Consider the following 57,981-nt stretch of genomic DNA (forward strand, 5'->3'; position numbering starts at 1 on the left):
ATGTAACTCCTTAATATTTAGGAAACAATGCAAAATAATATTCATTTGCTTAATAATTAAATAAACCAATATTATTTTGCAATTGGTTTGTTTCCTTTGCAAAAAGAGAAAACTCATGTAACCAGGAAGAAAGGAACCGCGCGCAGCTGAAGAGGTGGACCCAGGAACGTTTGAAATGGGCGGAGCCTTCTTTCCAGGAGGCCAATGGGAACGGAGATACAGGGAAGAGGCATGGCCTTTCCCGCCCAAGGCTTTTACTTGAATGAAGAGTGGGCAGGGCTTCGGCCTGCTTTTGCGAGCAGTAGGGAAGAGACTCCTTTCCACGCATGCGCGGAATTGATTCTATGGAGGCTTACTGCAGCCTGGGTTTCTCTCTATGGAATAAGTTACTTTCTTTCCTATCTATTTTTTAAAATGGCATAAAATAAATAAATAATATACAGCAGGTGCGTGTCAGAAGAAATGGCTACGCGTGTCAGTACTGACACGCGTAGCCATTTCTTCTGACACGCACCTGCTGACACGCACCACGCGTGTCATAGGTTGGCCATCATGGATCTAGGACCTTAAGATCGTCTGGGGAGGCCCTGCTCTCGGTCCCACCTTCGTCACACGTGCATCTGGTGGGGACGAGAAACAGGGCCTTCTCAGCAATGGCCCCTCAGTTAGGGAACACCCTCCCTAGGGATATCAGATCAGCCCCCTCCTTTTTAACATTTCAAAAAAAAAGTCAAGACGTCTTTTTGAGCAAGCGTTTGCAAATGCAGAGTAACTGACATAGGAATATGGAACAACTAGACGACTGAACCAGGCAATGTTTTTAACAAGGAGACACTAATGACATGCTTTTATTGATATTGTTATGGTTTTTATTATATGTTAATGTTTTTAATTGTATTTATGGTATTGTGAGCATTGAATTTTGCCCTGTAAACCGCCTTGAGTCACCTGTGGGCTAAGAAATATTTGTATTTGTATTATTTACAAATACAGTAATAAATAAAATAAAATAAGTTCTTGTGGAAATATAAGCTATTCCAGATATCTTGAACTTGGGTTGGACAGGGCTTTATAAGTAAGTAGCATATATACCTGGCGTTGTTTAGGTGTTGTTAGGACTGCTACTTGTCTACTTTCTCCCTTCTTCAGTTCTGAGAGAACCTCTTTCAAAATGTTTCAATGGCAACACTGGACAAGCTGTTTCCTTCCTCCCTTTCCCTCATACACATGCCACTCCCCCCCCCCCCCCAGCAACTTAGGAGTGTGCCACTTCCCCTACAACAGCCAATAAAATGACCTCACAGAAGGCCACTTCACCTAGCAATAGTCTGTGGTATACAAAGATGGACAGATAGACAGACATACTTTTGTGTATTTATACAGAGATGGACAGATAGACAGACATACTTTTGTGTATGTGTATGTGTGTGTGTGTGTGTGTATATATATATAAATTATACACACACACACACACACACACATATCGCCCCCCTTGTGGCACAGAGGGTTAAAGCACTGAGCTGCTGAACTTGCTGACCGAAAGGTTGAAGGTTCGAATCCAGGGAGTGGGGTGAGCTCCCACTGTTAGGCCCAGCTTCTGTCAACCTAGCAGTTCAAAAACATGCAAAATGTGAGTAGATCAATAGGTACTGCTTCTGCAGGAAGGTAACCGCACTCCATGCAATCATGCCAGCCACATGACCTTGGAGGCATCTATGGACAATGCCGGCTCTTGGGCTTAGAAATGGAGATGAGCATTCCACCGAACATCCACCAGAAGTTTTCTTTTAATTTTTTTTTTAAAATTAACTCTCCAAGATGTGCTGAACCTCCTAAGTGCTTATGCGGATATATGAATGTGCACACAAGCAGATTGTTTGCCATTATCTCTCCCCACCCTCCTACTGCATTTACTTCTTGAACTGTGCTTCCCTTTGGGGTCACTTGCCTGCCATGCTGGTGCCCACTGTGTGAATTCAAGCTCTCTTTAATTTCATAAAAATGAGAACAAAGGAATGCTTGCAAACAGTTCTCATGCGGATAGCTTTCCAATTGTGCTTCTATTAAGCCGCCTGTGTGTCCATGGCTCAGCTGCTTTGGGATTTTAAAATGTGCACATACACTAGAGTAGTCCACACCAATGGATAGCAATGAGATCACTTTTTTTTAACCACAGGGATATACAGTCAGGTGAATATGCACACTTTCAGTCGAAATTGTATTTTAAAAACACCTTTTAAACACATTTTCCAGTCATTAATGTGACTGAGTGCACATTTTCGGCAATCCATCCCCCTTTATTCTGGTTTCTTCTGCATTTCAGGGTCTGTGTAGAAGGTTCCCAAAATGCAAAAGTTGCATGTTAGGGGTTTTTTCTCCCTCTTACTATCTTCTTTTCTGTAGCATTACAATTACAAGTGTGGATAAAGCACTTTATTCTCAAGGAATTTGCTCCAGAATGTGTGCATTTGAAAACGTGCACATAATTTTATAAAACACATTAAAAGAATACATACAGAGGAACACACTAGCTAGAAATACATATGGATGAACACACTGGGCAATAATGAATGCGTAATCGCTGCAGTTACATGGCTCCATCGACAGGGCTGTGTTTCCTTGTTTCTCAAGAAGCAGCTGACTGACATTCTCATACCTTGTGAGCAATCTCCATTGCAACAGGCAGAAGTGGTGTCCCTGACACAATCTCCCTCACCCACGAGAAATTACTCATGCAAGAGGCTTCCCACGTCAGTCAAGCCACTTCTACACTACCCTATACTTCAGGATCTGATCCCAGATTGTGTTGTTGAAGGCTTCCATGGCTGGAATCACTGGGTTGCTGTGAGTTTTGCAGGCTGTATGACCATGTTCCAGAAGCATTCTCTCCTGACGTTTCACCCACATCTATGGCAGGTATCCTCAGAGCTTGTGAGGTCTGTTGGAAACTAGGCAAGTGAGGCCTCAGTGTTTTTTAGTTTGTGTTGCACATTGTCTAAAAAGAACTAGATCTCCCATCAATTCAAGCCACTCTTTGAACACAAACTCTCCTTCCTAAAGTTGTGAAATCAGCTTCCAAGGCAAAAAGGGCAAGACTGTTTGTTATTTTCTTTGATTGCTGTGCGTTGCCTAAAAAGACTGCAAATCCCATACTTTCCCCTGAAGTTTGCCCAGTACCATTTGTGGTATTTTGCGTTTTGCTCAATCATGTCCGTCATTAACGAAGCGATTCAGAAATTTCAGAAATTTCGGAAAGTTCTGAATATTTTTTTTAAAAAAATTCAGAATTCAATTCCAAATTGAACCACCAGCGCCCCCTATATCCAAAATGAGTTTTGAACCATTTTTTGGGGATCAACCAAGCCTAGTATGTACCCTCTCAAATAGGGAACATGTAGAGATCCGTTCCAAATGTTAAGTTGCATATCCATAACTCCCCAGCAGGATTCCAGGAATCCTTTTTTTTTTAAAAAAAGCAAATGAGAAAGATTAAAAAATGCATTATGGTCAACAAATGAAATTAACCGAATTTTAGAGGGACATTAAACCATCCTTATAATCTATTGACTGGTGTAGCTGTTCTAATTAAATCCTTAAGATGGCAGCACTAAAAATGTCTAATTTGGAGTCCACTTACTTTGCTACAGAAGATATCACATATACAAGTCATGAAATTAGAATATGCTTGCAGAGACACCTTTTCTCATAAGAGATTCTTTCATTCACACCTCTCCACAACAATGTGGAGTGAAATGAGTGAAGGTCAGTAATGAATATTGCAGATTTTTCTCTCCTCTCAGGAAATTCAAATTAATACATGAAAAAGAAATGCAATGCAAAATTCATATAGACTTGTGGCTATCTATTCCAATCCCCCGCCATACAGATGTGCTACCTAAAACACTCTGGAGAGATGTTGAAAGACCTCCAAAGACAGAAACACCCATTACCTTCTGAAACAGTCTGTTCCATTGTCCAACAGCTCTTGAGCAAAGAAATTACATAGAATGAAGTCATCTCCTCCACAAGAAATTAGAGATCAAAATGTCGCTTTGAAAACTCAATAACTCATGGGAGCAAATGCATTGTGTTTCTGTCATATGGGTTTGCCAGGTAAAATGAGAAACAGGGGTCCTGTCTCTTTAATGGTTGGAAAGAAGGTGCTTGTCAGAGTGACCACTTTGGCAATAATAAAACAAAGCACAAAAGATGACATGGTTTTGTATAACATTTGCATTATCTATGTATCTATCGCAAAGTATGTACCCTGTTTATTCAAATCTAATACTAACCTTTTTTGGCTAGAAGGTAATTTAGAGTACACATTAGGTAAAGGTAAAGGTAGTCCCCTGACATTAAGTCCAGTCATGTCTGACTCTGGGGTGTGGTGCTCATCTCCATTTCTAAGCCGAAGAGCCAGCGTTGTCCATAGACACCTCCAAGGTCATGTGGCCGGCATGACTGCATGGAGCGCCGTTACCTTCCCGCCGGAGCGGTACCTATTGATCTACTCACATTTGCATGTTTTCGAAGTGCTAGGTTGGCAGAAGCTAGGGCTGACAGCAGAAGCTCACGCCGCTCCCCGAAATCGAACCTGCAACCTTTCGATCAACAAGCTCAGCAGCTCAGTGCTTTAACCCACTGCGCCACCGGGGGCTCCAGAGTACACATTAGATTCGCGTAATATGGTTATCTTAGTGCTTAGTAGGGTTGTAAGTGGAATCATTTTCCTTAGTTTTATCCATTCTATCGTTACTTTCGGAAAAATGTGATGGGAAGGCTCCTCCCGGTACGAAAATCAGCTCAACACAAAAACAAGTGGGAGCTGAGCCTGGCTCCTTGCCTGCTAAGAAACAGGTAAGAAGCCTCCTTAAATATATACCTGGCTTATGTAATGCATTACTGTTTTCATGTTGATGTTTTATTTTATGTATTATGTATTTTATGTATGGAATCTTTGTGTGCTATTTTAAAAAACGGCCCCAAGTCCCTATGGGAAATGGTGGCAGGGTTTAAATACATAAATTATACATAAATTGTCGTTGTTGTTGTTGTTGTTGTTGTTATTATTATTATTATTATTATTATTATTATTATTATTGTGCATGCCTGCCTGCAGCTGAGCTCCTCTTCTCTAGAGTATAACAGTTTAAATTCCTAAAATGATGGGAAGGGGAGTCTAGGAAGCCCCTTCCCCCATAATAGGCCGATTGTAAACGGATCTTTCAGCACCCCAGAGTGAAAACAGATATCTGCCCTCCCGATTTCAGAGGGCTCCTAAAAATGGATCAGGGCCCCCAGTGAAAGTCAGGACATGAAACGGGTTAAGGCTTAGCCTGAATGCACAACCCTCGTGCTTAGTCAAAGCAAAAGAGGAAGGTACTTCAGGAAAACATGGAATTCCTATTTGAGGAACGACACCTCTAATTTAACCGCCATGGCTGTATGCTTTGTAATGCTAAGATTTGTAGTTTAGTGAGGCATCAGCATTCTTTGGCAGCACCTATGATTTCAAACTGCATTGAGCCAAGGGCAGTTGAAGTGGAGTCATTCTATAGCACAGATACACCCAAGTTGACCTTTCCATTGCTGAAAGCTTTGATGCTCTAACATTTTGGTTTTTAAAGAAGGAACTCTAGGTAGGCAGCCACTGTAATGCACATCTTTTTTTGGCCACATCACAAAGAGCGCACTTTTTCCTGCTGCACATTACATTTGCCAGCAAATACTTTATTTTGGTTTCAGGGTTTTGAAAAATGAGTGCACATTAGATCTGATGGCGCATTAGACTCAAGTAAATATGGGTATGTACATATGCTTGTGCCACAAAGTCTCCTACATTGCTTGATCAATCTGGACTAGATTGGCACACATCCCCTTCATTATCCATCCTAAAAGAATTGAAGACGTTGAACTACAAAACTGGCACCTTCTGGTCTGGAAGCACCTGTTGCCCAAAAATACACTGTTTGCAACACATACATGTGATTTATTGGTGTGAATTGGGGTGAACGTGTACCAAATTGCTTGGGAATGTTTTGATAAGCAATAAATGCATAAATGATACAGAGAGGGTGCATCCAGACAGCCCCTTTAATGCGGGAGTTACCTCAATAAAAAGGGGGCTGTCCAGATGATGTCCTGGACAAACCTGAATTAATTCGCCCCAAACCAGGAAAACCCTGGTATAAAACGTGTTACTGGGTTTGTTCTGCACCTTCTAGGAAGGCATGGGATAAACCACTACTTCTGGTGTTTGGACTGCAGACAACCACGAGAACACTAACCCCCTCCCCAAAAGCCCCCCAAAGCACTATAAAAAAACAAAAGAACTTACCTGGCCTTCATTAGAAGATTGCTGGAGCTCTCTGGGAGTGTAGAAATGACACTCCAGGAGAAAGAGCAGGGGAGGAGGAGAAAAATCGCTCCTGGTGTGTCATTTCTACGCACCAGGAGAGCTCTGGCAGCCCTCTAATGGAGGACGGATAAGTTCTTTTGTTTTTTACAGTGCTTTTTGAGGCTTTTGGGGAGGGGGTTAGAGTGTCCAGGTGTTGTCATGGAAAGTTCCAGGAGGACATTTGGACACCCACTGGCTTTCTGGGGTATGTGTGGATGAGCCCCTGGGAACATTCACATTTTTAAAATGCGAATGTCCCTGGGAGAAATGCCTGTCTGGAAGCGCCTGAGTTTTATCTCAGGGGGAAAAAAAGGTCTGACCTAGGGCCCGTCCAGGCAGTACCTTCAGTGCGGTATCTACCACAATAAAGGAGGGGCTGTCCAGACAACATTCTGGACAGTCCCAAATTAATTCGCTACAAACCAGGAAAACCCTGGTTTGTAGTGTATTAATTAGATAGTGGGTTTATTTCACGCCTTCTTGGAAGGCGTGGCATAAACCCACTATTTCCAGTTCTGGACTGCAGAATATTGCAGTCCAGAGAGTATTCCCGCTAAATAAGCCCGGTAAACTGTGGGAATAATAAAAACTTACCAGGCCTCCATTACAAGCTTTGGCAGGAAAGCGGGAGAGGGGGAGGAGGGAGGGAAATGCCCCCCTTCTCCTGGCGCGTCATTTCTATATGCCGGAAGAGCCGGCCGAGGCTAGTAATGGAGGCCGGGTAAGTTTTTTATTATTTTTCTAAAGGGTCTGGGGGATTTGTGGGAGGGGGGTAGGGCTTCCAGACATTCTCTCAAGCTAGTCCCGGAAGAACGTCTGGACACCCACCCCACAAAGTGCAGAAAGTGCATTTTAAAATGTACATTTTTTTAAACACGCATTCTCCTGGGATAGAGGCCTGTCTGGATCTGGCCTTAGTTATCAGGTGTTTAATAATTACATTTCAATTGATTTACAGGTAAAGAAAATGTGGAAATGCTGTGGTGTCTTCAAGCTACTAAGAGATACAAAAGATGGTAGCAAAGAATGAGTGTACTTTATGTTTAGGAAAAGCATGCATTTTGGATTTCTTTGTTCATCAGAGAAAATGGGAACCTAATGGTTGCTATGAGTCACTTCTGCATCCCTATCACAGGGCGAAGGCTTCAACAGAGACAGTGAGTTTGGATTGAGCCATGTTTTACGAAGAAAAAGGAAATGGGGAAATTTTTTGTTGAGACTGCATGCTACAAAGCTCTGTTTGCTATTCAAGCAGTAAAGAGCTTCAAATTAAAAACAAGTCTTGGCCAATCCAGAGACCTCACATTACAACATCAGTAGTGACCCAGTATGCTTCTTTTCTGTGCTTCAGGAGGGTGCCAAGACACCAGTCATGATAACTCACCAGGGGTGCAACAACACTATAGAATTAATGCAGTTTGATATCACTTTAACTGCCATGTATGAATGTTATGGGATCATGGAATTTGTCCACGCTTTGACAGAGGTTAAAGACCTTGAAAAACTACAACTCCCATGATTCTAAAGCTTTAAGCTATGACAATCAGATTGGTGTCAAATGGCATTTATTTATTTACAATATTTATATTCTGCCCTTCTCACCCTGCAGGGGACTCTGGGCGGATCACAATGCACATATACATGACAAACATTCAATGCCATAGACACACAACATACATAGACAGATACACAGAGGCTATGTAACTTTCCAGCTTCACGAGGGTATGCTTGAATTCTGGCCATTGGGAGAGCTGTCACTTCACTATCCACTTGTAACACCAATGGAGTACTTCCTTATTTTTGCATGCTGGAGATTTTTATGGCATTGTAAATTAGCCTCCCCACACAAGCGGTACCTAAATTTCCTACTTGACAGATGCAACTATCTTTCGGGCTGCAAAGTCGACAGCAAGCTAGACAAATAGTTGGAAGCTTACTCTGACAGGGCTGTCTTCAAACTCATGACCTTCCGGTCAGTGGTGATTTTAATGCAGCTGGCTCCTAACCAGCTGTGCCACAACCTGATCTACAGATGCACACTTTGAAGAAACTCTTCCAGGAAATCTCTGCATACTACCCTTTCTTATCCCTCCTAGATACCCACTTTTCAGAATCGTAATGATTTATGATGGTATAAGTTTAATTCTTTCCAACACTGACTGATCCTGTTTGGATCCTGACATCCTGCTCACTGGTCTCTTTGATGGTGACACCACAGTTGCCAGATCCCATGGCCTAGATTCTCTTTTCCAATCCTCAAGGAAGGGAGAAGAAACTCAAGAGTGAGCGCACTCTCTCAAAAAATGTGTCTCGTCCATGCCTCTTCTGTGCAAATGTGGATGATACTTAACAGGTTAATATTTCAATGTCATCACAAAGTCCTATCTCCTGTGACATCAAAAGGCATCATCTTTAGATCTCGGACCTTGGCAATGAAATCCCTGGACATGGAATAATCCTAATCTGGAAAGCCTCAGCTGCCCCTACTCCCCAACTATGCAACTCTCTCTTTCCCCAATTTTACAGGCCCTGAAAATATTTTAATTTGCACACAGAATTATTCAGTTTTTTTTTTAAAAAAAAGACTGATTTATTTCCTGTTGTAGATTGGCCACCAGAGACTTTGATTTAACGGATTATGGTTTAATTGATGGTTGAGAGAGGATTAAGAGCTTTCCTGGGGCACAAAATTATGGACTCTCAAGTCTGGGAAATTCAAGTCTGGGAAATGATGGCTCTCCCTGTGAGAAAACCAGCTTGGAAAGTGCAGGGCCTCAAGGGAATTCAGGGGAGTCAGAAGTAGCAGCAGCAGAAAAGAACTGAGTGAAGAGTTGAGTGATAAGGAGGGTTCCCATGGGAACCCACCTGTAGCTATGGAGATCAACAAAGGTCTTCATTTACAAATCAGAACTGAAAATAGATTGGCTCTTTCAGAGAGATTACGTGGGAAAGTTGTGAAGGAAATTCATGGGAAACTGATTATTTCTATTAAACAAGAAGTTGTTTACCTTAAGGTCAGTTCAGGCAATACTGCGTTAGAGTGAGAAACTAAGCCTGAGTTCTCTTGTTCCTGGTTCAAGTCAAGCTTTGATTTTGGATTTTATATATATCTTGGAATTTTTCTATGTTCCTATTCGTGTATTCCTGTTCAAGTTTTACTAGTTATGGTTCTTGATTGTGGACTTACGCTGTATCGGTGATATCTGGCTGTTCCTGGATTTTGTCACCTCTAGGACTTTATGAGAAATTTGGATTATTGTTTGGTTATTATTTGTTGCTAAACCTTTTTGGATTATATATCTTCATTTTTATTGCTGATTTTTGTATACACACACACACACATACACTAGCTGTCCCCTGCCACGCGTTGCTGTGGCCCACTCTGTTGATTTGGAAAATAAAGTAATGAGAAAGTATTAGTTTCTAATATATGTAATTTCTTTATCCTTGTGGGTAAACAGTATTTCTTGCTGTTTCTTTGTCAGTGTTGATGTGGAGAGTGTCTGGTTTGCCCACCCTGGAACATGCAACATATCATTGTCCTTCTTTAAGGGTCACTTTCCAATCTATGATACTATATCTCTGTGTGTGTGAATCATATCTATCTATCTATCTATCTATCTATCTATCTATCTATCTATCTATCTAATCTATGGCTGGATGGCTCTTTGTCAGGAGTGCTTTGATTACATTTTCTTGTCCTGGTGAAGGGAGTTGGACTCGATGGCCTTAAATATTTTCTGTTGGTCAAGGGGGTTCTGTGTGGGAAGTTTTCCCCAATTCTGTCGTTCGTGGGGTTCAGAATGCTCTTTGATTGAAGGTAAACAGTGAATCCCAGTAACTACAACTCCCAAATGTCTATTTCCTCCAAACTCCATCTGTGTTCATATTTGGGCATATTGAGTGTTTGTGCCAAGTTTGGTCCAGATCCATCATTGTTGGAGTCCACAGTGCTCACTGGATGTAGGCGAACTACAACTCCCAAACTCAAGGTCAATGCCCACCAAACACTTCCAATATTTTCTGTTGGTCATGGGAGTTCTGTGTGCCAAGTTTGGTTCAATTCCATCGTTGATGGAGTTCAGAATGCTCTTTGATTGTAGGTGAACTATAAATCCCAGCAACTACAACTCCCAAAAGACAAAATCATAATTTTTTGAGTGATGGTCACTCCTTGTGTTGTGAGACGTTTTGGTCATAGGTGTTTCCAGGCCTGGAGTGCAACCTATCCCACTGATTTGTTATGCCGTTTGTTGGATTTAGACCCTTTACACACAGTTGTATAAAATTCACATTGAACTTGATTAGATAATCCATTTCAAAGCAGATATTGGGGATTATCTGCCTTGATATTCTTGATTATATCACTGTGTGGAAGCACCCTTAGACTGATTTTTAAGCAATATTTTAATGAAACAGTTTGTAGCGACTCCCATTTAACATAGTGCGTAGTTAAACTGAGCCTTGCGAAAGCATCGAATTTAGGCTCTCACAATGGGGCTTTGCTGAAGGAGAGAAGACCAACCAGTTCCTCCTTCAGACTTGTGCTCCAAGACAGAAGACAACAGGAAATAGTCTGGCCTCACATTCCTTGCTACCGCTGCTGAGAAGTAGCAGGTTAAAAACAACCACAGACAGAACCATTGCCTAATTCTTTCTTCCCAAAATGTAAGAACAGACTTGCCACCTATTTCCTAATGCACCAGAGGGTCTTGCAGCACCATTTCATTTAATTGAAAAGAAAAACCCTTTGCAGAAGATAATCAGGAAAATGGAATTATATGCAAACATACAAGCAAAACCCAAATAGTCCTCAAAGCTATGCATCAACCTTAAAGCAAAGGAAAATGGCCCAGTATCCCTGAAAGCACCCTTTGCTACACGATCCCCACCGAAATGGAGCTGTGCAACAGATGCTATACACAGTAGTGGAGGACTTGCCACCCCTTCACATGGGGCATTTTTGCCCAATTTTGCAGCTTTTCTTTTGCGGCAAAAGACGGGGCCTGCCATGCGCCATCACACAAGGTATGGCAGGCTCAGACCACTTTCCTCCCAAAGTCAGGGGGAAGTGCCAAAAGGCTTCCTCTATGACTACAGGGGGATGGGGGGGGGGGGGGCGTGAATTTTGGGTAATTCCAATGGATTATATGAGTCCTCCTGTTGAGATAGGGCAGCCTATAAATAACATTATTATTATTATTATTATTATTATTAGAGCCGCAGGGGCTCAATGGGTTAAACCCTTGTGCTGGCTAAACTGCTGACCTGAAGGTTGCCGGTTCAAATCTGCGACACAGGGTGAGCTACCATATGTCAGCTCCAGCTTCCCATGTGGGAACATGAGTGAAGCCACCCACAGGATGGTAACACAACCAGGCGTTCCCTGGGCAACGTCTCTGCAGTCAATTCTCTCACACCAGAAGCGACTTGCAGTTTCTCAAGTCACATATGACACAATAAAATTATTATTATTATTATTATTATTATTAGATATACAACAAGATTAGTACACAGCAAACAAGATCGTATTCGATCACACGTCAGACACTTGCCAAGTGTCTAGGTCTGTGTGATGTATCGGCGAATAATGCATTCAGATCCCAGTAGGGTGGCCTTTTGCAGCTGACAGATGGTAATTTTGTCAGTGCCGATTGTTTTTAAGTGCAGGCAAGGTCTTTAGGCACTGCACCCAGCATGCCGATCACCACTGGGACCACCTTGACTGGCTTGTGCCAGAGTTGTTGTTGTTGTTGTTATCATTATTATTTGAAACACAACAAGATGAGGGTGCAGCAAACAAGATCACTATGCTGGTTGTTGAATTGGATCACACATTGGGCACTTGCCAAGTGTCTAGGACTGTGTGATGTATTGGTGAACAATGCATGTAGATCCGAGTAGGATGACAGATGGTAATTTTGTCAGTGCCAATTGTTTTTAAGTGCAGGCCAAGGTCTTTAGGCACTGCACCCAGTGTGCTAATCACCCCTGAGATCACCTTGACTGGCTTGTGCCAGAGTTGTTGTTATCATTATTATTTGAAACACAACAAGATTAGTATACAGCAAACAAGATCACTATGCTGGTTGTTGTATTGGATCACACGTTGGACACTTCCCAAATGTCTATGACTATGTGATGTATTGGTGAATAATGCGTGCAGATCCCAGTAGGGTGGTCTTTTGCAGCTGACAGATGGTAATTTTGTATTATGATTATGATTATGATGATGATTATTATTGGGCTGTATGGGCATGTTCCAGTGGACTTACTCTGCATGCAGAAGGCCCAAGGTCCAATTCCTGTGATCTTCAGTTATAAGAAAAATCAAGTATTAGTGACCCTTAAGAACGTCTACCAGTCTGAGTTGACAATGCAATGGCAGAAGGACAAAAAGCTTAACCACATATAATAGAATTTACATATCTGCCCTCCTAGCAATGACAAGACCTTTTAAAGAACTGTGCCCTAAAGAACCAGAACATCTTCAATGTAAGTTGTTGTGTTGGGCCCAGACATAATTATGCATTCAGAGAGTTAGCTATGTTTGCCTGCTGTAGTATAAAAAGGAATTCATCCAGTAGCACCTGTGAGACTAAAATGGGAGGAAGCAAATTTCTAGCAGAATCTTTTGAAACACAATTCTGCTTAGTCCATGGAGGGTCTGTTTCATGCCTCTGATAAAGTAGATTCAATTTCATCAGAGGCATGGAATGAAGCTTCAGCCGACTGGCATCTGTACAACTGGGAAGGAGACAGAAATGTGAAAAAGGAATGCAAAACGTGCTGGAGTGCTGATAAATATCCCTACAACAATTGACCTGTTTCCCACTTTGTCCTTTTAATGATGATGAGCAGCCATATATGGATACTTACCATCACTCCACTATTTCCATTCTTTTTTACCCTTCAGGTCTGTTCCATATATGGCTAATGAGGAAGGAAACATGTATTGTCGAAGGCTTTCATGGTCAGAATCACTGGGTTGTTATAAGTTTTTCAGGCTATATGGCCATGTTCCAGAAGCATTCTCTCCTGATGTTTCGCCTGCATCTGTGGCAGGCATCCTCAGAGGTTGTGAGGTCTGTTGGAAACTAGGAAAATTGGGTTTATATATCTGTGGAATGTCCAGGGTGGGAGAAAGGCTACACAGAGAAACTACTGAAATCCACAAGCACGTGGACAATTTCAACAGAAAGGAAGAAACCATGAAAATGAAAAAAAAACCAAACCTGGCTACCAGTATTAAAAACTCCAAAATTATAACAGTAAATAAGGAGCAACACTCAAACACAGGGGAACTCCAGACAAGAAACAATCAGGGACAGCTAATCATCTCAACAAAGGATTCCCCCAGGCAGTAACAAATCATACCTAAAAACTGTCAGGCCATCAAATGCTAATTAAGGTGGCCAATGGAAACATTCACACCTAGCTCCAACAGACAAGAGTTCTTTCTCCCACCCTGGACCATCCACAGATTTATAAACCCCAGTTTCCTAGTTTCCAACAGACACAACCTCTGAGGATGCCTGCCATAGATGCAGGCGAAACATCAGGAGAGAATGCTTCTAGAACATGGCCATATAGCTCGAAAAACCCACAACAACCCGGGAAGGAAATAACGAGAAAAGCTTATGCTAGGAATTTCCTTTTTTCTGCTGAGTCTCAAAGGTTCTGCACGATTCCTTTATGTCTGTTTGTAATCATTCTTGAACACACTTGATTTTAATGCTATATGGCTAAGTGTGATTGACTGTAGATCCAACTTACTGGTTCTTGGACAAAAATGGATACAGGAACCAAATCCTTTATTGAAAATTATGCTTTTTGACTTAATTTAAAGACTGGATCTCAGTTTCATAGATTCATAAAGTTGGAAGAGACCTTATGGTCCATCCAGTCCAACCCTGTGCCAAGAAGCAGGAAAATTACATTCAAAGCACCCCCGACAGATGGCCATCCAGCCTCTGTTTAAAAGCCTCCAAAGAAGGAGCGTTCACTACACTCCAGGGCAGACAGTTCCACTGCTGAACAGCTCTCACACTTAGGACATTCGTTCTCATGTTCAGGTGGAATCTCCTTTCCTGTTGTTTGAAGCCATTGTTCCATATCCTAGTCTTCAAGGCAACAGGAAACAAGCTTGCTCCTACTTCCTATGACTTCCCATCACATATTTATAAATGGTCCTCATCATGTTTCCTCTCAGCCTTCTCTTCTGGAGGCTAAACATGCCCAGCTCTTTTAGCTGCTCCTCATAGAGGTTGTTCTCCAGACCCTTGATCATTTTAGTTGCCCTCCTCTTGGCACATTCCAACTTGTCAACATCTCCCTTCAATTGTGATGCCCAGAACTGGACATAGTGTGATTCCAGGTGTGGTCTGACCAATGCAGAATAGAGGAGTAGCATGACTTCCCTGGATCTAGACACTGTACTCCTATTTATGCAGGCCAAAATCCCATTGGCTGTTTTTGCCACTGCATGACATTGTCGGCTTGTGTTTAACTTGTCCATGAGGACTCAAAAATATTTTTTCACACGTACTACTGTTGAGCCATGCATCCCTCATTCTCTATCTTTGCATTTCATGTTTTCTGCCTAAGTGGAGTATCTTCATTTGTCCCTGCTGAACTTCATTTTGTTAGTTTTGGCTCATCTCTGTGATTTGTTAAGATTGTTTTGAATTCTGTTCCTGTCTTCTGGGGTATTCACTATCCCTCCCAATTTGGTGTCATCTGCAAACTTGATGATCATGCCCTCTAACCCCGTTCAACATATTAGGACCCCTTCCACACTGCAGCTATATCCCAGGATCTGTTATCAGATTATCTGCTTATTCCAGATTATCTGGCAATGGAGATTCATATAATCCAGTTCAAAGTAGTTAATTTGAGATGAGAACCTGGGATATAGTGCAGTGTAGATCCAGCCTTGGTCATCAATCAACACCTAAACATCTTTGAAAATACATGCTTGGAGAAGGAGAGATTCTAGTGTGTTGCAACCAATCATTTGGTTTTACTCACACTGCAATGCATACAATGATGAATGCCATATTGTGTTGCAACCAATGGTGTAGTTTTACTCACACTGCAATATCTTCAATGATTAAAATTACAAACCTAAATCAAAGCAGAATGCCTATTTGGAGGAAGTTGCATAGACTAAAAAGATAAAAGTTCACAGTTAAAGGCCTAATTTAGAAAGACCACTTTTGAGCTCAAGCGGAGATAGAGTAGAAATCCTGTATTCTCAAGTGTCTGAAGCACAAAAGAGGAGTAGAAAGGGTGGGAGGCTATTTGTACATGGTTCTAGGATTCTTCATGTCACTGTAAACATCCAGTCTGTGCGCTTGAAGTTCCTGTGAGGTAAGAAAGAAGCAGAGAGTGAAGATGTACTATATATACTTGATTATAAGCAGACTCTAATCTAAGCCGAGGTACCTAATTTTACACCCAAAAACTGAGAAAACGTATTGACTTGAGTATAAACCCAGGGTGGGAAATGCAAAAGCTACTGGTAAATTTCAAAATAAAAATAGATACCAATAAAATTACATTAACTGAGGCATCAGAAGGTTAAATGTTCTTGAATATTTACATAAAACTGTAATTTAAGATAAGACTGTCCAACTCTGATGAAACCATTATTCTAACCTTCTTCAATGCAAATATGCTTATGTATCCTTCCAATAATAATAAAGAGAGTAAAATAATACATGTAGTAGTAGTAATAATAATAATAATAAATAGAGTAAAATAATAAATGCAATAAAAATAAAAATAATAGAGTAAAATAATGTAAATGGTAATAATTATAATAGAGTAAAATAATACATGTAATAAAATAATAGATTAAAATAATGTAAATGTAATAATGATAATGATAATAATAATAATAATAGAGTAAAATAATAAATAACCTTGACTTAAGTATAAGCTGAGGAGAGCTCTTTCAGCCTAACAAAGGGACTGAAAAACTAGGCTTATACTCGAGTACATACAGTATTTGTATTGTGGTTTATGGTAAGCCCTGGAATATCATACATTTTTTTCTTAAAAACCCTTCAACAGGGCTCAAATACAGTACTTTAGTCTACAAGTGATGGGGATATATTGGAAAAAATAGATATTTATTTATGCATATATTGTATGTACTTTACCAGCACTGAAATGTAAGAAAAATCAGGTTCTCTCTGTATAAGAAAGCCAGCAGGACAGAGAAGGAATGTTAAATGGGGGAGGAGAAGGGGGGCATGTTATCTATACAGAGACTGGTACAATATTGCGTCTAACTTCTAAGTAAGGAGCCTATCCCCCTCCCTCCTGACAGGTCAAAGTAGACCCCTTGATTGATGAATGTAAGCTGTAAGCTGTATGCTGCTCTTTAGAAAGAAATACAGAGACATGCCTTTCACATGTTGGAATATAGAATTTGATATTTCTATGCTTAAAGTGATGCAGTGATGATGTTTCATATGTAGAAGCATGTTTCTTTGTTTGCCTGCATTTGTAGAGGTATAAAAGACACAGTCAACGCCTTTATCGGGCACTCTGGTTGCTTTTGGACACAGCTCCACTCCAGGGTCCTAGCTGGAAATAAAGCCGTACTTTTCTTTCTCCAGAATGGATCTCTCTTGATATTATCTCTCCTATCATGCTGCTACACAAGCAAGGCATGGCAGCAACTTCCCAGGCCAGGGACTTATTGGGCCCTGGCATAATGTCATCATCCTGGTGCCCTCCACTCACTGCTTCCACCAGAGTATTCATAAAGCATGGCTGTTGGTTGCTGCTACCAGACGCACACTTTGCCACCACCTCTCCACAAATATGCTAATTTTCTAGAGGTGCCTTTTATGAGACCCAAGTTAGTGCTCGGTTATATTCTGAGATGGTGGCTGTCATAGTTGGTTCCCCAAGATGCTACACCTGTTGTCAAAGCTAGTATTGCATTTGGAGGAATATAACAAGGACCAGGGGTCACATCTTTGACATACTCACCTCATAGTGGGACTCATGTTGAGACGTCTTTGTGTCTGCAAAGCAGAAAGAGAAGGGAGAGGTTGTTGTGTGAACAAGATGTGGCCTGTTTCCTACCACACTGTGAGAAAATCACCGAAATATGAGCAGAGGACAGGACAACATGTGTATAGATAGTCCTCAATTTGCAAACTTCCAATTTACATAGGAATCCTAGTTAAGAACAGAGATATAACAACAGGAACTGGGAGAAATCCTATATCTTATGGCCTGATCTCTAGACTTATTCATAATATAATTCTTGACCCGGTTCCATCTTTCTTCAACTTCTTGCATTCTGTTTTCATTACTTTTTGATTCATCTGATTTTACATCCATTTTTTCTAATTCCATTTGGTCCACCATATACTGACACTATTTATTTACTGTCCATTTTGACATGTCTTTCCATCTCAATACTATCACCGCTTGTGTGCACTCAATTATTGCTTCCTTTATTTCCCTGTAATTTCCCATTTCCCCCTCTTTGTACTAAGACCACCATTTCTTTTGTTAAAACCCAATCAGTTCCTAATATTTTGTATAGTCTGTCAGAAGTATTGTACCTGTTCGCATTCCCATATCATGTGCATAAACCACCCTTTCTGATAGCATCTATGCTAGCACTGCCTGCTGGATTTATAGTTTGATGGGAGGCTTAGATAAGATGACTAGAGGAGCAGCTCCACATTTTTGGTCCCACAGATGATTTGGACATTAGCTTCCAGAAGTATGGCTCTGGATCCAAGAACACTGCTCTTGTTACATCCAGAATAGATTACTGCAACACACTCTATGTGGGGTTTCCTTTGAAGACTGCTCAGAAGCTTCAGTTAGTCCAACGGATGGCAGCCAAGCTGTGTATTGGAGTGGGGTACAGGGAGCATACAACTCCCCTGTTACGCCAGCTCCACTGGCTGTCTGTCTGCTACTGAGCACAATTCAAGGTGCTGGCTTTAGCCTATAAAGCCCTAGACTGGTCCGGCCCAGTTTACCTGTCCGAATGTATCTCTCTCTATGAACCACCAAGGACATTAAGATCATCCAGGGAGGCCCTGCTCTCGGCCTCACCTTCTTCTCAGGCTTGAATGGTGGGAGCAAGAGACAGGGCCTTCTCCATAGTGGCCCCTTGTAATGAATCCCTTACCTTAGCTAGCTGGCAAAAGCCTAAGGAAGTGGGCCTGGCGAAGCCACGGCATCCATTTTGGAAAAGGGAGATAGGGAGAAGCCATCTTAGGTTAGGTTTGCCTTAAGGCAAGTCTAGGAGGGAAAATCAGAAGGCTAGAATTGGACAGAGAGAAGGGGCGAAGCCTAAGTGTTCTAAAGGGAAAAAAGTGTATTTTAAATTGAAGTAATTTCTGAAGTAATTTTCTGTGTTGAAACTTTTAAGACTTGTAACCCAGAAGATTTTAAGATCTTTTCTCTCACGCAACCATAAGCTTTTAATGCTAGTATTTTACTGAAACCATTAAGCATTTGTACTTGAATTATTCCAGCCTGTTCAATAAGGGTTCTTGTTATTTTTGTCAACTTATACCAGTCTCAGTGTGAATACCTTTGTGGTCAAAGTGTTATTAAAGACAGCTTCCCAATAGCTTCTAAGAAAACTATAGTGACACAGTGTGGGTCACAAAACCATCTCTCAACATTAACCCAGCCTGATTGTTTATTATTAATATGGTGGCAGCGGAAATCTTTTGAAGAATCAGTTTAAGTCTCTCATTTCCAGTGGTTCCCAGTTCCTAACATTTAAATAGACAGATGGTTCAGCAACCATACTCCCTCTATATTTTGGTGAGCTAGTCTGTGGTGGTGTTGCGTTATACCCCTCGACTGTGGAACGCCCTCCCCAATGAAATCAGATCTGGCCCTTCCCTCCTGGCCTTTTGTAAAAAACTGAAAACTTGTCTGTAGGATCAAGCATTTGAATAGTCGATGTAGCAACTAGAAAGATATTGTTTTTAAGTGACTGGCAATGGACTGACTTGGACCTTGGTTCTGAAATAGTGGATTGTTTCTAAACTGAAGGTTCTGAATTGTTTAATTGCTGTTTTAGTACTTCATCACATTAGAGAATGAATCCACTTTAAATCTGCTTTCTGCCTCCTGCAGAATTCTGGGGTTTATAGTTTAGTGAGTCTATTAAAGGCTCCTCCCTAAACTACAAACCCCAGAATTGTGCAGGAGGAAGCAATCAGATTTAAAGTGGATTCATTCTCTAGTGTGATGAGGTCCTTAGTCATAATATTTTAATTTCATATTTTTTGGGATTTAATGGTTGCCTGTTGTAAGCCACCCTGAGTCCCCCTCCAGGGGTGAGAAGGACAGGGTATAAATGCTCCAAATAAATAATAAATAAATAAGTTGCAGTCCCAAACATTTGGAGGATCATAAGTTGGAAACCACTAGACTAGAGCTCTCTTGTAGAGCCCTCGCAGTATCTCACCAAACTGCAAACTCCACAATTGCATAAGATGGACCCACGGCAATTGCATTGATAAAATATGCGGGATACACCCACACAGAGACCAGATATACAAGGCAGACCAAAAAAAGAACTGTCCTCACCAAGGCTGGATGACTGACGTTGGTAGATGCAGCTGGACACATAGTATACAGCCAAAGCAATGAGGAAAGTCAGGAGCAAATCTCCCAGAACTACGCCAGCGATGGCACCTGGGCTGAGATGGTAGCAGTCGCCACAGTCTGAAAAGAAATAAACAGATATAGGAGAAGCCTCCTTGGCCCTATTGTTAAGAGGAATGAAGTAGACTGAGAGACTGGGGCATTACCAAACATTGCAAAATAAATAGTTACAATTGTCCTCCTTGGGCTGGGGAGAAGTGCTTGTGGGAGTTTGGGTCTCACATAAGGGTGGCAGCTACACTGTAGAATTAATGCAGTTTGACATCACTTTATTGAAAGGAAGCAAGTGTGATATTGTTAGCAGTCTAGATAGGAGACAAGAGGGCTGTTCTGTCTGAAAATGGGACATCATATGGCTGTGGAACTCCCTCCATAGGGATATTTAGATCGACCCCCTCCCTCCTGACCTTCTGAAAAAAAAAAGTAAAAAAACTGGATCTTTGAACAAGCCTTTGGAAATGCAGTGCAATAGACAAACACAAAATTATGTAAATTTGACACATGGAATGGCTTAGATAATGTTACTGGAAAGTGAGATTAACAGGAATCATAGATAGAATCATAGAATCATAGAGTTGGAAAATTTATTTATTTATTTATTTGGGGTTCTTTTACCCCGCCCTTCTCACCCCGAAGGGGACCCATGGCGGCTTACACAGTAAAGGCACGATTAGATGCCTGCATCACAACAATCATCACAAATTACAATAAATTCACAATTACCAACAGTTCATGCATTATTCAAATAAAAATATTTGAGTCCAGGATCACTCCCAAGCTGCGAACCTGCGACTTCAGGGGGAGTGTAACCCCATCCAGTGCAGGCTGTAACCCTATGCCCTGTTCGGCCTTACGACTGACCAGTAGGACCTCTGTCTTGTCTGGATTCAATTTTAATTTGTTAGCTCTCATCCAGTCCGACACAGCAGCTAGACACCGGTTCAAGGTCTGGACAGCCTCCATGGTGACAGGTGAGAAGGAGTGACAGATCTGGACATCATCTGCATAGAGATAACATCGCAGTCCGAAACTCCGAATGATCTCCCCCAACGGCTTCATGTAGATGTTAAACAACATTGGGGACAGAATTGATCCCTGAGGGACTCCACATGACAATGGCTGTGGGGCCGAACAGGTGTCACCCAGTAACAACTTCTGGGACCGTCCCTCAAGAAAGGACTGGAGCCACTGCAAAGCAGTACCCCCAAGTCCCATATCTGTGAGGCGTCCCAGAAGGATACCGTGATCGACGGTATCGAAGGCCGCTGAGAGGTCCAGCAGAACTAACAGGGACACACTCCCCCTGTCTAGCTCCCTGCGAAGATCATCTACCAAGGCGACCAAGGCTGTTTCCGTTCCATGTCCCAGTCTAAAGCCAGACTGCGCCGGATCAAGATAATCAGTGTCTACCGGAAATCCGTGGAGTTGCGCTGCCACCACACATTCCATGACTTTGCCGAAATAGGGGAGATTGGAAACTGGCCGATAGTTGTCTAATTGAGTGGGGTCCAGTGATGGTTTTTTCAACAGCGGTTTGATAATAGCTTGTTTTAAGCTCGCTGGAATCTTGCCCTCCTGTAAGGAGGCATTAACCACCACCTTCACCCACTCTGCCAAACCCCCTCTGGCTTCTTTTATCAGCCAGGATGGGCAGGGGTCTAAGATGCATGTGGTGGGTCGCACCTCTCCAAGGATCCTGTCCACATCCTCAAGCTGAACCAATTGAAAAGAATCCAATAAAACCTGACAAGCAGATGCTCTCGTTACATTCTCAGAGACTGCAGGTAAAGTGGTGTCGAAATCCGACCGGATCCGCCCAATTTTATCTGCGAAGAATCGAGCAAACGCTTCACAGCGAGCTCCAGAGCTGTCAGGGATCTCGCTTTTCGGCGGATTTAACAGACCCCTGACAACTCGGAAGAGCTCAGCTGGACGATTCTTCGCAGATGCAATATTGGCGGCAAAAGATGTTTTTTGTGCTGCCTCTATTGCCACACCGTAGGACCTTAAAAAGGCATTCAGGTGTGTTTGGGCTGATTTAGTCAGATTCTTTCGCCACACGCGCTCTAGCCACCTCTTCTTTTGCTTCATTGCCGCCAGCTCCTCAGTAAACCAAGAGGCTGGATTAGCTCGGTTACTCGAGAGGGGGCGTTCCGGAGCGATTGTGTCGATTGCCCTAGTCATCTCGGTGTTCCAGTGAGAGACCAAGGCATCGACAGAGTCGCCAGCCAGGGAGGTGGGAAATTCCCCAAGAGCCGTCAGGAAACCATTTGGATCCATGAGTCTCCTGGGGCGGACCATTCTAATGGGTCCACCACCCCTGCGGAGGTTAGAAGGTACAGTCAGTCTAAACCTAATCAGGTAGTGATCGGTCCATGACAATGGAGCGATGGTCAGCTCCTCCGCCCTGACACTGTCACCCCATCCCTGAGAAAAGACCAAATCCAATGTGTGTCCGGCAGTATGGGTGGGACCAGATACTAGTTGGGACAGGCCCATGGTTGTCATGGCGGCCATAAAGTCCTGAACTGCACCTGAAGGAGTGGTCTCGGCATGGATATTGAAATCCCCCAGGACTAAAAGCCGTTGGGAGCTCAACGCCATGTCCGAGACCACTCCTGCTAGCTCAGGTAGGGAGACTGTCATGCAGCGGGGTGGTTGGTACACTAACAGAATCCCTATCCTGTCCCGGTCACCTAACCTAAAGCCGGCACACTCAAATGACGATGATTGTGGGATGGGGCACCTGATCAGGGGAATGCAAACCTTATAGACCACTGCCCCTCCTCCTCCCCGCCCTCTGGGTCTTGGCTGGTGCTGGACAGAGTATCCTGGCAGACATAGTTGGGAGAGGTTCACCCCTCCCCCCTCGTCCAACCAGGTCTCTGTTATACATGCCAGGTCGGCTTGTTCCTCCTGAATTAGATCTCGAATAATGGAGGTTTTTCCATTTACCGACCTGGCATTGAACAGCACCACCCTTAACCCAGAGGGACCACCATCCTGGCATCTCAGCTGTATCTTGTCAGGAGGGTTTTTTGGAGTTGCCAATATATTCCTATTGTTTTCAGGCCGAATCGTTTGTAGAGTTGTATTATAGGTAATCTTTGGGATTGCCAATGTTCTATTGTACTTTTTCGGCCGGATTTGTTTTTGTCTTGAATCCTTAAAATGTTTTGAGTTTGCCAGATTATTGTTAGAAATTTTGGGTCGGATTGAGTGATTTGTTCTCCCTTTCCCGTATCTCCCTCTACCTGTCACCACCTCAATAGCAGCCCCTCCACCCGCAGAGCCACCTACCCCGGGGAGAATTCCTCCAAACTCCTCATTTGCAGTATCAGGTGTTGATGCATAATAACAGACATTGTTGTAATTGTATAAAGACCTCATGGGCCATCCAGTCCAACCCCCTGCCAAGAAGCAGGAAAACTGCATTCAAAGCACTCCCGACAGATGGCCATCCAGCCTCTGTTTAAAAGCTTCCAAAAAAGGAGCCTTCACCACACTCCGGTGCAGAGAGTTCCACTGCTGAACAGCTCTCACAGTCAGGAAGTTCTTCCTAATGTTCAGAAGGAATCTCCTTTCTTGTAGTTTGAAGCCATTGTTCCATTGCGTCCTAGTCTCCAGGGCAGCAGAAAACAAGTTTGCTCCCTCCTTCCTATGATTTCCTCTCACGTATTTATACATGGCTATCATGCCTCCTCTCAGCCTTCTCTTCTTCAGGCTAAATATGCCCAGCTCCTTAAGCCGCGTCTCATAGGGCTTGTTCTCCAGTCATTGTTTATTATATGTTTTTAATGGTTTTTGTATTGTAGTGATTTTATATTGATTTTATAATGCTGTTTTAAATGTTTTAATTGTATATTGTGGATTTTTATGGCATCAAATTGCTGCCAATTTGTAAGTCGTCTTGAGTCGCCTTCGGGCTTGATAAAAGCGGGATAGAAATATCGTAAATAAATAATAAAATAAATAAATAAACGAGTGATTTTTTTTTAAAAACCTCACTGTTGTGACTGAAAGTAGAAACCAGAGAGTTTCATGAGTTCTTGCTTAAAGAAGCCATTTGGAGGAGGAACAAGCAAGGAATTGAAACTTCACATTGCATCTGCTCAGTTTTAAATATAGGAGCAACAGCTGCATAGGCTAAACAAACATTTAATCATTCCATATTCCTTTAGAATTGATCTGAAAGTAGATATGGGTTTACTAGTAGCTTTCTGAGCAATGAATGGTAGATTAGCAAATTTCTCTCTAAATCAGTTAAGCCTTCCAAACTGTAGCAAGCTTCTGCTCCTTCTCCTGGTCTTCTAACTGAGGGCTCATCCAGACAGGCCCAAAATGCTGGACTTGTCTCAATTTTACCAAAGGCATCCAAATGATGCCTCTGATAAAAACAAATGGTTTTGGTATAAACCATAGTTACCTTGGGTTGTTGTAGGTTTTTTTGGGCTATATGGCCATTTTCTAAAGGCATTCTCTCCTGAAGTTTCGCCTGCATCTATGGCAAGCATCCTCAAAGGTAGCGAGGTCTGTTAGAACTAGGAAAAAGGGTTTATGTATCTGTGGAATGACCAGGGTGGGACAAAGGACTCTTGTCTGTTGGAGCTAGGTGTGAATGTTTCAACTGATCACCTTGATTAGCATTTGATTGCCTGGCAGTGCCTGGAGCAATCTTTTGTTGAGAGGTGATTAGATGTCCTTGTTTGTTTCCTCTCTGTTGTTGTGCTGTTCTCATTTTAGAGTTTTTTTAATACTGGTAGCCAAATTTTGTTCATTTTCATGGTTTCCTCCTTTTTGTTGAAATTGTCCACCTGCTTGTGGATTTCAGTGGCTTCTCTCTGTAGTCTGACATGGTGGTTGTTGGAGTGGTCCAGCATTTCTGTGTTCTCAAATAATATGCTGTGTCCAGGTTGGTTCATCAGGTGCTCTGCTATGGCTGACTTCTCTGGTTGAAGTAGTCTGCAGTGCCTTTCATGTTCCTTGATTTGTGTCTGGGCATTGCTGCGTTTGGTGGTCCCTATGTAGACTTGTCCACAGCTGCATGGTATACGGTAGACTCCTGCAGAGGTGAGAGGATCCCTCTTGTCCTTTGCTGAACGTAGCATTTGTTGGATTTTCTTGGTGGGTCTGTAGATAGTTTGTATGTTGTGTTTTCTCATCAGCTTCCCTATGCACTCAGTGGTTCCCTTGATGTATGAAGTTTGGAATGTGCTCTTGCTTTCCCTCTGGATGGGTCTTTGTCTTGACTCTCGTGGCTTGTTCTCGGTCTTGCAGCTCTTCAGATGTAGAGACATTGCATCTTCCTTTCCCATCTGGTACCTGGAGATCCCAAACCCAGGCCCTAATGTCTGGCGGTTCTGCCACCTTGACATCTTCAAATAGAGGATGGGGTATGCATATTTTGATAAAATGCATACATAAAAATAAATTAATAAATATGATTTACATTAAAAACACAATTTTAAAACACAGCACTAAATAAAATCCAAGCCCCAACTGGGGAGAATTCCCATTCTTCAGTAGACAATTATCAAAAGCCTCCTTGAACAAAGATAATAATAATAATAATAATAATAATAATAATAATAGGGTGAGAGAAACTCACATAGTTTCTCTTTGAAGGACATGGCAAAATCTGGCAGCATCCCCAAGAAATCTACAAAGCAATTCATCAAACTTCAAAAGCCCTCAGTCTACTCCTGGCATGATTTCCAAAGTTAATAGTATAAAATATTGCAAATGTCACTGCAAGTACACTCTTACCTCTCTGTTGGGCAGCTCCTACAAGAAAAAGAAATGAGAGTTAGTCCATTATGTTGAAGCATGTAAAAAATTAGTTAATGTGTGTGTGCCAACTGTAAAATAAGATGCATGAAGTTGATTGGTTGGACCATGCCTGGGGAGATGGCTGAGCCTGGGACTTTTGGATACTGTTACATTTTTCAGGCTGCTCAGAGAGAAGAGAGAAGCAGAGAGAGACAGAGTTTGGAATGTGCTCTTGCTTCATGGGCTGCTGGAGGGAGAGTCTCCACATGGACAAAGAAAGACAATTTTAAAAGAGTTTTAAGAAAGTTCCATCTTGTCTCCTGCATATGTCATCAGCTGGGGACCCCTCCCCTTAGCACCAACTGCCGCTCTGGGCCAGAGAGAAGAGAGGGGGAGCCAGGGGACAGGTCCACCTTGTCTCCTGTGCTATGCTAATAATATAATATAATAATATAATATAATATATTGTATATACATATAATATTTATAATGTTATAATGTAATGCGATATAATACTAATAATAATAATATGATATTATAATTATATATTTATATTGCATGTAATATTACTTATAATATTATAATAATATAATGGTATAGTACAATATAGTAATATTAAATATTGATATTGTACTATGCTACCAATATAATATATTGTATGTATATATACCTTGTAAGCTGCTCTGAGTCCCCTTCAGGGGGAGAAGGGAGGCATATAAATGTCGTAAATAAATAAATGAATAAATTTTAAATATCTCTAAAAGGACACAATGTAAGTTAATGCCACTGATCACATGATTGTAAATATGTTGTTCTGAACTACAAAGAGTAAACTAGTTGTTCTTTACCGTTCATCTATGTGGCATATTTTCTTTCTCTGGCAAGGTAGTGTGTGGGCTGATCAAAGGTGAACTGCACATGGTTTTTATTACGTCTCACATTATTGAACTAGCACATTTCAAATTGCTCATGCCCACAATTAATTTCCACCTAAACCTAGAGACCAGGGCCTGGATCTGTGCTTGACTCTGAAAACATACTATGAGACCTTGAGGAAGGCACAGAGGAAAGAAATGGCAAAACCTCTCTGAAGAATTCTTGCCAAGAATGAGTTGCCATAAATCAAAAATGACATGAAAGCAAACAAAAATGATAGAATCATAGAATCATAGAGATGGAAGAGAACTCGTGGGCCATCCAGTCTAACCCCTTGCCAAGGAGCAGGAAAATCACATTCAAAGCACCCCTGACAGATGGCCATCCATCCTCCGTTTAAAAGCCTCCAAAAAAGGGAGCCTCCACCACAGTCTGGGGCAGAGAGTTTCACTGCTAACTCTCACACTGAGGAAGTTCTTCCTAATGTTCAGGTGGAATCTCCTTTCCTGTAGTTTGAAGACATTGTTCTGCGTCCTAGTCTCCAGGGCAGCAGAAAACAAGTCTGCTCCTTCCTTCTTATGACTTCCCCTCACATATTTATACATGGCCCAGATCATGTCTCCTCTAAGCCTTCTTTTCTGCAGGCTAAACATGCCCAGCTCTTTAAGCCACTCCTCACAGGGCTTGTTCTCCAGACCCTTGATCAGACCCTCCTCTGGACACATTCCTGCTTGTCAACATCTCCCTTAAATTGTGGTGCCCAGAATTGGACACAGTACTCTAGGTGTGGTCTGATCAAGGCAGAACAGAAAGGTAGCACAATTTATTCGGTTCTAGACACTAGACTCTTATTTATGCAGGCCAAAATCCCATTGGCCATTTTGGCTGCCACATGACATTGTTGGCTCATGGTTAACTTGTTGTCCACGAGGATTCCAAACTCTTTTTCACACATACTGCTGTCAAGCCAGGTGCCCCTGTTCTGTATCTTTGCATTTGAAGACCCAAGCAAAATACCAGCCAACCTTCACCACTGCCATCAGTAACAGCAATATTATTTTCAAGTGTGGTACTTGGCAAAAATTGAAACACATGCTCCTAAAAATTCCAACCCTTCCCTGTCTTCTTCTCTTTCTGTTTCTCCTTCTCATAGAATCATAGAGTTGGAAGAGACCTTTTGGGTCATCCAGTCCAACCCCCTGCCAAGAAGCAGGAAAATTGTGTTCAAAGCACCCCCAACAGATGGCCATCCAGCCTCTGTTTAAAAGCCTCCATAGAAGGAGCCTTCATCACACTTTGGGATAGAGCAGTGGTTCTCAACCTTCCTATTGCCACGACCCCTTAATAGAGTTCCTCATGTTGTGGTGACACCCAACCATAAAATCATTTTCATTGCTACTTCATAACTACAATTTTGCTACTGATATCAATTGTAATGTAAATATCTGATGTATTTTCATTTACTGGACCAAATTTGGCACAAATACTCAATACACCCAAGTTTGAATACTGGTTTTGTCATTTGGGAGTTGTAGTTGCTGGGATTTATAGTTCACCTACAATCAAAGAGCATTCTGAACCCCACCAGTGATGGAATTGAACCAAACTTGGCATACAGAACTCCCATGACCAGCAGAAAATGCTGGAGGGTTTGGTGGGCATTGACCTTGAGTTTGGGAGTTGTGGTTCACCTCCATCCAGATAGCACTGTGGACTCAAACAATGATGGATCTGGACCAAACTTGGCACAGATACTTAGTATGCCCAAATGTGGACACTGGTGGAGTTTGGGGAAGATAAACATTGACATTTGTGAGTTGTAGTTACTGGGATGTAGAGTTCACCTACAATCGAAGAGCATTCTGAACCCCACCAATGACAGAATTGGGCTGAACTTCCCATACAGAAACCCCATGACCAACAGAAAATACTGTGTTTTCTGATGGTCTTTGGCGACCCCTCTGACACCCCCTCGCGACCCCTCCAGGGGTCCCGACCCCCAGGTTGAGAAACACTGGGATAGAGTGTTCTACTGCTGAACAGCTCTCACAGTTAGGAAGTTCTTCCTAATGATCATGTGGAATCTCCTTTCCTGTAGTTTGAAGCCATTGCTCCATGTCCTAGTCTCCAGGGCAGCAGAAAACAAGTTTGCTCCCTCCTCCCTATGACTTCTCCTCCTCCTTTTCCTCCTTCTCCTCCTCCTCCTCCTCCTCCTTTTGATTACTTAGAGTCCTTCAGCCAACATGATCACTGATTATTCTGGCTGAGGCATTTTCTGAGTATAATCCTAAAAATATTTCGAAGCTGTGCCTTTGCTTTCCTATTGTGTCATACCTTTATTAACCGATGGTATTGTTGGAACCAGGATTTTAGGGTTGTGGTGGAGAAGCAGGGGGTTCTGATAGCAGCCTGGGGGGGGGGGGGGAATTTAGACTGCAAAAATAGCAAGAAGGATATGGGTCAAAAAGCACTCCCTTGAAGCATGAATGTTTTGATCAAAGCGAACACACAGATTCACATAGCACTCCACCAAAGAAGCTTTCATGCAAGAGATATTTTTTTCTAAAGGAGATATGATCAGAGGTCTCCAGTGGCACCTTTTGTTTTTGGCCATAAATAATGTGTCACTTTTATGTGACAAGTCTCCAAGAAGAGATAGAATTCCCCAAGCTCAGCCTGAGCGCGTGACAAATAGTATCATTATCTAAGGCTGCATATCACTTTGTTTATCAGCTGCTGGAGACAAAACTCGGGGGATAACTGTTGCTATCATATTTCCATCATTACTGTAATCACTGGACAAACAGTGTTGCATAATGTTAAACTGGGACCCAAATATCTGCATTCTCATTTCTACAGAGCCATGCAACTTATGGGTGACCTTGGACCAGTCGCTATCTGTCCGCTTCTACCACACTGCATAGGGTTTGGTTTTTTGGGAAAGGATATAGGATGAAAGGAGAGCCCTGAATGCAGTTTTGATACCATTTAATGGGTTGAAAAGGATTGGGGATCCTGCAAGAACTGGATTATATCTGATCTTGGAAGCTAGCATACTCAAGCCTGGTTAGTACAGGCAGTGCCCAAGTTACAAATATCTGACTTACATATGATTTCCAGTTAAGAACAGGGGTGAGTCAACAGAAAATGAGAGAAATCTACCCCTCGGAAGGGAAATTTACTCCTGAAAGAGTTATCATGGGGAAAGCTTGTCTCCACTGAAGCTTCCTCACCAATATGAAGTATTAAAAAACTCTAAATCACAGCAGTAAATAAAGAACAACACTCAAAAATAGCGGAACTCAAGACAAGAAACATCAGGGACAGCTAATCACTCCTCGACAAAGGATTCCCCCAGGCAGTAAGAAGCCACACTTTGAAACTACTAGGCCATTAAATGCTTATCAAGGTGGCCAGTTGAAACATTCACACATACCTCCAACAGACAAGAGTTTTTTCTCCCACCTTGGACATTCCATAGATAAATAAATCCCATTTTCCTAGTTTCCAACAGACCTCACAACCTCTGAGGATGCTTGCCATGGATGCAGGCGAAACGTCAGAAGGGAATGCTTCGGGAACATGGCCATACAACCCAAAAAACTTACAACAACCCAGGGATTCTGGCCATGAAAGCCTTTGGCAATACTTTCTCACCAATCCTTGTGTCCACGAAAAGTCTTTTTTTTTCTTCCAAAATCCAATTATCACAGCTACAGAAAGTGAGGTGAAATCTTTTGAATAGAGGCACAGACAGCCAAAGAAACACTACATGCTATCCAAAGGTTGGATAATACGCGGATTGAAGACAATTGGATATATTTCTGCCAACGATGAACAAGTTTTCTGAAGCTGTCACGTCAGAAGTCAACATTCTGTTTCCACAATCCATTGTGCACAGATCTTCCGATAGCCAAGGAAAGCAATAATGTGACCCACACATTCTTGTGAAATGTCGATTATGCTTGAAATTTCTCTCTGAGTGATACGACGATCGTCTTGAATCCATCTGTCAACCTTTTGCTTGTGAAACTTGGTGGTTGCTGTCACAGGACATCCAACTCTTTGTTTGTCATGCAAGTCAGATGTTCCCACATTAACATCTTTAAACGTATTCGCCCATCAGTGACCTTTGGGCTGACACCTTCTGCTATCAGGAATTCAATGACTGCACGTTGCTTAAGTCGCATTGACCGACCATCTGCGCAAGGTTCCATACTTCATACTTTAACAACACAACCGTTCAGTGCTAAAGCTTCCCGCCAAAATGGAACAGTAGAGGAGAGTCTACTGAACAAGACAGTACCTGCCGCATACCAGTATTGCCATCTGTTGAGGCGTTACGAAGGTGGAGGCATTCTTTCAACCCTTGTATCCACATGTCTAAATATATCTGGAGTTGCACTTAAAACTGGACCTGTTCTGACTTACATACAAATTCAACTTAAGAAGAAACTTCAGAACCGATCCTGTTTGTAACTTGGGGATTGCCTGTACCTGAAAGGGAGAGACTATAGGCAGCTGATTCTCAGTTTTTCTAATATGGAAAACCAGTAAATCTATTTTCATAAATATGTCTGGGACCAGTATAATATTCCATAGCCTGGAAAGCTTCCATTTCAAAGTAATTTCTTCCAAAAGTTTTAGGAAGATAATAATAATAATAATAATAATAATAATAATAATATTTCTCCGTACATTAAGTCTAGTCGTGTCTGACTCTGGGAGTGGTGCTCATCTCCATTTCTAAGATGAAGAGCCGGCATTGTCTGTAGACACCTCCAAGGTCACGTGACTGGCATGACTGCATGGAGCACTATTACTATTGATCTACTCACATTTGTGAGTTTTCAAACTGCTAGGTTGGCATAAGCTGGGGCTAACAGTGGGATCTCCCCCTGCTCCCAAAAGTCAAACCGCTAACTTGTCGGTCAGTAAGTTCAGCAGCTCAACGGTTTAATCCACTGCGCCACTGGAGGCTCCAATAATAATAATACTTTATTTATATCCTGCCACCATCTCCCAGAAGAGACTGTTATGATTTATTGCCATTGTTTTTGCAGTGTTAAAAGTAAATCTCATGCAATTACTCTTTGCTTTACATTACTTTCTTGTGCCTTTTTTTTTTGCAGGGATGGATTAGTGGAGAATCTTACAATTGGTAAATGGACCATCAAAATGCCAATCAAAATATTGAATAATATTGTTTAAAAATAGCTTGGAAAAGTAACTAAAACAAATGTATGTATCACAGCAAACCCCCATCAAATTATCCCCATCAGTTATATTACATTTGTTTTTAATTAACTCACAACATCATCAATAAAAAAACATTGTTTGCAATGCTTTACTTTTGAACACTGCCCTCAGCATACCAAATAGGTATGTGGAAGCTAATTTCAGTTTTGTTGCGTTTCTCTGAATTCGGCCACCATTCTAATCTTGTCCTTTCTTCTATTGGGTTATCTGGCTTCTTTTCTTTTTGCCAGCAAGATTGTGAGGGTCCATCCAGACAGTACCTTTATCCCATGAAGTTCCATAGCAAACAGGAGGGTGACCAGACGCCATTCCTTGTAAATGCAAAAGCAATCACTAAAAAGTACGAGTGTTGAATGAAAAGTAATGCCTCCACCTTTGTAACTCCTCAACAGATGGCAGTACTGGTATGCGGCAGGTACTGGCTTGTTCAGTAGACCCTCCTCTACATCTCCATTTTGGTGGGAAGCCTCAGCATTGAACTGCTGTGTTGTTAAGGTGCGAAGTATAGAACCCTGTGCAGACGGTCGGTCGATGCGACTTAAGCAACATGCAGTCATTGAATTCCTGACAGCAGAAGGTGTCACCCCAAAGGAGATTCATCAGAGAATGCAAGCTGTTTATGGCGATTATGTTGATGTGAGTACTGTGTGTCATTGGGCGAGTAAGTTTAAAGATGTTGAGGTGGGAGCATCTGACTTGCGTGACAAACAAAGAGTTGGATGTTCTGTGACAGCAACCACCGAGTTCCACAAGCAAAAGTTTTACAGATTGATTCAGGACGATCATCGTATCACTCAGAGAGAAATTTCAAGCGACAAGAAAGTGTGGGTCACATTATTGCTTTGCTTGGCTATTGGAAGATCTGTGCACGATGGGTACCCAGGATGAGAGAACTGTGAGACGCTGGTTGCGAAAACAGAGTGTCAACTTTTTCTGTGACGACTTCAGAAAACTTGTTCATCCTTCGCAGAAATGTATCCAGTTGTCTGGTGATTAATGTGGAAAAGTGAATAATGGTAGTTAAAGGGCACATTCTAAGGATTATTTCTGCGTTTGATTTATTAAAATATTCCCATCCAAACCCAAGTAACGAAGGTGGAGGCATTACTTTTCATTCAACCCTTGTAAAAAAAAAACATATATACAAGATTTCCAGATGCAGGAATATCGTGATTTTGAGCTGAATATACGGATCTTCACATGTCTGGATGTCCCTGCAATTGGAAATCACTGGATTTTTGCATCTTAAGATTTTTTTAATGAAAAAAAAAACGCAGAAATTTCCGGTGGAAGTCCCATGGCAGCCATCTTGGGAGCCTCTAAATCTTGCAACAAAGTATCAAGTCTGGACAACGGAAGCAGAAATCCCAGGACCAACGAGTCTGTATGTGGACTTCTTCTGAAGTCTCGGGATTTTTTGCCCCTAGGTTTGGTCAGTCAATGCCTAGCAGGGCTTATATGATGATGGTAACGATTATGATGTTCCAGTTTTTCCACGGGACAGAAATTGCTAACAATTTAGTAAGCAACATAATGAAAAATATTGCCAAAACTTAATATTGAAATAGGATCAAAATAATTCAATTAAAATTCACTAATAATAATAATAATAATAATAATAAGAAGAAACCTCCATGGGGACTCAAGGTGGCTAATAATCCACATTAGACAAGTTTTAAAAATGCAAAATAAAAATTTAAAAACAATTAAATAGTAACAGTGTGGTAAAACAGAATTAAAATGCAGTAAACATAATAAATTGGTCTTTAAAACTCATATCCCCCCCCCCAATCCCACCCAACCTCCCTGGAGCCGGCTCCTTAAAGGTAAAGGTAGTCCCCTGACATTAAGTCCAGTCATGTCTGACTCTGGGTTGTGGTGCTCATCTCCATTTCTAAGCCGAAGAGCCAGAGTTTTCCGTAGACACCTCCAAGGTCATGTGGCCGGCATGACTGCATGGAGCGCCGTTACCTTCCCGCCGGAGTGGTACCTATTGATCTACTCACATTTGCATGTTTTCGAACTGCTAGGTTGGCAGAAGCTAGGGCTGACAGCGGAAGCTCACGCCGCTCCCCGGAATTGAACCTGCGACCTTTCGATCAACAAGCTCAGCAGCTCAGTGCTTTAATCCACTGCGCCACCGGGGGCCCCGGCTCCTTATCCTTCCAAAAATGCCTGTTGACTTGTTTGTGGAAGGCCAGCAGGGAAGGGGCCATTCTGGTCTCTCTTGGGAAGGAGTTCCACAGTCTGGGAGCAGCCACCGAAAAGTTTCTCTCCTGTGTTCCCATGAAATATGCTTGAGCAGGTGGTGGGACTGAGAGAAGGCCCTCTCCAGTAGATTGTACTTTGTGACTGCATTTTCCCCTATGAACCGGTGCGGATCCTAAGATCTGCCGGGAAGGGCCTTGTCTCACTCCCACCACTGTCACAAGCATGGTTGGGGGGGACGAGGACAAGAGAGGGGGAGCTTCTCAGTGGTGGCCCCCTGGCTCTGGAACACCCTCCTCAGGGAGATTAGGCTAGCACCCACTCTGTCTATTTTCTGCAGGGACCTCAAAACATGGACGTTCCAATGTGCATTTGACAATGGTTGGATCTCTTTCCATGAATTGACCATTAGACTAAATTCAGCACTTTATTTCCAGTCCTGGCCAGGGGCGGCTCAACCCATTACGCAAAGTAAGCATTCACAGTATAGTTGATTTTGCCCAGGGGCGCTCTTGAGGCGCTCTTGGGGGGAAATAGACCTTGACATATGCGAGTTGTAGTCACTGGGATGTATAGTTCATCTAAAATCAAAGAGCATTCTGGACTCCACCAATGATGGAATTGAACCAAATATGGCACACAGAACTCCCATGACAAACAGAAAATATATATCAATGACTGTTTGGGGCGGGGCACCAAAATACTGTTTGCTTACCATTGAAAATTACCTAGGGCCGCCTCTGGTCCTGGCCCTATAATTTACTTTTTGTACAGGCCCATGCCCAGCCCTCTCTAATTCTTGATTGGCTCTGGTTATTGAGGTTTGCTTTGATTCATTTTAATGATTTTTTAAATACTCTACTGTTTTTAATTGTTTAATTAGAATATTATAAAAAATAACAATCTTTATATGTTTTTATAACAATTTTTAAATGTATTTTTATTTGATTAACTCTGTTGTTGCTGGGCTTGGTCCCGCTTGTAAGCTTCCCTGAGTCCCTTTGGGGAGATGGTAATGGGATATAAAAATAAAGTTATTATTATTATTATTATTATTATTATTATTATTATTATTATTATCATCATCGTAGATGTCTCCCAGGTTCATAGAAAGAGATGCGGTCCCTCAGATAACCTGAACCGAAGCCATATTGGGCTTTGTAGGTCAAAACATGTTTACGAGCACTTTGAATTGTGCTCGGAAACATGTTAGCAGTCAGTGGAGATGTTGCAACAGAGGAGTTGTATGCTTCCTGTAGCCAGGCCCAGTTAGCAGTCTGGCTGCTGCTCTCTGGACCAACTGAAGTTTCTGAGCACATTTCAAAGGGGCCCCCCACATAGAGTGCATTACAGTAGTCCAACTGGTATGTAACCAAGGCATGTACCACCATGGCCATATCTGACTTCTCGAGGAATGGGCGCAGTTGGCGCACTAGCTTTAACAGGTATCAGCACTCCTAGTCACTGCTGATATTTGGGCCTCCAGGTTTAGAGCCAAATCCAGGAGTACTCCCAAACTGCAAACCTGCATTTTCAGGGAGTGTAACCCTATTTAACAAAGGCCGACTCCCTACTCCCAGATCTGCCTTACAACTGACCAGGAGTACCTCTGTCTTGTCTAGATTATGCTTCAGTTTGTTTGCTCTCATCCAGTCCGTTACAGCTGCCAGGCATCGGTAAGCACAGGACCCTCTTCCTTAGAATTAGGTGGGAAAGAGTGATAGAGTTGGGTGTCATCTGCGTATTGATGGCACTGCACTCAAAAACTCTGGATGACCTATTCCAGCAGTTTCATGTACTTGTTGAACAGCATGGGGGGCAGCACAGAGCCCTGAGGGGCCCCATAAGCCAGGGGCCAATGAGTCGAACAGAAGTCCCCCAGCACCACCTTCTGAGAACTTCCCTCCAGGAAGGAACGGAGCCACTGAAGAACAATACCAAGCCCCATCCCAGAAAGGTGACTCAGAAGGATACCATGGTTGATGCTATCAAAAGCTGCTGAAAGGTCCAGGAGAACCAACAGAGACACACTCCCCTGTTTAGTTCTCTGCATTGGTCATCCACCATAGTGACCAAAGCTGTCTCTGTTCCACAACCAAGCCTGAAAGAAATGGATCTAGGTAATCTGTTTCATCTAGGAACTCTTGGAGGTGTGAAGCCACCACTCACTCCAGAATCTTGCCTAAAATGGGAAGTTAGAGACTGGTCTGTAATTGTCCAGTACCAAGAAGTCTACCACCCTGGTCATTTCCCCATGTAATTAAAATAATAATTTAAAAGGTATTTAGTATTCCCAGTCCATTTCTGTTTTAAAAGCCTATCTGAATAAATAGGTTTTGGCCTGAAATTGGAAGTATAAGGAGGAGGTGGGGGGCATTCAGATTCCTTTGGAAAAGGAATTTCAGGTGCAAACCCCAAGGTGTCTCTTGTTTTTCCCCAATTGTGCTTGTGATTGTGGTGGGACTGAGAGAAAGGGGCTCTTAAGATCTCAGGGCTGGCTCATAAATTTCTCCATGCTTTCAAAACCAAGAGACAACAAGGTGTCTCTTGTTTTTCCCCAATTGTGCTTGTGATTGTGGTGGGACTGAGAGAAAAGGGCTCTTAAGATCTCAGGGCTGGCTCATAAATTTCTCCATGCTTTCAAAAACAGCTTCAGCTAAGGATAGTGTGTCTCATCTGAATGAATTCCTGGATGAGGGCTGGATGTGGAAAAACAAACTGAAACTGAATTCAGACAAAACAGACATGCTTGTCATCAAGGGTCCTAACCTGAGGATGGAGGTGTGTCAACCAGTTCTGGATGGGGTTACAGTCCCCTGAAAGACTGTGTTCGCAGCTTGGGAATTCCTGGATCTGTCCCTCCAAATGTCAGCCCAGGGAGATGCAATGGTCAGGAGTGCTTACTACCAGCTTCAGCTGATCCACCAGCTGCACCCCTTCCTAGATTTGGAAGATCCAAAGATGGTGGGACACGCATTGGTAACCTCAAGGTTGGACTTCTGCAATGTGCTTTACATTGGGCTACCATTGAACCAAACTCCAGCTGGTTCAAAATACAGTTGCTAGATTGGTTACGGGAACATCCAGGAGTGAACATATCACATCTATCCTAAAGTCACTCCACAGGCTGCCAATAAGTTTAGGAACCCTAGCATGCCACTCAAGATTATGATTTGATGTTTGTTGAACCCAAACATAATAACAGAATCATAGAATCATAGAGTCGGAAGATACCTCGTGGGCCATACAGTCCAACGTCCTGCCAAGAAGCAGGACAAACACATTCAAAGCACCCCCAACAGATGGCCATCCAGCCTCTGTTTAAAAGCCTCAATAGAAGGAGCCTCCACCACACTTCGGGATAGAGAGTTCCACTGCTGAACAACTCTCATAGTTAGGAAGTTCTTCCTAATGTTCAGGTGGAATCTCCTTTCTTGCAGTTTGAAGCCATTGCTCCGCATCCAGGCTCCCAGGCAGCAGAAAACAAGTTTGCTCCCTCCTCCCCATGACTTCCCCTCACATATTTATACATGGCTATCATGTCTCCTTTCAGTCTTCTCTTCTGCAGGTTAAACATGCCCAGCTTTTTAAACTTCTCCTCAAAGGGCTTGTTCTCCAGACACTTGATCATTTTAGTTGCCCTCCTCTGGACACATTCCAGCATATCAACATCTCTCTTCAATTGTGATGCCCAGAACTGAACACAGTATTCCAGGTGTGGTCTAACCAAGGCATCCCATTCTTAAGTAATCTCAAGTAAATCGTGCATTTAGAGCTTATTTGATTATGGAAAAGCCACTTTACACAATTACAACCCACACTTCAAAAGCAAAGATAGTTTTTTGTGATAGGAGTTACAAGGCCTAGATCCTGGTGGCTAGATCAGAAAAGAGGGAGTGGGTGCTGAGGATTATAGCTTGGTGTTGGGCTGACCTTGCAGATAATTTTCCCATTCTTTGCTCAGTAGCTCAAGGAAACCCTGGATTTTGAGCCTAGTTGATAATGAAAAGACTTTGACACACCATAAGATTACAACTCATAGTTGAAAAGCCAAGATGATTTTTCACAACACCTCTTCTCTGATACCAGGGTGCTTTTCCTTGCTTGTCTCATGTCTTTCTACAAAAGCAGGGATTCCCCTTCCTGCTATCTCAATTGGGAAATAGATGATCAGTTATCCTTCCCACCTATCTCAGTTTTTAATGCTGAGGTGTGAATTGTGTAGCTCTCCAAAACATGGTGAATTATATCAACCATATTATTGGGATGATGAATCTATGCTAGGTTAAACCAAACGACCACAGTAGTAACGTGAAGTGCTGAACTCTGTTTCTACTTTAGGTTAATCACTTTTGATAATGTTTTGAATAAAACAAGGACTGGATTCACCACTTTGTTGGCACAGAGGGGGTGTCATCATATTTCCAGATTTTGTCAAACTACAACTCCCACTGGCTAAGTTAATTATGGCTAGTGGAAGCTGTAGACCCACAATCTCTGATGCCTTCATGATTCCAACCACTGTCCCAAAGCCAATCTATGAAAGACAATGGAAGGAGGGAGAGGGAAAGCTGGCAAAGGAGGCCATCTACATCTGAGATGGCTTGATTTTGATCCATTCCTGCTTGTGACATCATTTCATCTAGTCCAAAAATGAGAGTTATGTTGGCCTTCAAGCGTGGTTAAGCTGACTCTCCCAGCATCCTTAGGAAGTATAGCCAACACTGATAAATGCTGTGTTATAGTCTACTAACATCTGTTGGAAGGCTGTACAATTCCCAACCATCATTTAGTGGACTGAGTCTAGCACAGTGGTTCTCAACCTGTGGGTTCCCAGATATTTTGGCCTTCAACTCCTAACATCTGGTAAACCGGCTGGGATTTCTGGGAGTTCTAAGCCAAAACCCTGGGGACCCACAGGTTGAGAACCACTGTTCTAGCGGGACTCTCAATGTTTGGAGATATGGAGCAGGGAAGAAGGAACAGGATATTAGGTCTTGTAGAAAAATGCATCTAGAACCCCGCAGTTTCATAACATGTCCATTTCACTCAAATTAGACTTTTTTAGATCCCCAGTTGAACCCGATTCATGCTACTAAGGAGTGGAGAGACAGTGACTGTGAAAGGAGACCCCTCCATGATGTCTCATCATGGTTTAGATGGCAGTTGATCATTTGGTCCACAAAGGTGTAATTCTCTGTCAGAGATGTCTAGTTCTGTGGTTTGAGTTAACGGACTAGAGCACTGGAAGAGAGGTCCTAAATACCTCACAAAATTACAAAACCTAAGATTTTGCAGGAGAGGTTGAGAGCAGAATCGTACTGGTACAACTACGCAGAGCAGATACAATTGTTGCTTGCTACAATGGGCACCAAGGAGCCTACAGGTTTTCAGAAAATGGTTTTTCCTTTCCATCATTGGCTACCCAAAGCCTATTGGGAGCAAACACAGGATCTAAAAAGAAAGATTACAGGTTGACCAAAAATCCAAAATAAGGCCAAAGGAGTAGAGGTTGACCATAAGGCCAAAATGAGGTAAAGCCATGGTAACGGAAAACTATGGTAATGGAAAAATATTCTGAATGAAGGAAAAAATTAGAAGCAGAGTCAGCAATGCTATGAAAAAGCAAATTAACCATTACAACAATGTTGTTGTTGTTGGTAATGGTTATATGTTACTAAAATATTCTGATAATGGTAACATGGTGATATTACCAAAATAGTCTGGTAATGTAACATATCATCATCTCTACGTGGGACTACCTCTGAAGACTGCCCAGAAGCTTCAATTAGTCCAACTGTCGGCAGCCAGGTTGCTCACCGGAGCAGTGTACAGGGAACATACAACCCCTCTGTAACGCCAGCTCCACTGGCTGCCGATTAGCTCCCGAGCACAATTCAAAGTGCTGGTTTTAACCTTTAAAGCCCATTACGGTTCTGCCCAACCTACCTGTCTGAACGTATCTCCTGTTACGAACCATCGCAAAGTTTAAGATCATCTGGAGAGGCCCTGCTCTTGGTCCCACCACCCTTGCAAACGCAATTGGTGGGGATGAGGGAAAGGGCCTTCTCAGCAGTGGCCCCCCATCTGTGGAACTCTCTCCTTAGAGACATCAGACTGGCCACCTCCCTCCTGTCTTTCAGAAATAAACTTAAGACTTGGCTATGGGACCAGGCATTCAACTAGTGATTAGCAGCAAATGGAAAGTCAACCTAGGCAACCCATGACAATGAATTGGCCAGACTTGGATTTGGTTTCTAACTGGCATGTTTAATCAATTGTTTTCCATTAATTGTTTTGTTTTTAATGTATTGGCTGAATGTGTTTTTTGATTGTTTTATGATGGTAATGCATCTTATGATGCTTGTTGTGAGGTCGCCCTGAGTGTCCGTCCCTCCCCGGGGGGTGAGAAGGATGGGGTAGAAGTATAGGAAATAAAATAAATAAACTACTACTTTCTACTCTTCACAGCAACAATCTGAAATATCAGAAGGTTCAACCTAAACTGTTTTTGCATAGAGCTTGCTTAATACATGGTTTTCTATTATGGCCTATGATTTATATTTCAATGACTGATGTTTAATTTTCTAATTCATGGTCCCATGATCATACTTCCTCACACTTTTGTTAACTCCTACCTTCCCACGCTACCCATTGTTCCCTAATTTTTAATTTCGAAACATTCAATTCCAATGCTTAAAAACACAAATAGGCAAATATAACTATTCAAGACAAAACACAAAGAAATAGCTATTCAATGGCCAATCTTAGATATAGGGAAGTGATGGGGGCTTAGGGAAAAATCCAAAATTGAAAAAGGAGACCAAAGATTGAGGAAGAAGTGTTTGATTCAACTCACCCAGCTGTGCCCAAACCAAGTCCAGGAGAATATAGAGGATTGGGATTCTTAGTTGGTCCATCACAAAGGCTCTCAAACCAGGTTTAGAGCCAATACTCAAAATGTCTCTGGTTAAGGAAGACCTGATGTTGTGCTTCCAAAAGTCTGGGAATCCTGGACCTGTGAGACAGGAATAGTATCCTGCTGAAGAACAAGACTGAAGAAATAGAAATAGCTCTGGGCAGGAAACCTCAAAAAGAGGAAGGGAGATGTCATGGGGTAAGATCAGATGGTGGCCAGTGTCGTACTTCCCCAGCGGAAGTGAGTCCAGATTCAGAAATAAAAGGCATAAAAGGCTCCTAATAATAGTTCGTCCATTACACCACCCTAGTAATCGATGATCATTTTGTCTGGTTTGTGTTTCCACACAAAAAAACTATTTTCTTTTAGTAAGGCAAATATGGAAGAAAGCAAAATTGACAGGCTCATTAATCTGTGAGTGTTTGACTGTTAACATCAGTGGCCGAATCTCTGCATATATAACCATATTTGTAATGCTGAATCATAGAGTTGGAAGGAACCAGAAGTACTATGAATGGGAAAAAATGTAGTTAGGTGGGAAGACAATGACTGAGGCTCTGAACCAAACAAAACATTTTCCTCTCTTTCTTTGGGGTGCTACCTGTTTCCCAGCTGAGCTAAGCCTGAGATCAGTAGTGAGTGGACTGATCAGGCTCCTTAGTGTTGATGTTTTGTCTCCATAGTACTCAAGATTTCATTCTCCCTGGGGCCACCACTGCTGCCTTCCCAGCCTCCCTTCCTGTTCATGCACTTTTGGCACAATCCTACCAATTGCTTGCTCTGAAGTCCAGCATCCAAATGCTTTGATCAGAACAAGACATCCAACCATGTGATCTCAATGGTGAGGTATTGCCCCAATCAACCTTCTCATTATTGACCTTTTGGCTAGTTTTGGCTGGGAACGGAGCAACAAATTCAAGGAGAAGGGAAAAAGTTGATTTGATTTGAATTCAGACATGACTATCAATACAATCTGAGTACAATCTATATATGTATATAAATGCTCTGTGCATAATGAGTACCTTAAAAACAAAAGAACCAATGAACGAAATCACACCAAATTTTGCAACAAAACGCCTCACAACACCAGGAGTGACCATCACTCAAAAAATATTATTTTGTCATTTGGGTGTTGTAGTTGCTGGGATTTATAGTTCACCTACAATCAAAGAGCATTCTGAACTCGATCAAGGATGGAATTGAACCAAACCTGGCACACAGAACTCCCATGACCAACAGACAACACTAGAAGGGTTTGGTGGGCATTGACCTTGAGTTTGGGAGTTGTAGTTCACTTACATCCAGAGAGTATCTGGGCCAAACTTGGCACAAGCACTCAATACGCCCAAATATGAACACAGATGGAGTTTGGGGGAAATAGACCTTGACATTTGGGAGTTGTAGTCACTGGGATTCACAGTTCACCTACAATCAAAGAGCATTCTGAACCCCACGAATGACAGAATCGGGGTAAACTTCCCATACAGTACTCCCATGTCCAACAGAAAATACTTAAGGCCATCCAATCCAACTCCCTTCATCAGGGCAAGAAAATGTAATCAAAGACATCCTGACAAAGGACCGTCCTGACAAAGGACAAAGGACCATAGATATAGATAGATATATATTATTCTCACACAGAGAGATACAGTATCATAGATTTGAATGGGACCCTTAAAGAAAGACAATTATATGTTGCATGTTCCAGAGCAGGCAAACCAGACACTTTCCACACCAACACTGACAAAGAAACAGCAAAAAATACTGTTTACCCACAAGCACAAAGAAATTACATATATTAGAAACCAACACTTTCTCATTACTTTATTTTCCAGATCAACAGACTGGGCCACAGCAACGTGTGGCAGGGGACCGCTAGTACGTTATAAGTACCAACGGGGTGAATTTAGGGCAGCTTTTAATGCAGAATACTGATTTATTTCCTGGTGTCTTTTCTTCTTTCTTCTTTCTTAGGTGATCCCTCATTGTCCGAGTATGATGGCCTTCCAATTGCAATGTCTTGGTGGTGGATAGGTAGGTAGCCTAATTCTTGACCCGCATGTTCTTCCACACTGAGGGGATCGGTTTCCTGGTAGAAGGCGGTCCTGGTCAGGGTTGGCTTGACCTGTCTTCCTCTTAGCACATTTCTCCCTTTCACCTTCCATTTGTGCCTCTTTGAATTCTGCAGCACTGCTGGTCATAGCCGACCTCGAGTTACAGCTCTTATTTATTTATTTATTTACGGCATTTCTAGCCCGCCTTTCTCAGCCCTAATGCGACTCAAGGAGGGTTACAGATGGCTAACAATCCAATGCCAAACATTTATAAAAGATACAATTAAAAACATTCAACACAGCACTATGAAAACCATATAAAACCCATTAAAAACATAAAATCACCAGAGTCGTCCTGTTAAACTCATCGTCTAGTAACATCATTGGGTCATTCCAAGTTCATTCTTCATAGTTTCATGTTCATCCATTATGCTGCATTTTCAAAAGCTTGTTCGAAGAGCCAAGTTTTTTACTTTTTTTTAAGTCAGGAGGGAGGGGGTGATCTAATATCCCTAGGGAGGGAATTCCACAGCTGAGGGCTCAAGGGCTAGGTGTATATGCCACAGTTTTTAATGTTGGCTTTAAGTCCATCTTTAAATCTCTTTTCCTGTCCCCCAACATTACATTTTCCATTTTTGAGTTGGGAGTACTGTAACTGTTTTGGAAGATGGTGATTGGGCATTTGGACAATGTGGCCAGTCCAGTGGAGTTGATGGCGTAGGAGCATCACTTCATTACTGGTGGTCTTTGCTTCTTCCAGCATGCTGACATTTGTCTGCCTGTCTTCCCGAGAGATTTACAGGATTTTTCGGAGGCAACACTGATGGAATCATTCCAGGAGTTGCGTCTGACGTCTGTAGACAGTCCATGTTTCACAGGCGTATAGCAGGGTTGGGAAGACAATAGCTCAAGGGCCAGGGCTTCCCAGTTCTTGATGTCTATGCCACAGTTTTTAAGCTTGGCTTTAAATCCATCTTTAAATCTCTTTTCTTGTCTACCAACATTGCGTTTTCCGTTTTGAGTTGGGAGTATAGTAACTGCTTTTGGAAACAGTGATTGGGAATTCAGACAACGTGCCCAGTCCAGCGGAGTTAATGATGTAGGAGTATCACTTCAGTTCTGGTGGTCTTTGCTTCTTCCAGCCTGCTGACATTTGTCTGCCTACCTCTCCAAGAGATTTACAGGATTTTTCAGAGGCAACACTGATGGAATCGTTCCAGGAGTTGCATCTGACGTCTGTAGACAGGCCATGTTTCACAGGCGTATAGCAGGGTTGGGAAGACAATAGCTTTATAAGCTTTACTAGCTGACCCCTGCCACACGTTGCTGTGGTCCAGTCTGGTGATCTGGAAAATAGTGTTGGTTTCTAATATATGTAATTTCTTTATGCTTGTGGGTAAACAGTATTTCTCATCAGTGTTGATGTAGAGATTGTCTGGTTTGCCTACTCTGGAACATGCAACATATCATTGTCCTTTTTTAGAGGTTCCTTTGAAACCTATGATACTATTTCTGGAATATATGTGTGCGTGTGTGAATCCTATCTATTTATCTATATCTATGGCTGGATGGCTCTTTCTCAGGAGGGCTTTGATTATGTTTTCTTGCTCCGATGAAGGGAGTTGTATTGGATGGCCTTAAGGCAGCATTTCTCAACCTGGGGGTCGGGACCCCTGGGGGGTGGTCACGAGAGGGTGTCAGAAGGGTCACCAAAGTCCACCAGAAAACACAGTATTTTCTGTTGGTCATGGCGGTTCTGTATGGAAGGTTTGGCCCAATTCTCTCGTTGGTCGGGTTCAGAATGCTCTTTGATTGTGGGTGAACTATAACTCCCAGTAACTACAACTCCCAAATGTCAAGGTCTAGTTCCCCCATACTCCATCATATTTCAGCATATGGAGTATTTGTGCCAAGTTTGGTCTAGATCCTTCATTGTTTGAGTCCACAGTGCCCTCTGGATGAAGGTGAACTACAACTCCAAAACTCAAGGTCAATGTCCACCAAACAATTCTAGTGGTTTCTGTTGATCATGGGAGTTCTGTGTGCCAAGTTTGGTTCAATTCCATCATCAGTGGAGTTCAGAATGCTCTTTGATTGTAGGTTAACTATAAATCCCAGCAACTACAACTCCCAAATGACAAAACCAATTTTTTTGAGTGATGGTCAGTCCTTGGGGTAGTAGGTGTCTTGTGGCCAAATTTGGTGGCAATTGGTCCAGCGGTTTTTGAGCTATGATGTCACTCACTATGCACAGAGCATATATATATAATTTATTTATTTTATTTACATCACTTATATCCCGCCCATATCAGCCCGCAGGCGACTCAGGGTGGTCTACATTTTGGCACAATTCGATGCCATCAATACAACAGCAAAAACAATTAAGTGCATTTAGACAAAAAAGACAGTGCAATAACAATTTAAAAAGAGCTATATCCTCTCAATCCAATCCTCATCCGTTTCATCGTCTTGGCCGTTCCTGGGTCATTCTCCATCTCAAGCTTGACTATTCCGGGGTTCCGAATGCCTGCTCGAAGAGCCAGGTTTTCACTCTCTTACGAAAGGTCAGGAGGGAGGGGGCTGATTTAATATCCCTAGGCAGGGAGTTCCACAGCCGAGGGGCCACCACAGAGAAGGCCCTGTCTCTCGTCCCCGCCAAGCGTGCTTGCGAAGCAGACGGGATCGAGAGCAGGGCCTCCTCAGATGATCTTAACTTCCTGGAGGGTTCGTAGGAAGAGATGCGTTCGGATAGGTAGGCTAGGCCAGAACCGTTTAGGGCTTTATAGGCTAAAGCCAGCACTTTGAATTGGGCCCGGTAGCAAACTGGCAGCCAGTGGAGCTGGCGCAGCAGAGGAGTTGTGTGCTCCCTGAGCGCCGCTCCTGTTAGCAACTTGGCTGCTGCACGCTGGACCATTTGAAGCTTCCGGGCCGTCTTCAAAGGCAACCCCACGTAGAGCGCGTTGCAGTAATCTATGCGGGATGTAACCAGAGCGTGGACTACCGTGGCAAAGTCAGACTTCCCAAGGTACGGGCGCAACTGGCGCACAAGTTTTAGTTGTGCAAATGCTCCCCTGGTCACCGCCGAAACCTGGGGTTTCAGGCTCAGCGATGAATCCAGGATCACACCCAAGCTGCGAACCTGCGTCTTCAGGGGGAGTGTAACCCCATCTAACACAGGCTGTAACCCTATGCCCTGTTTGGCCTTTTGACTGACCAGGAGTGCCTCTGTCTTGTCTGGATTCAGTTTCAATTTGTTAGCCCTCATCTAGTCCGATACAGCGGCCAAGCACCAGTTCAGGACCTGAACAGCCTCCTTAGTAGTAGGTGGGAAGGAGTGACAGAGTTGGACATCATCTGCGTACAGATAACACCGCACCCCGAAACTCCGGATGATCTCCCCCAGCGGCTTCATGTAGATGTTAAACAACATGGGGGACAGTATAGAACCCTGCGGGACCCCACAAGACAATGGTTGTGAGGTCGAGCAGTTGTCCCCCAGCAACACCTTCTGGGTACGATCCTCTAGGAAGGTCCGGAGCCACTGCAGAACAGTTCCTCCAAGGCCCATTCCCGCGAGGCGTCCCAGAAGGATACCGTGGTCGACGGTATCGAAGGCCGCTGAGAGGTCCAGCAGAACCAACAGGGACACACTCCCCCTGTCTAGCTAAAGCTTTCCTGGTGTGGATAGCCTCTAAAAAGGAGGACCATATTTGTATTTTTTAAAATATATATATTACAAATAGACTAAGGAACGGGTATTCAGGAAAGAATTAAGGAAACAAGTGATATAAAGTGGGGAGACAGAGGGAAAAGAATCTTTGCAAAACAATAAGAAATGGCTCATTGCGGAGCCTACCCATTTTTGTTTTTGCCACATGGGCAGGCTTTAACAATGAAGATGAAGCACTTTGATTACAGCACAGAAATTATCTTTGCTGTTCTTCTTTTGGCTCATTGGGCAAGAACAACATTTAGGGAATGCTAAAATTTGCTAGTCAAGAATCAACTGTACTCTGGCACCTCAAGGAACAGGGCCAGAGACACATGGATTAACAGTATTGTCAGCCAACATTTATTATAGTCAGGTCTGAAGCACTCATGCTGAGATAAAATTTACAGACAGTCATATTCTGAATGGCTGTATGACACTTTCCAGCTGGTGGTGGCAGGCAGGGGGTTGCTTTCCTCTTTCTTGCGAAACAGCAAGGGAGATTGATTAGCTGGGCAGACCAGTTTCAGAGCTGGAAGCCAGTTCTTTCAAGCAAGGAAAGGGGACTTTTGATCATGATAATAAATGAGAGCAGACAACGGGCCACCTTAATGAGGGCTGCATGGAATTACTTGTCTGCTATAATTCTGTCAGCATATTGAGATGTGTCCAAACAGGTATCATGAAGGACTTTTCTGCTGTTATAGTGAGCTTAGCTGAGCATTGTCTGACCCACTCTTGTAGACTTACTTACTACTTACTTACTTAGGAAATCCCTTGTAGCCTGAGGATGATGATCCTTCAAGTGTAGTGTCTTGGCAGAGGGTCCATAGGTGGCTGTGGAGCCCTATTCTTGATCCGCATGTTCTCCCACAGTGAGGACATCAGTTTCCAGATGGAAGGCGGTCCCAGTCAGGGTTGGCTTGATGCACCTTCCTCTTGGCACATTTTCCCCTTTTGCCCTCTATTCATGCCTCTTTGAATTCTGCAGCACTGCTGGTCATAGCTGACCTCCAATTAGAGTGCTTAAGGGCCAGGGCTTCCCATTTCTCAGCATCTATGTCACTGAGAAAATTTTTAAAGACAGCTTTAAGCCCATCTTTAAATCACTTTACCAACTTTCTGTTTCCCATTCTTGAGTTGGGAGTATAGTATCTGCTTTGAGAGACAGTGATCAGGCATTCGGACAATGTGGCCAGTTCTGCGAAGTTGATGGCACAGGAGCATCATGTCATTGCTGATGGTCTTTGCTTCTTCCAGCACATTGACACTTGTCCTTCTGTCTTCCCAAGAGATTTGCAGGATTTTTCGGAGGCAACACTGATGGAATCGTTCCAGGAGTTGAGTGTGACATCTGTAGACAGTCCACGTTTCACAGGTGTATAGCAGGGTTGGGAGGACAATAGCTTTATAAACAAGCATCTTGGTATCCCTATGGATGTCCTGATCCTCAAATATCTCTGCTTCATTTGGAAAAAGGCTGCACTCACAGAGCTCTGATCCACTCTTGTAGAACTGAGTTTGGTATTCGCATTGGAAAGCATCAGCAATGGGTGTTTGCTTACTGAGACATCTGCTAATCTAAGGACCAAACAATTTAATATTGACATTAACACTTTAATGGCCGAATTGGGCTGTGGCTGGGATGCTGTACTATTCATTTTAATGGTAATTAGTGCTGTATTTTGGAGCCCCAGTGTGCAGAGGGTTAAACCGCTGAGCTGCTGAACTTGCTGGCCAAAAGGTTGGTGGTTCAGAACCAGGGAACAGGGTGAGCTCCCGCTGCTATCTCCAGCTTCTGCTAACCTAGCAGTTCTAAAACATACAAATGTGAGTAGATCAATAGGTACCATCTTGGTGGGAAGGTAACAGCGCTGGAGCTTGACCTTGGAGGTGTCTACGGACAATACTTGCTCTTCAGCTTAGAAATGGAGAGGAGCACCACCACCCCCCGTCCCCCCCCCCCCCATAGTCAGACATAGCTAGACTTAATGTCAAGGGGGAATCTTTATCTTTACCTTACTATGTTTTATTGATTTTTAAATTGGACTTTTTCTAAAGTGTTGCTTTTATCTTAATAGATGTTGTTATTGTTTAATGTGTTGATGTAATATTACCTTTATTTTTATGTGTTACAGCATTTGTATGTTTTTTCTGTAAGCTACCCTGAGTCCTTTCTGGGTGATGGTAGCAGGATATAAATAAAGTTGCTGCTGCTGCTGCTGTTGCTTCAATTAGCACCCAAACAGCTAACCATTGAGACAAAAATGGCCACAGTTTACATCTGAAGAGTGACATTTGTCCAGATCCAGGCATTAGACAATACGAGAGCCAGCTGAAGTGAGCCAAATGCACAACCTATGCTCTATTTATTTATTTATTTATTTATTTATTTATGATATTTATAGCCCACCTTTCTCAGCTATATGGCGACTCAAGGCGGGTTACAGATTGGCACAATGTGATGTCAGGCATTCATAAAAGTGCAATTAAAACAATCAACATTACAATATAAAACACAAATAAAAACTGTTAAAGTATATAATCATCAGTGTCATCTTGTTAAAGATGTTATCCAGTAACATCGTCTGGCCATTCCATGTTCATCATTCATAGTTCCGTGTTATCTATTCCGCTGCATTCTCAAACACTTGCTCAAAGAGCCAGGTCTTTACTTTTTTTCGGAAAGTCAGGAGGGAGGGGGCTGATCTAATATCCCTGGGGAGGGAGTTCCATAGCCGGGGGGCCACCACTGAGAAAGCCCTGTCTTTCTCTGCCAAACGCACTTGCAAGATAGGTGGCATCGAGAGCAGGGCCTCCCCAGACAATCTTATTTATTTATTTATTTATTTATTTATTTACTTTATTTCTATACCCCTTTTCTCAGCCCGTAGGCGACTCAAAGCGGTTTACATAGTACAAATTATCACAAAACAGTATCATAGGCAATTAAAACACATTATACATAACAGTCAATATCAATAAACAATCATTATCATAACGCCTCAGCACCAAATCAGAACCATTCTCATAATCCTTGTTCCATGTTCCTGTGTTCAATTGCACCGTATTCCTATAATCAATTGCACTGTTTAGCCAAACGCTTGTTCGAAGAGCCAGGTCTTCACCTTCCTCCGGAACGCCAACAGTGAAGGGGCCTGTCTGATGTCTACAGGTAGGGCATTCCACAGCCGAGGGGCTACCACCGAGAAGGCTCTGTCCCTCATCCCCGCCAGGCGGTTCATAGGAAGAGATATGTTCAGACAGGTAAGCTGGGCCGGAATCGTTCTAGGCAGTACTTCGAATGATAGCACTGAAATGCTATCTAAATAGGCACAACCATTATTTGGGTAACACAGTTGAGGAGTATGGTCTCCTCAACTGTGAATGATATTATGTGTTAAGTTACGTTTGGGGGGGGGGGGGGGGCAGTACCATATAGGTATAACCAAGATTATGAGGGATTTGAGGGTATTTGGGACTGAGGATGGGGACTCCCAGGTCCAGATTCCCAGATTTTCATGAAAACCAGCTCTATTATGAATAGAATCGTAAAGTTCAAAAAGACCACAAAGACCGTCCAGTCCAACCCCATTCTCCCATGGAGGAGCACATCTCGACATATGGTCATCCAGCCTCTGTTTAAAAACCTTTAGAGAAGGATACTCCACCACATTTCAAGACAACATATTCCATGGTTGAACAGCTCTTACTATCAGAAGGTCTTCCTTGACTTTACGTGGAATATCTTTTCCTGGAGTTTGAATCCATTACTCAGTGTCCTAATCATTAAAGCAGCAGATAACAAGCTTGCTCCATCTTCAACATGACAACATTTCAAATATTTAAACATGTTATCGTATTAGCTCATAATCCGCTCATCTTAAAGTTAAACATACACCCCCAAGGTACTACTTATATCATAGGAGCACTGACTTCTAGACAGTTGACCATTTTGGTCAACCTCCTCTGGACAAGTTTCAGCTTCTCAACATCCTTCTTGAGTTGTGGAACCCAGAACTGGACACAATATTCCAGGTGAGGTCTGAGCAAAGTAGAATAGACAGTTGATTTAACTTCAGCTTGTGTTCGATTAAGATTCCTAGATCTCTTTCACATAGGCTGTTGTCAAGTCATCCATTCTATGTCTGTGCATTTCATTCTTTCTTCTCAAATATAGTGCCTTACATTTCCCCTTGATGAAATTATTTTTTATTTTTGGTCCACCTCTCAAATCTGGTAAGGTAATGTGCGATTCTGATTCCATCATCTGGTATATTAGCTATGCCTTCCAATTTGGTGTCATCTGAAAATTAGATAAGGTTGCCCCTCTATTCAACTGAATTGATAAGGATGTTGAATAGAGCAGGAATGTTCAGCTTCTTTATGATCTCAGATGAATGTGGTTGAGCATCCCTTATCTATAACATCTAGGACCATGAGTAATTTTGGATTGTGGGTTTTTGAGAATTTTGAAATACCTGTATTTGCATATGTGGTGCAGTGGATTAAAGCACTGGGCTGCTCAACTTGTTGAACAAAAGGTCACAGGTTTGAATCCGGGGAGTGGTGTGAGCTCCCAATGTTAGCCCCAGCTTCTGCCAACCTAGCAGTTTGGAAACTAGTAAATATGAGTAGATCAATAGGTACTGCTCTGGCAGGAAGGTAATGGCACTCCATGCAGTCATGCTTGCCACATGAGGTGTCTACAGACAATGCCAGCTCTTTGGCTTAGAAATAGAGATGAGCACCAACCCCCATAGTAGGACACGACTGGACTTACTGTCAGGGGAAAACATTTACCTTTTTACATCATGAGATATTTTGGAGATGGGATCTGAGCCAGAACAGGGTACCTGGTTCTGCTATGGAGACTCCTTTTGTCTTGACTGTATCTAACTTGGGGGAAGAGAGGTCACATTAACTAGCTTTCTCCCATGTTAAGCCAGATCAGCCCTTTGTGGTGTTTACCTGCGATTAGACTGATTCAACTCTAAGCTAAATGAGTGTAGATATGCCCTAATTCACATGCAGTGAACTAGTGGCCAATGGCAACTGGATTGAATCCAGTGGTCCCATTACAGATGGCACCTCGGCAGAACCCACTGGGTATTTTCCCTGCCAAAGACTGGTGTATTTATTGTGTTAGAAGCAAATTGAGAATACAGTTATAATGTATTTTTAAAACTACACACAAAGTTAAAAACTTGTCATTATGCTAGATTTCCTTTTACTAGAAGCTTGCCTCTGGTGTCGCTGTAAGAAGGTCCTCCATTGTGCATGTGGCAGGGCTCAGGCTGCATTGTAGTAAGTGGTCTGTGGTTTGCTCATCTCCATACTTGCATGTTATGGACTCCACTTTGTGTCCCCATTTCTTCAGGTTGACTCTGCATCTTGTGTTCCCAGGGCACAGTCTGTTTAGCGCCTTCCAATCATCCAGTTTTTTTGTGGGAAGTTTCTCATCTGGTATCAGCTACTGATTGAGGTTCTGGGTTTTAGTCTGCCACTTTTGGACTCTCGTTTGCTGAGGTGTTCCTGCGAGTATCTCTGTAGATCTTAGAAAGCTGTTTCTTGATTTAAGGCGTTGGCGTGTTGGCGGATATCCAAACAGAGGATGGGCTGGAAATGTCACTGCCTTGGTCCTTTCATTACAGGCTACTTCCCGGCGGATGTCAGATGGTGCAATACCGGCTAAACAGTATAATTTCTCCAGCATTGTAGGGCATAGACATCCTGTGATAATGCAGAATGTCTCATTAAGAGCCACATCCACTGTTTTAACGTGGTTAGATGTATTCCACAGTGAGCATGCATATTCAGCAGCAGAACAGCAAAGCACAAGGGCAGATGTCTTCACTGTGATTGGTTGTGATCCCCAGGTTGTGCCAGTCTGTTTATATATATATTATAAACAAAAAGTGTGAAATCAACAACTATTCCTTGACATACAATGGTGTGAGGGTGGGGACAAATCCTTTAGAATTATGAACCAGAGAGAGATAGGGGCCTAGTTGTATACCTTGGAGGCTGACCTAGGTGAAAGTTTTGCTCACTCTTTTTCATGCCTCTCCTCCAGTACCCAGATAATACACAATTGTCTGCTTTCCCTGTCTTTCAGAAGACCGCTAATGCATAGACTCTCATGGGAAGAAAATTATCAAATTGTGCTAAAAATGGAACCAAAAAGAAGCCTATCCATAGTTACCCATCCTGGTTAGATAGGAAAGATTCATAGTAGGAATATGGAAGGGTGGAGATTGAAAAGAAAATGAAAACATAGGTTGTAAGTTTTTCAAGTGTTGAGAAAATTGGTAGGAATCTTCACAGTTCAGAACTTATTCATTGGGAAATTCATTCATGGGTGATTTGGATTTGTTGTTTTACAGAGAAAACAGATATTTATGCTGTCTTCTGCGCAAAATAATGATTTTCTCTAAGCACAAATATCACATGACATTTTGTGTGAAATAAGCCTCCATTTTCTCTGCAGGAAGCAGCATTGCACACAAAATGCTGCCTTTAGAGGAATGTTCTGTGCAAGATAGTGATTTTTTTCACAGTCCCAAATTGAGTTGCCATCAAAACAAAACTGCTAAAATGTACTTATGGTTTCCTTTGGAAAGAAAAATTATTGAAGAATTTAATAACAAGTATGGAGTGTGTGTGTCTATGTTGCATCCTCAAATATCAGAAACCTTGGTGATGCAATGGGTTAAACCCTTGTGCCAGCAGGGCAGCTGACTGATAGGTCAGCGGTTTGAATTCAGGGAGAGCAGGTTGAGCTCCTTCTGTCAGCTCCAGCTCCCCATGCGGGGACATGAGAGAAGCCTCCCACAAGGATAGCCTCCCACAAGGATGGTAAAACATCAAAACATCCGGGCATCTCCTGGGCAATGTCCTTGCAGACGGCCAATTCTCTCACACCAGAAGTGACTTGCAGTTTCTCAAGTCGCTTCTGACACACACACACAAAACCTTCAAATAAGCAATCACAATACCGTGTTAATTGTAATACAAGGCCCTCCCACACTGTCCTTTATCCCAGGATCTGATCCCAGTTTATCTGCTTTAAATTGGAATATATGAGCTTCCAATTTCAGCTAACCTGGGATAAACAGATAATCTGGGATCAAATCCTGGGATATAGAGGCAGTGTGGAAGGGCCCATAGTACAATAATATTACTTATTAATAACAGACTTGAAGAATGTATTTAATATTCTGGATGTGGGGAACAGCATGGTAGATTAAGCCTAATGCTCCTTCTAGAGGATAATGGCAGAATTGCAGGATTTATATACCTATAACGGTATTTGTTTAAAATATTTACTCCCTGCTCTTCAAGCATAAAGGCTCCTGGATTAAAAATCACACTAAGGTATTTGACTTCAGATTGTGCAAGTATTAGACAAAGAACTACAGGAAGATATGTAATCAACAGGTTTTTTTTGTGATGTGGATCTAGTTTGTGCATATTAGATAACCCTTAGGAAAATATCAGTTACTTTGAGAATAAAGAAAGGGAGCCATCTATACCACAATTACCATTTTATAGGTTCCTTACTATTGCTGTCTCCTTTGGACTGGATTATATGGCAGTGTAGATTCATGCCCTTCCACACAGCCATATAACCTAGAATATCAAGGAAGATAATCCACATTATCTGCTTTGAACTGAATTATCTGAGGCCTCTTCCACACAGCCAGATAAAATCCACATTGAACTCAATTATACGGCAGTTTGGACTCAGATAACCCAGTTCAAAGCAGATATTGTGGATTATCTACCTTGATATTCTAGGTTATATGGCTGTGTGGAAGGGCATGAGTCTACACTGCCATATAATCCAGTCCAAAAGAGATAATCTGGATTTTATATGGCAGTGAAGGCTCCTTCCACATTGCCTTTTATCTCAGGATTTGATCCCAGATTATCTGGCAGTGGAGATTCATATAACCCAATTCAAAGCTGATAATCTGGGATCAGATTGGATCAGATATAGGGCAGTGTAGAAGGGACCCTAAGGAAAGATTGGGTAAGACTACTGCCTGAAGTCTGAAGCCCCATCTACACTGCACTATAATACAGTATATAGTTAGTGTAGACTTATATAATGCACAATTAACTGCACTGAACTGGATTATATGAGTCTACACAGCCAGTCCAATCTGCATTATAATTTTCTTTCATGTCAGGAGCAACTTGAGAAACTGCAAGTGGCTTCTGGTGTGAGAGAATTGGCCGTCTGCAAGGACATTGCCCAGGAGATGCCTGGATATTTTGATGTTTTTCCATCCTTGTGGGAGGCTTCTCTCATGTCCCCGCATAGGGAGCTGGAGCTGACAGAGGGAGCTCATCCATGCTTTCTCCAGATTCAAACCTCCAACCTGTCGGTCTTCAGTCCTGCTGGCACAAGGATTTAACCCATTGCACCACCACTGCATTATAATGACAGTGTAGATCAGGACTGGGAGAGGTACTTTCAATCAGCACTGAACAAGATTGAGCAGGGGACACATCTACATTGATTACTGAAGGTGTCATGAAACCAGTAGGATTCAAATGTGGAGCGGATCACACCTCAAGCCCAGGAACTGGGTGGTGCTTATATATGGAGGACCTATCCATGGAGGACTCCCCCCACCTCCAGCAAGAATGCCCGTCCCTTAATTGGTTTCACTATGTAATGTGGTTTGCACGTATGCCCACACTGATGCACATTATGGGCTGCATTTCAGATTATCTCCCAATTTTGCTTATCCTAGTTGAAAACCTATAATTTGCATTCTTGTGTGCGTTTGCACTGTGTGTCATTTAGACACTGCATTTCTGAGCTGCCTTCAGTTCACATTAAACGGTCAGTGTAGATGTGCCCTTGGATGGGAAACATGTGACTATCCATATGTTTATGGAGTGCAGCTGCCATTGTCCTGGTTAGAGTTGTCAGGTCAAGGCTACTGCAGGCTTTGAGATTTCTGCAGCAAAATCTGACATTTAATGTCACTTCAACTGATGCTCCATCACTCATTCCAGATCCTGCTGTTAATAGAACATATTGTACCTCCAAAATGTTTGAATTCTATTTTAAACAGTGCCAGAATCCTTTTAGGTGGCTTTCTTACTGGAGAAGATAGTGTCAAGGTGACTTGTGTACTTGTCTGCATAGTCTGCTGCCAAGATCAGCCATTAAATGGGTTTTCATCTTTCAGTTGGCTTTGTCTTGACCACCACCCAGAGAGAGGTTCCTCTTTTGGCAGCCCTTTCAATAACAGGCTATGCAAAGTAAGATCCCTGCAAAGTAAGATACACGACCACCCTCTCCTGGCCTGCATGAGGAAGAGCACTGCACAGAGTATTGTCCAAGGCTTTCATGGCTGGAATCACTGGGTTGTTGTCGGTTTTTTAGGTTTTATGGCCATGTTCAAGAAGCATTCTCTCCTGACATTTCTCCTGCATCTAAGGCAGGCATCCTCAGAGGTTGTGAGGTCTGCACAGAGTTTTATCCTTTTCCCACAGCTATACATTATGCCATGCCAGGACTCTGTGCCTTGATTGTAAACTGATTTAGGAGCCAATTTACTTGGATTAGAGCAGTGTTTCTCAACCTGGGGGTCGGGACCCCTGTGGGGGTCGCAAGGGGGTGTTAGAGGGGTCGCCAAAGACCATCAGAAAACATAGTATTTTCTGTTGATCATGGGGATTCTGTGTGGAAAGTTTGGTCCAATTCTATCAGTGGGGTTCAGAATGCTATTTCATTGTGGGTGAACTATAAATCCCAACAATTACAACTCCCAAATGGCAAAGTCTATTTTCTCCAAACTCTACCAGTGCTCACATTTGGGCATATTGAGTATTTGTGCCAAGTTTGATCCAGATCCATCATTGCTTGAGTCCACAGTGTTCTCTGGGTGTAGGTGAACTACAACTCCAAAAAACTCAAGGTCAATGTCCACCAGACCTTCCCAGTATTTTGTCTTGGTCATGGGAATTCTGTGTGCCCAGTTTGATTCAATTCCATCATTGGTGGAGTTCAGAAGGCTCTTTGATTTCAGGTGAACTATAAATCCCAGCAACTCCAGCATGACCAAATGACAAAATCAATCACCCCCAACCTCACCAGTATTCAAATTTGGTCATATTGGGTATTAGTGCCAAATTTGGTCCAGTGACTGAAAATACATCCTGTATATCAGATATTTAGATTAAGATTCATAATAGTAGCAAAATTACAGTTGTGAAGTAGCAACGAAAATAACATTATGGTTGGGGGTCACCACAACATGAGGACCTGTACTAAGGGGTTGCGGCTTTAGGAAGGTTGAGAACCACTGGATTAGAGCAATGGACAGGTTTGAGACCTTTTTTCCTACCGAGATGGAGAGCAACCACTGACTATATATTCAAAGTATATATGGAAACCATACCATTCTAGGTTTTAGTTCAGTCTCTTTGCCTTCTACATTATAGGAATAATCCTGCTCCAGAACTCCTGGCTGCAATATCTAGGTCAACGGTTCCCTGGGAGGGTCGCAAGGGAGTTTCAGAGGGGTCGTCAAAGACTTTAAGAAAACTGATGGTCTTAGGAACCCCTTTGGCAGAGAAGGCGGAAGATCTCTCAGCCTTTCCTTCTCTTCCTTTTTGGAAACAGAGGGTGAATCCTCCCACCAGAAGTCCTCCTCCACTGTGATTGGCAGGCCTCTCAGCCAAGGTGGGGAGGCTGTTTCTGAGACTCCAAGCGTGAAGGGGAGAGAAGCGTGCTCAGCGCATGGCAGTGTGGTGCGCATGTGCGGGCAAGGGAGAGCGTGTGACGCTGGAGGGAGGCCAGCCATCGAGTCCCTCCAAGGCATGGGGGTTCTGTGTGGGAAGTTTGGCCCAATTCTATGTTGGTGGGGTTCAGAGTGTTCCTTGGTTGTGAATGAACTATAAATCCCAGCAGCGACAACTCCCAAATGTCAAGGTCTATTTTCCCCAAACTCCACCAGTGTGCACATTTTGGCATGTTGATTATACATAAATATAGGCAGTAAGTCAGTGTTTCTCAACCTGGGGGTCGGGACCTCGGGGAGGGGCCGTGAGGGAGTGTCAGAGGGATTGCCAAAGACCATCAGAAAGCACAATA

General features: G+C 42.6%; 1 protein-coding gene across 1 annotated transcript; it reads right to left on the bottom strand.

The window, feature by feature from the left end:
• Positions 1 to 15,457: 15,457 nt before the first annotated feature.
• Positions 15,458 to 41,263, bottom strand: TYROBP (transmembrane immune signaling adaptor TYROBP). The gene is made up of 5 exons (XM_060786320.2): positions 41,040 to 41,263; positions 25,835 to 25,852; positions 19,991 to 20,128; positions 17,405 to 17,439; positions 15,458 to 15,762 (listed from the first exon to the last, which is right to left on the bottom strand). Exons 1-5 carry the CDS (start codon positions 41,098 to 41,100, stop codon positions 15,697 to 15,699), a joined length of 318 nt encoding a protein of 105 aa, XP_060642303.2. The 5' UTR covers positions 41,101 to 41,263; the 3' UTR covers positions 15,458 to 15,696.
• Between the last annotated feature and the right edge of the window lie 16,718 nt (positions 41,264 to 57,981).

Source organism: Anolis sagrei, chromosome X (assembly GCF_037176765.1).
Source record: "Anolis sagrei isolate rAnoSag1 chromosome X, rAnoSag1.mat, whole genome shotgun sequence".
Taxonomy (NCBI): domain Eukaryota; kingdom Metazoa; phylum Chordata; class Lepidosauria; order Squamata; family Dactyloidae; genus Anolis; species Anolis sagrei.

Bases quoted from the DNA above. Each gene is read 5' to 3' on its own strand.
- TYROBP (XM_060786320.2), bottom strand. From the start codon at position 41,100: ATGGACCAACTAAGAATCCCAATCCTCTATATTCTCCTGGACTTGGTT. The intron at 17,440-19,990 runs GTGAGGACAGTT...TCTGCTTTGCAG, and splicing joins ACGTCAGTCATCCAGCCTTG to ACACAAAGACGTCTCAACAT. The intron at 15,763-17,404 runs GTGAGTATGTCA...CTTACCTCACAG, and splicing joins AACATGAGTCCCACTATGAG to GAACTTCAAGCGCACAGACT.